Source organism: Nelumbo nucifera, chromosome 5 (assembly GCF_055504915.1).
Source record: "Nelumbo nucifera cultivar China Antique chromosome 5, China Antique-T2T, whole genome shotgun sequence".
Classification (NCBI taxonomy): Eukaryota; Viridiplantae; Streptophyta; class Magnoliopsida; order Proteales; family Nelumbonaceae; genus Nelumbo; species Nelumbo nucifera.
The window spans coordinates 60,469,781-60,541,869 of NC_142653.1; the positions used below are offsets into that span (position 1 = coordinate 60,469,781).

Below are 72,089 nucleotides of genomic sequence, written 5' to 3' on the forward strand. Positions count from 1 at the left end.
TTTAATAAGAAACCATTATCATTTTTAATATAATAAATAACAATGCTCCAATTCCATTCCAGCCCCTACAAAATAAGGGCCCTCTACTAGTCACTAATTAAGCAGGAACTTTTAAATAAAATTCCCGAGCTCAACTTTAACATCCTTTAAGGAAATGGGCTAAATACCCAACACACTGACAGTCTTATTTGGGACCGTTCAAGAGGATTCCAAACAAAAATTCCAAGTAAACCATGATTAGGAGTAAACAAGGCAGCGTATAGAAACATTTAACCGATGAAGTGGTTCCGAGTTCTGACTTCCGATAAACAAGAGATTTAGCAGAAAGGATATTATTCTAATGGGGCCTAAAACCCAAGGAGAATTCTATTGACAAAAACCATAGTTATGAAAATGGCGGAAATGACTAAATTCAGGCAATCTTACCCTGCTATAACAGAAATTGGCCCGGCCAGCCAAAATTATTCTTTAGATGCATGGTATTAATTAAGCAATTTAAGCAAAAATAAACTGGGCACTTACACACTTCGTTCTGTTCACCTCAGCCTTCTCAGACAACATTCCACTCTATTATAAGCCACCAGAATGACGGAAAACAGATGGCTGAGAGATGGCTTCATCGAGTGGTGATTGTCCCTATTTATAGATATTTTTGGGACAATCAAAATCTACCGCCCCTGAACGTTACAGATTGTTCTGATTTTCTAAGGCCTCGTTCGCTTTTTAATAAGTTATTTATCTGGGTAAATGCAATTACCTTGATAAGTTTTTAAAAATGAATCACTTGTATAAGATCTTAATAAGTTTAAAAACTTGATAGGGACCATTCCAACAGTCAATGTGTTGAGTCGACCCAATAGACCCAAATCAAAATGAATCACTTGTATAGGGTCTAGATCTGTATTATGTATTATGATGATAATTGGGTTAGAAATTATTAAGACCCTAGCCGATTATATATAATTTTTTGGATAAAAACAATTATATATAATTTGTGTATATGCATATATGAATCGTTGGCATATTACAAAGATAACTCTGGTCTAATATCCATTTTTTTCTTTCTATCTCAAATAAAATACCTATTTTATGATGATATACTTATGACATTTAATTTTCATATTTTCAGGCCTAATAGTCCCGATCACAGACCTGAGTTTGATTCAGTTCAGGACCAGATCCACCCCATTTATCAATCCAAGAGATGATTCCCAATTTCCCATTGTCATTGACTGTTAGGTTTGATTGAATACTTAGACCAGCTAACGTTGGAGCAGTCTCTTTATTGCACTAGAACATGGATTGGTAGTAAGCGACTCAGCCTTAAAGCTAACGTCTTTAGTTGAAGAGGTAGAATGGGGGAAGGAGGGGTAGGGGAATTTTGCATCACTTTTATATGTCCACATTGCCTTATAAGATTGGGCCCCATATATCTCCTGATTTCATCAGGCCTCTACTTGATGCTGAGTTGATTCAATCAAGCAGCCTAAGGGCTTTTTCAAAAATAAAAAAAAAAAAAAAAAAAAAACAGACAAGGGTTCGACTATGATACCAGAAAGATATGATATCGGAAAAATTTACATCCAATCAACCAGTATCATAAAAGAAGTGATTACTAATCAGATAGTGTTCATCACATTAATTCATGGCATGCTTTGATTGGCAAAGCTCTTTTATAATAATAATAATTGTAATTGTAATTAGAATCTATACTATCTATCTATCTATCTATACTATATTATAAAGTGATTAGGTCACACGTTAGCACCCTCTCCTTTCCCCTTCTCTCTTCTCTCCTTAAACCTCTCTTTTCTCCCTTATCCCATCCTTGCTCTCTCTCTCTCTCTCTCTCTCCTCAATCCAGACCTCCTATTGAGCCACATGGCAAAGTTCTATCTACTACTAACCCAAATCATGTTAAAGTGGGAAACTTCCTCTTTAAATCTCTCTCTCTCTATAACTATTCCATTTTTCTAAGGCATGCTGGGAATTCAGTTATCTTCTTTAAAAGGCATGCTGAATCTGGAATATTTGGTTTTCAATAAATGGATATTTGTTCCATCAATAACCCAATTAATTATATTATAATTTTAATTGGACATAATACAATCTAATTAAATTATAAAATCAGTTTATTTAATTAAAATTTACACAAGTTAGTAATTTGTTTTTATTTTTAATAAAATTGTAACCACACATAATTAAAATGAAAAAAAATAAAAAGTAAAAATTGCAATTAAGTAAAAAATACTAAATATAAAAAACAAAAATGAATAATTATAATAAAATTAATAAAATTTGTATCTCTTAACAAACATTAAAGCTAATAATTTTAAATTAAATAGAAATTCAAAATATAACTAATAAAATATAAAAAATAAAACTAATGGAATAACCCTAAGAATTGATAAACCTTAATTAAATTAAATTAATTAGTTATTAGTTTCTTAATTACATTAATTAACTTAACAAATTTAGCTCACTTAGAAAATGATTATATAATTAAAAAGATTAACTAAATAGTAACATAATTATATAATTACTTAACTAATTATAACTTAATTACTAAAGCTTATTTAATTAGTTAACTAATTAAGTTAATAATGTAATAAAAATATAGATAAGAATAACATAAATTAATAACAATTATTTTAACATAATTTTATTAATAAAGTTTTATTTAAAAGTAAATTTAATACAAATTAATACATGTTTATTAATAAAACAACAAAATTAAATTTTATATTTTGAAATCTATTTAGATTTCACTTACAGAATAAAATGACCCTAAAATTTGTTAATTAAATTAAAAAATAAACAAAGTTATTAGTCTTAAAGTTAATTATTATTAAAATAAAATCCCCTAATCCACTAAATAACAATTTAGTAAAAGTCAAAACAATTTAATAAAAAATAAAAACTAATACAATTAGGAAAGTCACAATGCTACTTCTTGGGGTGCAACTTGGGTGAGTTGAGTTGGGTTGAGGGTTAACCCAAGCCCATCCCTAAGTCTCGAACCTCGAGCTTAGACTTGGCCCAACTCAAGGTTAAGCCTGAGTGTGCCAACCCAGGCCTAACTTGAGATTAGGCCAAATCTCGGGTTGGGCTTGGGCTTGGGCATGTGAAGCCCAATTTTTAGGTAGAATAGATTGATGACTTGCAGATATGTATATCATAAAATGTTGGATGGGCTCAAATTGGATTGGGTTTAGTCAAATGATCCAAGGCCTCAATTCAAGCCCAACCTGAGTTTAGGTTAGGCTTAAGTTTTTTTACGAAGACCAGCTTGAGGTTCAAAAACTCAAGCCCAACCTATGCAAAAGATTTGGTTGAATTAGGTAGGGCTCGCGCTGGGCTCACCCAAATTGCACCCCTATCTCCTTTTGCTTTAAATTCTTTTAACAAAACCCGTACATCGCACAGCTCCCCACAAGTTATAATTACAATTAGATCAAGGCCTGTAACCACAACACTCATAGTTGAGGTGTAGGTTAGGTATTTGTGTTATTTTTACCAACCATTCCACAAGCTCAACCTAATATGGTTAGAGCAAAAGTGAACATGATTCTCTTGACCTCTAAAAAAATATGTTGGCTATTTTCACTAGTATGCCAAATAATCTTTTTTGTACAACTTCCTGTGGCTCCTTCAGAAATACTGTAGATAATGTTCAAGCTGATTTTCTGAGTTTGGAATATGTGATAACGTACAAGGCCCTATTAAATACAAGCCTTGTACAAGGTTTACTGTTCTTTCTATATACCATTTTACAAGATTTGTTCTCTACCACATACACCATTGCTAATATATATGTTGTAACTGATCATTATCATCGTCATCCAAGCCTTATCCCAGTTATCATAAGGAGTCGGATATATGAACTTATTTTGCTATTCTATTCTATTTAATATCATATCCACTATTAAATTATGAGTGCTTAAATCATTTAAATGATTTCCTACTGCTAGTATCCATGTCTGCTTTGGTCTACCCCTAGCCTTCTAGTCATTACAACTTACAACAGATTAATTATTCTAATGGATGATGTCAATGGTTTTTTATACATGTGAACAGTCCATCTTAATCTACTTTCATCATCAATTGGAGCTATTACTAGACTCCTTTGAATGACTTCTATTGTGTTTAGCGCCATTGCTATTTCCACTTACAACATTTGGGGTTGGTCAATACAAATTTGTGAAAATATATTTTTTCTACAAATACAAAAATGTACAGTACAAATACATACAAAATACAAGATTTTACACTCTACAAATTTATATTTGTACTCCTTCCAAACTGAGCTTACAAGAAAAGTTGAATTGATCAATACAAATTTTTGTTACTACCTAAAATGTCAAATTTGTTGTTTCAACTATAACACAAGGATCAGTCCCATATATCCACTTTTTTTTGTTGAAGTGACTATCTTATATAATGTGACAAGACATTTCTCAAAATTTTGTATTTATCAACCCCAAATGTTTCATGTAGAAATGACAATGATACCAAACACAACCTGCACTTATCACCTTACCCTTTCTAGTTTTTACACCCACTGATCTCAACATATATTTCTATCACATTCATTTTTTGACAAGTTTTTTGATTGCCCAAACACTCTACTCCATAGAGCATAGTTGGCCTTACACCGTTTTATGGAATTTTCCTTTTATGTTGTGTTTGGTTTGACAGAAGGGGAAAGGAAGGGAAAGGCCGAAAAACATGTAGAAGATTTTTTGATTGCCCAAATTAGATTGGGCTAATTTGAGATGTCAATGGTTACCAGAAATAACTCAATTATTTAAGGTTCGGATCTACATTATATGCATGAACTATAATTGAGTTGGATCTGTTTTGGTGGTTTTGAACAAACATATACTCATTTATATTTATCTATATGTAGATAGATATATTACAATTATATACCCATAGTCTAATTAATACCTAATTCGTCATCATATCTTAGTAATAATATTATCATAGTAATTATGATGTCTAAATGTGTCAATTATAATTATCAAATTAAAAATTAAAAGTAATAAAGTATTACTGTAAATTTTTATTCTATCAGATCGGATAGCCCCAACAATACATCTTATAAGGTCTAGTTCAGAACTGGATATGAACATTTTCCTATAAATTATTTTATATTTTAGTATTAATTTTGTATAATTTTAATGATACTTTAAAATTTTTGGCAAAATAAATGGCTAAAATCTTGACACTATTTCAAATGAAATCTCAAAGTTTCTGCTCAAGTAGATGTAAATCCACCCAAAATATTTCACATCTAGCATTTTGGGCGGGTTCTTTTTTTTTTGGATTTTGAGATGGGGGAAAGTTGGTCAATGGGATTTTGATTCTTATTGACCATGAAACTCATGTTCATTTTTCAGATTTATGTGTTGAGGATCAGTGGAAGTTTATTTTTCTGGGCATCACTTACCCGGGTAAGTGATAAACATCTCCTAGGTGGATAAATTAACTTTCCCATCTAGGGAAAAGTTGCCAATACTTAGGTGGGACAAAAATGCCCCTTTTAATAATGAATTTTTTATGGCTAAGATGGTCATTGCCTTATTTACATAAGAAATAAAAGAACATGGCTAAATGCACTTACCCGGGTAAGTGACTTGTTGAAAAGCGAACAGGGAATTGATGTCTTTGTTAGAAACCAAAATTCAGCTGCTTTGTAGCACTCTGGATATACTATTCAAAGAGGCTGAAGTGGGCAATACTTTAAATGACCAACTGGCAATCAATTTGGGCTCTCCCGATTTTTCACCAAACATAATTTATAGGGTATGAATATAGGATCCAACTTAGAAAGCCAAAAGCCACTGCACTTAAGCCCTCCCAAATAGATAGTAACTTATTCAAAGTAGCTGAGCTCAAGCAAGTCCAAATTCAATGCGAGAACAAGTGTGCAAATGTAGCTATGCCACCAATTACGAGTGAATAAGTAGTCATATAACCAAGTCCAAACACTTGTTTCCACTGCAAATTAAACCTCTCCCAAATGGATGTAAAGCTCAGTTTGAAAGGAGTAAAAAATACAAATATATATAGAGTGCAAAACCTTATATTTTATATGTATTTATACTATACATATTTATATTTGTAGGCTTTAGTTTAGAAATAATACAAATACAAATATGTATAGTGCAAATACAAGATTTAGAAGTACCATATGCAATGATTTGGGCCAAACATATTTTGTATGTGCACTCTTTCCAAACTGTGCCTAAGGCTGTATTTGGTAAGAGTGCAAACATGAAACCAAGGGGAAATATCAAATATGCACCCCAATTCAATTTTACATGTGTTTGGCAAGAAATCTAATGAGTACAATTATACTTTTTCAGAGAATTTTTCATTGAAAAAGAGCAGAAAGCTTCAATAGAAAAAAGGGATTTTTGGACGGCAATCCCCCTCAGAAATCAAATTTACAGCCTCTTCCTAATCTGCTTATGAATTTAACATCAATCCACGGGCAGGATTCAGTCTACTTCTAGTCTATTAGTAGCTCCACCTAGGGGTGGACTGAACGGTAAAAACCCTTAGAAAAAAAATGGAACCAACCATTTTATTTCTTCGATGGTTGATGTAAATAGAAGAGACACTTGCTTCGATATTCTGATCAGCTGTGCAAGCTTAATCAAAGAATTGTTTCTTAATGCTCAAATCTTGTACGTACTGTTATACAAATCACAAAGTAAATATGAAAAGTAATAGTAAATGGTTAATTAATCAATTATTTCAATTGAATACCAATTTTTAGTTACTCAATTTTGATTTCAATGCAGACCATCTTTTCATCCAATCATTTCAACATGTATAAAAATCCTCTCCGTCCCTGACCTTGCACTTATGATAAGGGTGCCACAAAAATAAGGAAATTACATGCATTTGTGGCGTTTGTTTTTTTGGAGGGAAGATTTAAATTACAAGAATCTGAATTTCCTTTTTGTCTCCTTTTGCTTTTGGTTTTTATCCTTGTACGTGTAATTTTTTGAAAGTATGTGAAAGACTTTTATCTCACATTGTTTGGAAAAAGAGTTTTACTTGAATATATCATTAGACTTGCTATCTTTATGGGTAAGGGATCCATATGAGGAAATACACTATATACTAACTCATGTGCTTGTAGGGAGCTTGGGGTGTGTGTATCATTTTCTTCTTTGACTGTTAACCGTTTGTTTTCAAACTGTTTGGACCATTTAAACTTTGTTTTTATTTTAAACGTTCCTTTTTGTGCCTCTTCATTTTCTAGCTCTATGTATCTCTTTGAGCAGGTGCCTTATACATTGTTGTAGAGAGACATCTCTCTGAAAGGACATCTCTCGCTTACACACTTTTGTAAGTGAGTACACGTCTACTAGAAGCCTGTTTGTATTTTTTGTTTCTATACAAACCAGTTTTAAAGTAATTGCATGGATATTTTGGATATTTTCATGTCTCTTTTTAGAAAATTTTAAGAAAATAAATCTACTTGCAGATGTATCAAAAACTGCATGGATATTTCGGACATTTTTATGCCTTTTTTTAAAAGATTCTAATAAAAGGAGTCTACTTGTAAATGTATCAAAAAATACAAAGGATGTAATTACAATTACTAGACTTTAGGGAAGATTTCAACAACGATCCAAAACTTCAATTGAGGTTTCAGCAATATACCCTAAAAAAAATTCTTTCTGTTTTTCAATTGAATTAAGTCATTATGTAGACTGTGAATTATTTCCAGAAGAAAGACCTGTTGGGTTGAAATGTTGAATATTTATATTTTACTATATATATAATTATATATTACCACTGTATCCAAAAAACAATTATGTCATTCAATTCAGCCAGTTCATTTTTACCTACATCAGTCACCAATCTGAACAGTTGCCTTGTGAAAGTATCCTAACAATCAAACGGGTTTTTTATTCACTTTTCCTACCCTCTCTCTATCCTCTATCCTTCGTGAATTGAAAAGCGTGTAGTTGCACAATAATCAATGGGTTTAAATTCAAAGAAGTATATTAGCTTACAATGAGATTGTAGACACTAGCTGTTTAACACATGGTTTTCAAAATTGGGCCGGACCGGATGGTCAGATCGGAAAAAAAGGGAACCGGTCAAGTGATCAGTTTCGTTTTTCACCAAAACTGAAATTTTGTCAAAAAACGTTGATTTGGTCAACAAACCGTTGATCCAGGCAATTGAACCATTCAAACTGTTTGAACCGTTCAACGATTTTGACTATTTTCTAATTTTTTTATTTTTTTGTCAAAACGGGCCAACCATTAGATCTGAATGATCAGACCGTTCGATTCAAAAACCGAACCCCTAACCAATTTGTTATCCAGGTCGATTTTAAAAACCTTGATTTAACATATAACACAAAAGTAAATACCCCTCTCCAATTGGCAAACTTATGTTTTTTCATGTAGATAGAATTGGCAACTTTACCCGATATTAATTCTATTATATTCTTGTTTTCCTTTTCCTTTATAACCAAGTAGGTTGTGCAAAACTCTTGTCACTTTCGCTCAAAAAGCAAATGCACTTCTGTCGGTTAATACCTGTCGTATATTTTATCCGACCAAAGTTTTGTCTCGTCATTCATAATCCTTGATTTTTTTGGTAGAAAAAAGTGAAATTTGATGTAAGCAAATGTATTTATTTGGATAAATGTTTATATTTATTCGGGTAAGTGCATTTATCTATATTCTTTTATTTCTAGGTAAATAAGATAATGATCATTTTAGTCATAAAAAGTTATTATTAAAAGGGACAATTTTGTTCCATCTAAGGCCTTGTTCACTTTTTGGTAAGTTATTTATCCACATTCTTTTATTTCTCAGGAAAATAAAATAATGACTGTTTTAGCCTTAAAAATCCATTATTAAAATGGGCACTTTTGTCCATCCAAGTGTTGGTAAATTTCCTCTAGGTGAAAAAATAAATTTTTCGTGGTCCCCACTTAAATCTGAAAAAAGAACATGGGTTTCTTGGTCAATGGGAACCAAAATCCCATTGACCAACTTTCCCTCCTCTCAAAATCCAAAAAACAAATGCCCCCTAAGTGTTGGCAACTTTCCCTCCATTGAAATTCTGCATGAGCCTCACATAAATCTGAAAAAGAACATGGATATCTTGGTCAATAGAACCATAATCCAATTGAAAAGAAGAAAAGGCCTTTAATACAACACCCATAGATTGAAGATGTTGAACTTTATGTTCAAGAAAGTAAATAATAAAATAATATTTCTTGGAACATGATTTCCTCTAATTAATCCAAAAGCAATCTATAGATTCGTTAGAATTATATATTTGCAGCCTTCATAGATTTTGTAGGTATCTCCACTTGTATTCTTGCTTTTGCTATTAGTGAGGGAATTATACGTAGATCCTTTCTTAGATCCTATATGTGAAGAAGACGATGATGAGAAAGCCTACACCATATGTGTATACTAGTGGGGACCCGTGTTATGCACTGGCTTTGTTAAGAGAAAATTAAGCAATAGAAATATATAGGAGTATATAATTGTTTTTTATTTTAACTTTTTAATAATCAATCCAATTAAACTCGACCCGAGTTGGTCGGTTTTCTAGTATTTTCGATAAGCTTTGGTTTAGCAATTTTTCAATTCGACCAAGTTAGATTAGTTTCAATTTGGCTATTTGTAAACCAACCAAAATTGAACCAACCCGACCATAGATATATATTAATATTTTATATTTTAAATATAATTTTTTAATACGGGAAAGTGAGAAAATTCCCATATTTCTTACTCTAAAATATTTTATATCATAAATTTATTTTTTTCATAATACCATTGTAATTTATCAAATTTAAATTTAATTTTTAAGTTTAAATCTTTTGAATAAACAAACCAAACCAAAAATAGACCCAAACTGATACAACCCAATTTGGTGGGTTTTCACTAATAGTCAATCGATTTCAGGTGACAAACTCCAAACCTAACTAGGTCGGTTTGGTTGGCGAAACAACCTACAACCGAACTGAACCAATCATTAAATGTTCCTAATTTCAGCTAAATTAATAGTCTAATCTCTAATAAAAAAATAGTTTAATCACCAACAATTATTAAAAATTTATAACAAAAATACATAATTATTGAAAATAAATTTATAATGAAAATACAATAGATATCAAATAAAATACGATAAATACTGAAAATATATTAAATTAGTCAATAAATAGTGTAATATAAAATAATAGTTTAATCTCTAACACATAATAATCAATAAATCATAAAAAACACATAATTACTAAAAATAAATTTATAACGAAAATACAATAAATACGATAAATTAAATTTCAAAAGTTAAATAATAGTTGTTTAATCTCCAATAATTATTGACAATTTACTGTTAAACAACAAAACAAAAATTGATTGATTTATTTTCTAGTATATTAATTTTAGTATATACGTAAATATATAATGAATATACACTATTATTGCAAAATTATTACTAATAAATATTATTTTTTTGAAAGTTATTTTCTATAATTATTAATTTATATAAGTAAAATTAGTTATTTACAATATTATTTAGTTATTTAAATAATATTGTTATTTAAAATTTTAAAATATTAATTATTTATTGAATTTAATAATCCATAAAATTATAATTAGTACTATTATTACACAGTTCGTCATTAATTTTGTAAAATATTAAAGTATTATTAATATGCATATTATGAAATCTATATTATAATTATTTTTCTATGTTTAAGAATGTTTCTAAATTTATTACATAATTTCATTATTTTAACTATTTAAAATTTAGTCATGTTAAATATTTTGTTATTTAAATATTTAAAATATTTAACTTTTTTCATTATTTTAATTTTATTTATTTTAATGTTATTAAGTAATAATAAATATTTTGTTATATAATTATTTAGCTATTTTTAATGTTTTGTTATTTAAGATATTTAGTTATTGAAATTTGTAAATAATGTTTTGTTTTTTAATGTAATTTTTAATATTTGAATAACATTTAAATTGGATAATTCGTAAAATTATAATTTTTATTGTTACTACATAATTTCATGATGAATTTTGTAAAAATATAGAATTATTAATAATATGAATATTATTAAATCTATTATAATTAATTTTTGTGTTTTGAATAAATATTTTAAAGTTAAGTATATAATTTTGTTATAATATTTAAATAATTCTGAAATTTTTTAATTGACACTTTCTTTAGATTAGATGTAGATAAAAAGTGTGGGAGAGGATAAATAGGAATTAGAGATAGTTTAGGAGGGAATCTCTCTACTAAATTAGAGATGATTTAAGAGATAAATAGGAGTTAGAAATAACTTAGGAGATAAATTGAAATTAGAGGCAATTTAGGAGAAAATGGGGAAAGTGGTGCCACTTGGCTAAACATTAGAAAGGCAAATCCCTCTTTCTTTATGGTTATTAGAAATAGTTACGCCTATGTTATTTCCTTATGGTTTAATGGGTAATTATGTGAAATTAAAAAAAAAATCAAAAAAAAAAAACAGAAAAAAGTTACAACTCTCTATCCATAGGCAAGATTTTATCAACCAAACAGTCCAAAACAGCGAATGCTCGCCTATAATCATACCATCTGATTATGATCGATCAATATAGAAAAATGTCTTCAACCCAGTTCTTCCAAACTCAATTTTTAATTAATTAAATTAAACTGCTCGACCACAAATTCTTATTCTTAAAAATGATGTTAGGCTACCTCAGCTGGAGAGTTAGATAACCATCACCCATCACATTACAAAGAGGACTAGCAAGGTAAAGGGATGGACTAATAGATGACCTAGGGACATAAATCCATAAGACCTCAAAATAATAAGACTCAAGCTTGATATCAGAGATCAAAAACTCAGTTTCAGATTCAACAAGCTAACTAAAGGCAAGCAATCACACTCCACCAGGAGGTTAGAACATCCACACTTCTTGGAAGAAACAAAGAGCAAACAAAATGGCATAAGCTTCTGAGAAAAGAGTGAACATCTTATTGAGTTGCTGCTATAACATGATCATGATCTGAATTATGATCATGCAGCAAAAGTTTTAGTCTTAGTTACCAACCTGATACAATCCTCCTTTTAAGGTATATCTAAATCCGATCGAAAGATCTGATCGGATCTCACAAATAGATATTTGAATTTGAATCCGATGAGGAAGTCGGATATTTGAATCTGATCCAATCCGATTTTTAACTTTTTAAAAAATTAATAAATTATTAAAAGAAAAATAAAATATAACAATTTAAATAAAAATACAAGTATTTTTTTAACTATTTTCATCATATATATATATATATAAATACATAAATAACATATATATCGGATCAAATAGAGGGTGACCCAAATTTGATCCGATCCAAATATTCGAAATAGACCACCCAACCTATCCTCACCATGGTACTTACACCACCATTAATAATAGAGATGTTTCTGTTTTTACTTTTTATTTTTGTTCTGCTTTTGATATTTATATCTGTTTTTTGAAAAATTGTGTTATTAGTTATAACACCATAGATTGACATCTTAAACCTAAATGGTTGAACTATTGACTTGCTATCCAAACTGGAAAATGGTTTCATTTCCTTGTTAGTTTAAATTTTGCATTTCATTTCCATCATTAATAAATATACCTCTTATTTATCATATTTATTTTTATTTAATATATTAAATTTTTAATATTAGAGATGTGCCCAAAGTTGTTTATGGTAAATTTCTATATCTTCTTATAATCTTTTTGTATTTTACTTATTTTTAAATTTCTATATCATTTGACTTAGATGGTTGATTTACTAACCAACTACCTACATGGAAAAATGATTTCATTTGTCGGTTGGCATTTAAATCATAGGTTTTTATACTTTTAAAATTATGTTTTATAGATTTGACTACTAAAATTTTTATTGTAAATAAGTGGAGTTAAACAATAAGAAACAAAAAAGCCTTAGATACAGAATTCAATGAAAGAGAATGGCAATTAATGCCTTAATATAGGTTAATGAAAGGGAATAGGATGAACAAAAAAGTGACAATCTAAATTATGTTTTCTACCCTCATAATAGAAAGGGGTAAAATTCAAAAATAGGGGTATTTTGGTCAAGAAAATGCCTAAAAACACAGGCCCATTCCTTCTTTTTATATAAATGTTTTATGCAAAATTTTTATCCTTTTTTATCTTTTGTGCTTCTATATTTTTTAATAATGGCATCATGGGTTAACCCATTTGATCTATAAGGTTGGACCTTTGGCCCTATCACCTAGATTGGAAAATGTTTCATTTTTAGATTTGTTGTTAATTTTGTATTCTAGTATATCATTAATAAAAATAATTCATCTTCATCACACTTATCTTTATGATTCCAATTGATTGGTCAGAAATTTTTCAGATATTATATTTTTTCCATATCATAGTTGAACCCAGTTAGTTATCGTGGTGTTTGTGGATAGATCTCGTTCATTTCTCTTCTCGGGATACATGTCCTTTAGGACAACAAGACGGTTAGAGCATGATCTTAGGTCTCCTTAGCTATATAATTGTATATGTCTTTTCTTGTGAGGCAAAACATTTCATTATTGCGAGGCAAAATTGTTGTAACCTCCGAGGCAACTTGCAAGGCAAAATATTTCACTATTTCACAACCAGTTGTGGTTTCCCTAGCTAAGGCATTGATCACACATCTAACACCCTAAGCCTAACCTTCTTTGTGCTCTCTCGTTTACCTGAATTGCCCCGCTAGCCATATGGCCAACATACTTGTGTCTATCTTTGGAGTGAGGAAGAAAAGCAAGATGGCATGCTTCTCGCTTTACATGTGAGAGAATTGAAGTAGGAAAAAGGTGGTGCAAATTTTGCATCAGTTTCAGAAATGCAAATTTGCACTACCAAAGATTGCAAACAAGATAAAAAAAGTACATATTTTGTACAAATCATAGTTACAAATAAATGAATGCAAAACTAAGATGAAGTGCAAAATTTGTATCCAGTTCAGTTTGCACTGCACAATATTTATCACTCTTTCAATTTTATAATTATAATATTCAATTTTTATTAATTTTTGGGAATATTTATTAATTTAGTATTTTATTTAAATAACAACTATTTTTAAATAATAAATTTGCTTTCATTTTTAACATATAATCTTTTTATTTACACATAATTGTAAAATAAAACAAATAAATCATTTAAGGAAGATAAAATAAATTATATTTAATTTTCAGTTTTTATTAAATTTTTTGGGAAAATTAAATCTTAAATTATTCATTTTAGTTTTTATAATTATAATCTTCTGTTTCTAGTAATTTTGTTTGGAAATTTTATTTATTTATTATTTTTATATAATAACTGTTTTTTCAAATAATAACTATGCTTTCATTTTTAACATATAATTATTTGTAAAATAAATTATATAAATCATCTATGGTAGATGAAATATATAATTTTTACTTTTTATTAATTTTTTGGAAAAATTAAATCTTAAATTATTTATTTCAGTTTTCATAATACTATTTTTTAACTTGTATTAAAGATGAAAAACAATTCAAAAGTACTCAATGCACAATTTTGTCAAACTATACACGGATACACCTCCATATCGTTGTGTATCGGACTGTGTCCACTGATACGGTGTGATACGGCTCGATATGGAGGCATATCATACCGATACAAAGATACGTATCCAATCGTAATGTATTCTATATCCATGGTCATGGATATGGATACGATATGCCCCGTATCAGAAGTATCGTATCGATACCTTAATCCTTGACTTATGGGGGATCAATAACTTGTCACGTGTCTCGTGTTTCAAGAATCACACCATCCATGTCTTGGGTCCCAACTGAAATATCTATACAAAGTTGGCCCAATCATCTTTCTTTTTTTTCTTTACTTGTGTAATTGATTCAGAAAGCTTCTGTTATATTTAAAGAAACATTTGACTCCGATTCCCACCATTGGATTGAAAAATAAAGTTGCGGTGATGGGAAAATCAGATCAAGGGCCAGCTCAACCAAGTTAAACGGTGAAGTTCTCTCTAAAGAGGAGCGGTAGCCTCCCAATTACCTCTTTCACCTTTAATTGACCTAGCACTAAGTAATTGGCCTAGAATTGTATCTTTGCCAATTGGAACATTTAAGGCTATGTTTGATTTGAAAGAAAAAGTAGGGAAAGGAAGATAGGAAAACCATTACAAATTTTGTACAGGTTTCCTTGCCTCTCCCTACCTTTTCTTTCAAATCAAACATAACATTAGGCTCAATTTGGAATTGGTACAAATACGAATATGTATAGTGCAAAACCTTGTATTGTTTTGTATGTATTTGTACTCTTTTTCAAACTGAGCCTTAAGGATTCAAAATCTTTCTGATGATGACTAATAGTTTTTGGGGTTCCTACTTCCTGGAATCACTCTAGAGCATGGGAATCACTCACCCACCATTTGTTGCATAAGCTGTAGGAACTCAAATAAACTCCGTTGATCCTTCGTGTAGAAGTAGAACATCTGTAGATATTTACAGACTGCTGTGGGAATTCAAAAAAAACTTCATTGATCCTTTGGGCAAAACATCTATACATATTTACAGGCTGCTATAGGAACTCATATAAGCTTCATTGATCCTAGTGTATACACATATTTACAGACTGTAATCACTCAAGTAAAAACTTCAACAATAGAAGATTACCAAAAAGAATAACCACTAAACTAGTCAATTCAAAGACTTAATAACCTACTGTCCAAAAATTACAAAAAAAAATTCAGAAAGTTCCAATTTTGTCTCTTCAGCTCCTGCATCGGTTAGATATATATCATGAGATCAGATGTGGCTTCAGCAGCCTCAGTTCCAGCTGCACCTGTGCAAAGTGTTCCGTATCATTTGTTTGCAACACTTGTAACCCCATTGGTCTTTCCACCATGAACCCCAAACACTTGTATGCTTGTTAATGCAAACATCTTTTTCGTACTTGCTTCTTGGTAGAGAAGATTCCTGCAAATGGTCCTACCTAATATAAAATTTGATCATTGTCTCATTTGCACTTCAGGCAGCAAAAATTTTGTATTTCAAAAACTATTGCAAAATTCGCACCACCTTCCTACCCCAATTCTTTCTCATGTAAACCAGAGAACACATCGACTGGCTTCGTGTATAAAGTGGAGATTACTTCATTTTTATATACTATTTTTACTTCTAAAAAACAAAAAGATATCACAGGTTAAAAGAAAAAATTACACCGAACCTATTTGCAATCATGCATTTACACCATTGAAGATGAAACTCGCACCACAAACAAACCGAGCCAAAGGGAAAGTGCAGTAATAGAAGCTAGAATAAAACCATAGACATGTCCGAGAAGGCTCCAGACCTGCCCATCTTTCCGTTCAAAATAAAAGTTCTAAAAAAAATCAAAAAGGAAAGGGGCAGATTTGGTCATAAACCCACTAGATCCTATGTGATGTGCATTTTCTGTGCTCATTCTGAATATTAATGCTAAAGAAATGAAAAAGAGGCGATGAAGCCACCATTTGAGCTGCCTAATGGAACTAGTGCTTAGAACGAGAATAATGATTATCATTAGGATTCCTCTTTCCACTGAAAACTGCTAATGCTTGTCTGATTGGAGGTTTCAAAGGAGCTTTCTTGCCAGAAACTGGGCCAAAGATATTGTCAGAAGTTAAAATGTCCTCTCCCTACAGTAAAGAAATAAACCAACCTATGTTATGATGTAATATTAATGATGTGCCACATAAACAGAAAAATCATGTAAAATCAATATGAATGAAAAAAAAAATATATATATATATATAGAAGAAGAAACTGTGGTACTTATCAAGAGAAACTCAACCTGTTTATTTGATTTCTTCTTTATCTTGGGGTACAGGACTTTATGTGGTAACTGATCTTCACGTAAAATGAGGTTTTTGGTGATTGCATCTCTTCCACCTTGAGGTAAAGGCAGTGAAAACTGTAAACAGCTACGTATCAGTATAGGTACATACATGAAGAATTAATAACAAGTCAAAGATCATCAAAATTTAATTAAACTATTCCCTTCTAAACAGACTTAAACATACCCTAGGGTTTCACAAATTGACTTAAATATACCTTGAGTTTTTAAAATGGACTAAAGTATTCCTTGTGGGCTGGGCCCCATTGTACTTAATTGTACCCTCTGTTGATAAAACATTAGCATGTGACGTTATGTGATCTTCATAATATTTTAAAAACCCTACGATGCCCTTTGAAGTGCTAAGTTCAACCCAGATGCATCTCTCTCTGTACCAGGTTCTGCTAGGCTTCTTACAGAGAAGAGAGAGAGCACCAACCCCAAACCTTAATAGAAGAGAGAAAGGTACAAAATTCAAAATTGAAACACTCTGCTCAAGATCACGCCAACACCCATCATTGTGCTAACAGATAATTTGTACGTAACTTTAATGGATACAAGAAACGCTCCCTACTCAACCACCCATAGAAATGCAATTCAAAAGCAACAAATTTTTACGAAAGAGTAAAACTCTAGAAAACTCAGCATCTTATTCCAATCCCACAAAGTCCATGCGTCCATGGGTGTGCACTAACATTGGCCATTTAAAATTTTTGCATTAATTTAAAAGCTCCTGTTGGACTGTTGGCAAACCCACATGGGCAGTTCTGGTTTTTATCAGTCTTTTCTCTTCTTGAATCCCTAACTAAAATGCTGGAGTGGGGATAAGAAGGGATGGAGAATACCCTGCATCATCAGATACCAAAAGCTCCTTATTAAGCCGAATCCAATGTTCAATTCAAGCACACATTGCCACTAATCCAGGTTTCATTTGCCTGTCACGTCAAGGTCTCCTGTCTAAATGTTTGATTGCAGAACCCATTGACAGAATGACTAGTTAAGAATATGCATTTAAAAAAGAAACGATATATATAAGTGGAGTGCCTATGATCTAGAGAGTCTAGACAATAGCAAAGGGGTTAAAAAGCCCACAAGCACGTGACAAACTGAAAGGGCTACCCAGCAGATCAAACAAGCAAAACATCCTATGCAAAAGTTCCTATATAAAATGAAAACCCCCACGATCTCCAATATGTCTAATCGCATCCACCAACAAAGTAGAACTGCAAGACACTTCCATCTGCATTGTACAGGACCAAGAAGGCTCTTCATAACCAATTTTCTATCAACAAAAGAACCTCACACCCATGTTAAACAAGCACTACTCTAGAATAATAGAGGGATGGTGGATTAGGACTATGGAAATTGGAATTTTGGCTTTTAAAAGTACAGCTCTGCTTACTTAAAAAAAAAAAAAAAAAAAGCAGCTCAGCTTACTGTAAAAAACAAAAAATCAGCTCTGGTTGGTAGGGGTGAGCAATCGGTTTATTTGGTTAAAAACCGACCTGAATAAACCAAATTTTTTAAAACCAAAAGTTGAAATGTAAAACCGAACTAAACCAAAATAACCAAAACCGAAATTTTCAATTCGTTTTCGGTTGTTTCAATTAAAACCGAATTTATTTAATATATTAATGTACATTAATATATTATTAAGTAAATTATAATATATATATAATATTATATGTTCTAACATATGATATAATATATTATAATATAGTATAGATATTCTATATGATATGTAACATATATATTAATATATATAAATATATGCATATATTATAAATAACAAAGTTCAGCTAATTCAGTTTTTTTCAGTTAATCGAATTTCCTAATCCAGAACCTGAAACCGAAAACTGAAATTTTATAAAACCAAATTAACTGAAAATTGAACTAATCGAACCAAAAAAACCGAAACCAAAATTTTCGATTCGATTTTTTGGTTTTAACCAAACAATGCTCACCCCTACTGGTTGGTAATTGGTTTTGGCAGTTACTCTTAGACTCTGATTATCTGTGGCATAATCTAATTGGTAGCATTCATGGGAGGGACACATACAAATGGGGTACAAAATTAGCTATTAGAGTGGCTTATGCCTCTCCTTGGAAAGCTATCTTCCTATTCTTCCTAGTTTCCTTCAATTCATTTGTTATGATGCTTCAATTGGTTTTGAGAAGGTGAGGTTTTGAAAAGACCACCCTTTGAAGGATCTCTTCCCATCCATCTACTCCACTTCTTTGGTAAAGAATATGCCCATCTTCATGCTGGTTTCTCACTCGATTTATGAAGTTTCTTGGAATTTGGGCTTAAGGGGAGGTTTAAGGGATTTGGTGTGACCTAGTGCTTAAGCATGTTATCTTCTTTGGAAGGGGTCTTCTTTGATACTTAGATTCCTGATTCTCATATTTGGACTATTTCTCCATTTGGGCATTTTTTGTGCCTCCATTTACTAAGGGCCTGTTTGGCGCATCTTTTTGAGAAGATCTTCTTGTAGCTCTGACATTCAAAAGACACATTGAGCTTTTGACATAAGATCTGGGCAGCCCGAAGACAGTTTGTCAGACGCGCATCTTTCCGTGCATTTGCCCACGTCTTTCCACACGAGATTAAAACGCGAAAGATGCTAATGAAGCTTCCCAAATCAGCCCGAAATGGACTTCTCGCGTCTTTTCGGCGCACCGTCTTTTGGCGGCTAGATCTTTCACGAGACAAACAGGAATAGCCGAAAAGCGGTCTTCCCGGCTTGTAAACAGCCGAATGACCGCGTGGAAAGACACGCCAAACGGACCCTAAGCCTTGGTTGGTAGTTCTCTATGCTAACTCCATTTTATTGGGGTCTACTCCTCACAAAATTAGGCAAAGCTTACCACTTGAAGATTAACTCTGGTGAAACATTGCAAAGGAGACCTAGTATTTGCTTTGCTTGTCATCACTCATCACCACCAAGTTCTGTTTTTGGTTGCAGGTGGGCACAACCCAATACATGATCTCTTCAAGACCTCATTTTCCAATCATAAAAAAAAGGGATAAAATTATGTTGAGATGCACAAAAGCTATCACCATCTTGTGGGTGCAATTCAGGATCTTCCGCTGCACGGATTTCCTGGGAAACGAAGTCATAGGCACGTAGGTTCAGAGCCAGACCGACTACTCCAAGAGCACTCATCCATAAACCGGTTACTGGTACAAATAACATAAAGAAATGTAACCAACGTTTATTGGAAAAAGCAACCCCAAAGATTTGGGACCAAAAGCAGTTAATGGTGACCATTGAATAAGTCTCTTCAGCTTGAGTTGGGTTAAAAGCACGGAATGTATTTGCACCGTCACCATCTTCGAATAAAGTATTTTCTACGGTAGCACCATGAATAGCGCATAGCAAAGCAGCACCCAATACGCCGACACCATGATAATATTAACAGTATGGTGGTGTATAGAAAATTCTTCAACTGCAAGAATTAGTATCTCGAGTGGCATCCTCCTGCATTGAATTGGATAATGCTCAACTCTAATGGGTATAGGCTTCAAAATCCAGGCCTATAGAGAATAGGAAGAAGTTTCAGAGATGGTTGAGGCTTCATTGTTGCTATTTACCAAGGCCTTATATATGGGGGACTCTACAAGGGCGGAATTACATGCTGTCCTGTAAGGATTGAAGATTGGAAAGAGGCTGAAAACGCAAAATGTAATGATTGAAGGGGATTCAAAAACATTAGTGAGTGGCTAACGTATGACAGTGGCGGAACATGGCAATAGAGGAACACTATGAGGGAAACCAAGCAACTTGCTAGGGACCTCGTAGTCGCCTGGAATTGGATTCAAATATCACCCAACAGGTTAACTGACTCATAAGAGAAGGGGTAAACAGGGACCAGTTCTACCAGAGGGTAACAAACTACTGTGGCATATAAATATAATGTGGGGCTAGGTAAGCTAGATTAACCGAAGACATGCATATGCCCGGTACTACATGTAGCATTCATTAATCAACAAATTTCATTTTTACCTATAAAAAAAGCGCTCAAGTCATCCCCTTTTCAACCTTTCACTAGCTCCCCTCAGTGTTTCTTTTTTATTTTTCTTTGCATCTTTCTCTGTCCTTGGTGCTTCTCATATCACTATATTTTTCTTCAATCCATGTCACTTGTTTCTTACTATCTTCTTCAAGAAGATTGTAGACCTTCTCATGGATCTCCTGCTTGTGTAAGAGGCTGCCTTGGTTCTACCAACTTCCCTGTTTTCCAACCTTGTCCCCATGCTTAATCCATTTGCATTCCATAATCAGCCTTTTCCTCTATTTCTTGTCAGCATAAATATTGCCTTGATGGAGTTCTGGGATGGGACTCCAAACTGATGGTTGAATGGATGTAAAGAAACAATTCGGTGATTTGGATCCATAGAAAAGCCATGAAGGAGGTGAGATGTTTATCAAGGGAAAATGGGGTCAGCTTCAGACAAGTTGGAAGATGAGCAAATGGTTTGGCCGATAGTTTAGCCAAACAAGGGATTAATGGTGTGCAATTATTTTGGGCAACATCACCCCTTTTAGTGGGATGTTTGGCATACTATATTCATTTTTAAATACTGAATAAAAGTTATGGTTTCTGGCATTACTTTCAGGACCAATTGGTATGGGAAACTCCTTGAATGCTGAACTGGCTATATTGGAAGGCCTCAGATTAGCCAAACAATTGGGCTTCAGGTTGGTTGAGGTAGAAGGGATTCAAAAGTAGTTATTTCATGGGCAAATGCCAACAGGCATGGGGGCTGAGTTTAAGTAGAAGTGTAAAACGGGCCGTGTTGGCGCCTGCGGCCTGTGCAAAGTGCAAGTTGTGCCGTCAGTCCGCAGGCCATCCTGGGCCGTGCTGCCCTCCCCAAGGATAATTTGGGGGGTCAGCACTATAGTTATAAATTGAAAATAAAAAATTATGTTATTAGAAAAATATCAAATAAATTAAATAAAATTAAAACAAAATTTACAATAATTTGAAAAATGTTATACAACTATTGAGTATACAAAAAATATTGACTTCATCATTTTCTCCTATTGTTCTTGACTTTGATCATTGTAGGAATTGAAAATGGTGGGGGATAGGGCTATTTATGGGAATTGTTGAATTGGTGTGATGAGAATGGTGGAGGATAGGGCTAATTATAGGAATTGAAAATAATTCATTGCCCAAAATACCCTAAAAACCAGCCAATTTTTTAGTTGTTGGGAGGGGTATTTTGGTCATTGTAAAGTTATTTATCACTTTACCCTAAATGCCCCACCAAACTAGCTAATATATAGCTATTGGGGAGCATGCGTCATTCTCTCCCCCCAAAACCAAAATACATAAGCCCCTTATATAGTTGTTGGGGGCTATTTCTATAAAAAAACCCTATATAGCTATGGGCCCGCATGTCGTGCCGTGCCGTGCCGGCCCATGGACCTAGACCCCAAGCCCAGCATGGCCCAAACCATCGTGTCGGGCCTGGCACGGCCCGTGTGCCATCGTGTTATGTCATGCTGGGCCGATCCAAATCCGGGCCATGCCGCAATTTACACCTCCAAGTTTAATTGGGCTAGAAGGAGTGCAAATGGGTTTGTTGATTCTCTTGCTAAACAGGGAATACAAAACAACAATTGTTCTGGGCTTGTTTGTAATGTGGGCTTGAGAATACGGAATAGCATTCCCATGATCATGTTGCACTAATCACCTCTTTAAATCTATTAATACAAATTTATTTTCTCCTGATAAAAAAAAATAACAATAACCAATACCAATTGCATATTTTTATATTTTTTAATTTAGAATTTTAGATTGAAAACTAATTTATTTTCTATTTTCTTATAGACCTTCAAACTACAAAGAATTGCATAATACTTCTTGCCAAGTAGAGTAAAGAGATGGAAGACAAGTCGGACAACACTTGAGAAAGCAATGGGAAAGACTCAGGATAGAAATATTGCTATTTACAAGATCCAAAAAGCACAAATTTTGTCACTTGCAAATTTTGTGGCAAAGTGACAAATGGAGGGATCTTCAAAGCAAAAGAGCATTTAACTGGGGGGAGGAGAAATGCAAAAACATTGTAGTAAATGACCCAAAGAGGCAAAAGAAGTGATATTAGCGTACATACAAAGAAAAAAGTCGACGAAAGAGAATATGTTTGGAGATAAAGGGGAAAAAACCTAGACTTTGATGATTTTGAAAGTATAATTGAAGATGAAGATGGAATGGGGGACAAGTTGCATGTGCTTGGTGGTAGTCACATATCTAGTGTTGGTGGAAATGTAAGCTATGCTTCTTCAAGTTCAAGATGTCATTCAAATTCTAAACAATCCCCCAATAAAAAGGCAAAAGAGGCATTTGGATAAATTCTTTCCTACTAGCGCAAAAGAAGTTGTGAATCCAAGAAGAAAGCAAAGAAAAAGCAAACCACTATTATTGATATGTATAACAAAAAAGGGAGAGAGCAAGTATGCATACACATTGCTAGATGGTTTTATCGAGCTAGTATTCGTTGAATACCTCAAGCTAGTAAAGTTTTGAAGCAATGATAGAGGCAACAAGGCAATATGGATCGGGATTAAAACTCCCAAGTTACTATGAGTTGTGAGTAGGCGCCACACGCTTTTTTCACGAGGCGTGCTAGAGGCATATGCCTCATGCACACCTCATATAAAAAGACAAAAAAAAAGCCTCCTTGTGTTCAAGAGGCTTATGCCTCTTACGTTCCAAACTATGCCTATCATCACGCCTCCACATTTTAAAGCATTTATTAAAAGATATTGATGAGAGTAATGAATGGTTATTGGGGGAGGTGGAATGTGATGAGGATGGTGCAAAAAATGATTTGGTGTTTGATGATAAGTAACATGGGGAGATGTTGCTTGAGCTTCAGGAGTTGAAGAGCCGCTAAGGAATACAAGATCTAGAGCTTCAACTTCATACAACAAAGAGCAACAAAAGCTAGTGAAAAAAGATCAAGACAACTTCAATTGGAAGATGAAGAAGAGGAAGAACTTGATGTGGAAGAAGAAATGGAAGAGGATTTGAACGACTACAAGTCAAATGACAATAAAGATGAAGTTGAACTTCCGAGTGAAGATGAAGAAGATGTTGATTGAGTCTTGAAGAATGGATATGTAACCTTAGATTTTAATAGCTTCAAGTGTAAATTTTGTGTCTCATTGTTCTATGACTCTATGTGATTGTATTGCATTAATGGTTTAAACTTGATGTTGAGTACAAACTCTCCCTTAAAGTCCCTTGTTTTGCTAAGGTGTCAGCTAAACCATTATCTGATCTCTCTTTTTTTATCACAAAGGTATTGAAATTGACCAGAGGGACAAAATATTCCGCCTTCTTGATATGAATGGAGATGGTAGGATTAGTATGGAAGAACTTAAAGAACAGATGGAAGAGCTTGGAGCAGGGGAGGATGCTGAGTAGATGATGCATCTGCTTGAAGCAAACAGTGATGGTTACTTGAGCTCTGATGAATTTGATTTACTTCAGAAGCACGCATGTCCACAAAAGACTATTATTGGATGAAGTATATGGTTTTCTTGAGGCCATTCTGGAAGTTTTACAGGGTGGTGGTGCTGTTACAGGGTCATATGTGCATTTCTTCTCATATCATTTTTTGGCAAACTCTCTAGTGACAAATGGGACTAACAGGGAGCATTTGTTTTGGGCTGCATTCTAATAATAGTGCCACAAATCTGGTCTTTAAATCTATATGCTTGGGATGCCTGGCATATTGTAATCTCCATTATATTAATACTTTCACTGTGATGCAGTAAAAGCAGCCTCACCATTATCAGGAGTATTGTTTAACATAAAACCAAGTCCTCCATACTAAACCAAGCCCTAGTGTTATTTCTTATGGAGTGCTACATATGATGAAGGGAAGTACCATTTGGTAGCATCGTCACAGACTCACAGGTCTGCTTACCAACTGGTGGGGAAAAATTGGCATCAGACCATTATAGAGGTAATGAGTGGAAAGGCTATTGGGAAAATGGCTGTGGAAGTAATGAGTGGAAAGGAAGGCTTTATAGAGGATAACTCATTACTAATATGGGGACTCGGGGAGGGGTTGAGAAACTGTTGAGTTTGGGCCGATTTTAAGTTATTGGGCCCAGCTTTGTTTCTTTTTTATTTAAGTTATTCAGTTAGGAAGTTATTGGGCCTTAGGCCCATTAGTTTATGTTAATTTTAAGTTGTGACTATTCAGCTACTTAAAGTAGCCGCCCTACTAAGGGTATCTTTGTAAACTTTCATTCTTTTATTTAAGTATATAAATCAAGAGGGGTTGGCGGCCAGAACAATTCAATTCTGGCGACACCCCACTCTCTTTTCTTCTTCTCTTTCTTTCTCTCTTGCTGAAACCTTTCAGCTTCTTCTACTTTTCTTCACAAAGCATATATCAGAATCAATTATCAGCAACTTCTACTTGGTATCAGAGCAGGCCGAAGGTTTCTTGAGCTGCTCCATCACGCAGCCCTAGATCAGCCGACTGCATGGTGATATGAGAGGCTGATCGAAGACCTCAAGTAAGCCCAGTTTTTGGATTTTTTGGTGGATCTGTTTTGCCTTGTAGCTGGTCTAGGGTTTCCCATCAAATTCAGGAAGAAGTGGAGAAAGGGGGAGAGTCCTGTTTTTGTATGACTCTTCAATTTTGACCTAGGAAGTGGCGCCCTAATTTTCTAGGGTTTCTTGGAGTTTTCTGAAGGGGGCGGTTCAAGTCCCACCTGTTTTGGAGGCCTCTAGAGAGAGCGAATGCTTCTTCTCTCTCTTCTCCCGCTCCCGTGAAAAGGGAATCTTTTGTGGGAGGACCATTTAGGGTAACATAAGGGTGTCTATGGTGCCTGAAGGGATTTATTTCATATTTCTTCATCTTAAAGTGATTTTCTAACCCTTTTTTGGGAATAATGGAGTGTCATGGAGTTGAAAACAAACCGGGGAGTGAAATGGAACAAGGGAAAGGAGGTGTCGGAGACCTTTCCGGGGCTGGGACCATCACTATAGTTAAGTTAGATGGTACAAACTATTTAGAATGGTCACAATCTGCAAAGATGGCCATTGGTGCTCGTGAGAAGTTGGGGTATATCACTGGTGAGGAAGTGAAACCCGAGACTACAAGAAAATTATATATGGTAATGACTTGGCTGTGCAATTCTATGCTGTCCCATATAAGTAAAAACTTTTTGTGGGCAAATACAGCTAAGGAAATTTGGGATGGGGTTGTAGAAACCTATTCATAGAGTGAGAATGTTGCTAGGGCCTACCAGTTGAGGAACAAGGTTATTGCTACCAGACAGGGAGATAAACCTATTGTTGTTTATTTTTTGGCCCTTAAAACCCTATGGCAGGAGATTGACCATCTGGAGACATTGGTTTGGGAAAGTAGTAAGGATGCAGCTACCTACCAGAAGCTCTAAGAGAATAATAGTCTTTGAATTCCTTGCTGGCCTTAATCCCGAGTATGGCATTGCAAGGCAACATATCCTTTCCAGGGATAGTATTACTCTCTCTCAGGCATATGCCTTTGTATCAAGAGGAAAGAGTAGGAGGAATGTGATGATGAAGAATTTGGGTCTTAAATAGTCAGCTAGGGTTAGTATTGTGAAACCTAAACAAAGTGGAAACTGGGGTGGTAGTGAAATCAGGAAGGAAGATAAGAAGAACATGATCTGTGACTATTATAAGAAGCCACAAGAGATACCTACCAGAAGCTTCACCCTCACCTTGTACCGAATAGACTCAAAAACAAGAAGGGAAATGTTAATATGGCAATAACTAGTGACTTACTTGGACCCCCTACTATAACTACTTTGGAATTTGTTGCAGCTGTTGCAGTAAGGGCCGAACTTAAGAGATATGGACATTTACTTAATCAACGAGATGTAGTCAGCCCTAATCCCTTATCAGGTGGACAGCTAGGTACAAGTGGATCTGGTGGTGGACATTCTACTTCCCTTGCTCATACAGGTAGTTCACATGCCACTGCAAACTATGTTTCTACTACAGGTAAGGAGGGACCTCCTTGGATTATAGATTCTGGAGCCTTAGCACATAACTCATAGTTCCACTATTTTCTCCTCTTATCAACTCTGCTCTGGTAGAGATAGAGTTTCCACAACCGATGGATCCCATGTTCCCATTGCTGGGAAGGGATCTGCCAAGATAACTGAGATTCCATTTCCCTACCCTCTGTCCTCCATGTACCCAGATTGAGTACTAACTTGTTATTTGTTAGTAGTTTGACTAAGAACTTGAATTGCTCAGTGATTTTTTCTCCTAGCCATTGTGTTTTGCAGGATCTGGTTTCAAAGAGGACGATTGGAAGTGGTTGTAAGGTGAACGGAATCTACTTTCTGGTTGCGCTTCCCAATCATCAGAGTCATCATGTTAGCATGGATTTTGAGTCAAAGTCTGTGGGTCAGATTATGCTTTGGCATAATCGTTTGGGACATTTGTCTTTTACTTCTTTGCGTTTCTTATTTCCAAAGTTATTTGAGTCTGTTAATTTGTCTAGCTTAGAGAGTGAAGGTTGTCAGCTTGGAAACATTCTAAACATTCATTTAAAGCTAGTAATAAAAGGTGTTCATCTGCCTTTGATGTTATTCATACTGATGTGTGGGGACCATACCATGCTCCTTCTATGGGTGGTTACTGATACTTTCTTTTATTTGTGGATGATTTTTCTCGGTATTCTTGGATTTACTTGATGAGGTACCATCCTTGGTTCAATAGTTTCATCAGATGGTGCTAACACAGTTTGGGGTACGAGTGAAAGTGTTCAGATCAAACAATGCCAAGGAATATTTTGAGAAGAATCTTACTACGTATCTATCAGAGTATGAGTAATTCATTAGAGCAATTGTTCTTACAGTCCACAGCAAAATGGTGTAGCAGAAAGGAAGAATAGACACATTATTGAGATTGCGAGGAGCATGATGATCACATCTACTGTTCTAGTTCGATTTTGGGGTGATGCAGTTCTCACAGCAATCTTCTTGATTAATAGGGTGCCTTATCGTGTTCTTGGATTTAGCACCCCATTCAGCCTCCTTTTTCCTGAGGGGGAGATGTTCCACATTCCTCTCAAGATTTTTGGTTGTGTTTTCTTTGCTCATGTTCTTGGTCCTCACTGCTAGAAGCTTGACCCGAAGGCAAAGAAGTGTGTTTTTCATGGATATGCAAAAAATCAGAAAGGATACTGTTGCTATGACCCAATCTCTGGGAGCCGGTATGTCACTATGGATGTCACCTTTTTTGAGTCCACTCCTTTCTTCCAAAAAGGTTCTTCTCAGGGGAAGTGTTTTGGGGAAGGAAGTGAGCAGTCTATTCCTCTTTCGATTCCAGTCCATGTGTCCACTCATGTGTTTGACCCTCCTGTGTATAATCCTCCTATGTCACCACCTTCTTTACCACCTCCCTTGTGTCCTGTTTCCCAGTGCTTCTCATGACAAAGCCTACGACTTCACAGGGAGGTTGATTTCATAGTAGAAGAACCCACATCACTTCCTATCGGCTCCTTGGAGACTCCAGATTCGACTGGCACTGACTCAGGTATTCCTCTTGATCCTTCGAATGTTTCAATTCCTATTGATTCCACTAACCCCATTACAAATGACCCGGACCTTCCTATTGCACTCAGAAAAGAGAAGAGAATGTGTATTGCTCATTGTATCTCTCCTACAATGGACTTTCCCCTTCTTATCGAGCCTTCCTTTCTTCCCTCGACTCTGTGTCTATACCCAAGGGTGTTAGTGAGGCTCTCTCCAAACCCGAGTGGAAGACAGTTAAATACAAGAGGGCAAGGAAACTGTTAGATGTAGATGGGTTTATACAGTTAAATACAAGGCAAATGGAAGTATAGAAAGGTATAAGGATAGACTGGTTGCAAAAGGATACACTCAAACCTATGGCATTGATTACTTAGAGACTTTTGCACCAGTTGTAAAAATGACTTCTGTTCAGATCCTTTTCTCTCTTGCTACTACATACTCTTGGCCCCTTTTCCAACTTGATGTAAAAAATGTCTTTCTTAATGGGGACCTGCGAGAAGAAGTATATATGGATCTTCCTGTTGGTTTCTACAGTGGCGCTGAAAAGGGAAGGTATGCAAATTGAAGAAGTCTATTTATGGTTTAAAACAGTCTCCCAAAGCGTGGATTGACAGGTTCAGGAAAGCCTTGATTGCTTTTGGCTATACTCAGACTCAATCAAACCATACTTTGTTAGTGAAGCAGAGGGGGTCCCTGGTGTCAGTTCTGATAGTTTATGTGGATGATATTGTAGTTACAGAAAATGACTTGAGTGAGGTTGACAGTTTGAAGAAGAATCTGCACAGAGAATTTGAAATTAAGGATCTTGGGGAGCTGAGGTATTTTTAGGGCATTGAGGTAGCAAGATCAAAGCATGGAATTTTTATTTCTCAGAGGAAGTATGTTCTGGACCTTTTACAAGAAACAAGGAAACTTGGAACAAAGGCAGCTAGTACTCCTATTGATCATAATCATAAAATTAATGCATCGGAAGGTGAGTTGGTGAAGGATATTGGGAGATATTAGAGACTAGTGGGGTGGCTGCTATGCTTATGTATGACAAGACCAGACATCTCTTATGCAATGAGTGTGGTGAGTCAATACATGCATGCCCCACGAGTCCATCATTGGGAGGTTGTTGACAAGATTCTTGCTTATCTAAAGGGACACCCTGGTAGAGGCATACTATTTGCTGACCATGGACAATTGAAGCTAGAGGCTTACATAGATGCTAATTGGGCAAGATGCCTAGATGACAGGAGATCTACATCAGGAGTTTGCACTCTTGTTGGAGGCAATCTAGTTTCGTGGAAAAATAAGAAGCAGACAATTGTGGCAAAGTCAAGTGTAGAAGCTGAATACAGAGCCATGGAACATGGAGTTTTAGAGCTTCTCTGGATCCGTTTCTTGTTAAGAGAAATTGGTATTGAGGCAGAATTTATGATGTTGTACTTTGATAACTATGCAGCAATTAACATTGGCCACAACCTAGTTCAGCATGACAGGACAGACAAAGCACATTGAAGTGGACAGACATTTCATAAGAGAGAGGGTGACCTCAGGGGAAGTTTGTCTTCCATACATTGCTTCTAATTTGCAGCTTGCCAATGTACTTATAAAAAGATTTGCAAGAAACAAGCTGGAGCATGATCTACGCAAATTGGGAATGTGTGACATTTACTCCCAACTTGAGGGGGAGTGTTGAGTTTGGGCCGATTTTAAGTTATTGGGCCCAGCTTTGTTTCTTTTTTATTTAAGTTATTCAGTTAGGAAGTTATTGGGCCTTAGGCCCATAGTTTATGTTAATTTTAAGTTGTGACTGTTCAGCTAGTTAAAGTAGCCGCCCTACTAAGGGTATCTTTGTAATCTTTCATTCTTTTATTTAAGTATATAAATCAAGAGGGGTTGGCAGCCAGAACAATTCAATTCTGGCGACATCCCACTCTCTTTTCTTCTTTTCTTTCTTTCTCTCTTGCTGAAACCTTTTAGCTTCTACTTTTCTTCACAAAACATATATCAAAATCAATTATCAGCAACTTCTACTGAAACTAACCTTGTCTTGCAACCATATGGATCAAGCATTTCAAAAGGTATTAATACAACATAAACATTTGTTCATGAAATGGATAGCTTTCGAGGTGGATGGTGCTGAGAAGCTGAATTTATGGAAGAGTGTATGGTGTGGGTCCAATTCCCTAGAAGTCTCTCAGTATGAAATTTCTGCATTAGCAATTGAGCAAGAAGCAATGCTGAAAGAATGGTAATGACTTTATTGGATGGCAAGCAGCAGAGTGGGCATCTAGATTGAGAAGAAACATTTTTTATTGGGAGGCTGAAGAGCTAACGCCACTGCCGGAGAAGCTCAATCACATAATGCCTAATGGTGGCTTGGTTCAAAATATGGAGACTTTTCAACCAAATCTTACTTTAATCTTCTGCTAAATGGTGATGGTCAGGAAGTTCCATGGAGATGGAGAGGATGGTCTTCAAACAGGCAGGAGTTAGGAGGGATTTTCTTCAGATGGACAGGATAGGGTGGAGAGGGTGGTCTTCAGACGGGCATCCCCTTAGGTCTCTCTAACACACAAAAAAAGTCTGATTTGGTACTGTTGTTTTGTGCTTTCACATCAAAAAGGATATGTACAGTACATATACATCTTCATGTTGAAAGGTTAACAATTTAACTATGTAAGTGAAGTTTGGTATTTTGTATTCCTCATTCAAGTATAAAAAAGGCTCAAATAACAGTTTACAGGCAGTTTGTTTTGATCAACTGAAAACACTTCAGATAAAAACAGAAATAGTCCAAACACAACCTAATATGACATAAAGATATATGTTAAAAAGTGATAATTAGTTCTCTACAGCATAGTTGATGTTAAAGGAGAATCAGATGGATTGCCTAAAAGAACCTTGGTAGCTGTAGCAGGATTTTACATGACATTTATTGTTTGGCACTGATTGTTGATGCTAAAAGAATTCACTTCACATAAATTATCTACCACCATCTTCCTTTTTTAAAAATCCTCTATTTTAGGAGGTAAATAATTCTTTTCTCTGTTTTTCTATATTGTAGGGACTAAAATAGATTCATGTTGTTAGCATAGAGACCTAACCTACAAATTGCCTAGAACTTTGTGGCTGAAACTTGCTCTTAAATTTGTTTTACTCTCACATGGATAATCTATTCTGGGAGCTAAAGTGGATTTTCTCTAATAAAAGGGAAAAAGTTCCTCATATAGTGGATGACTACATATTAGTATGGAACTCAATACTAATATCCTATCACTAAGCACTACATTAATTAAACAAATTCAGATTCAAGAAATCATTGCTGAATGAGAAATATGAATTATAAGGGTAAAAATAACTATTGATAAAAACTCTCTTAGAACCTTCACTATCTCAATCAACCCCCAGCTCTTTCTTCCTTCAGGAAGACAAACCAGTTGCTTCCTGTTCTTGTCAAAAAACTCTGAAACACCTATGAAGGAACCTTTATGATTTTTTCTGCATTCCATCACATATCTTCTTCCCACCTTTGTGATGAACTCTTTCTAGTTTCTCTCCTTTCCTTTTGTGCTTGCTTCTGCTACAAAGCCTGTGAGCCACTCTACCACATCCAAACCCAAATTTTTATATATCTAGAAGGATCATGTTCACTTTAGTCTTTTTATTCTTACTATTGTTGATAGCAGGGCTTAGATGATGCTACATGGAGAAATCAACCTGAGGAAAGTTCATCATTTTGGTTATTTCTAGCACATTTTCACTAAAAGGGGTTGAAAGAAAGACTAGAAATAAACATGGGCAACCCTCAACAGCCCAAAAGGAAAGTGGCATTGTTCTCATTGATGGACTGGGTGATGTATCAGTTCCAAAATTCAGATACCGAACTCCTTTGCTAGTGACCAAAAGACCCAACTTAAATGCCATTACTTCTGCTGGAGTTAATGGGCTGATGGACCCTGTTGAAGTGGGCTTGGCTTGTGGTAGTAACACAGCTCACCTCTCGTTATTAGGGTATGACCCAACAATTTATTATAGAGGTTGAGGTCATTTTGAGTCCATGGGTGCTGGATTGGCAATGTCGCTTGGTGACATTGCTTTCAAAGTGAATTTTTCTCCAAGTTTTATTTATCTTTCATGCTTCACTGTACTCCTTTTCCCCCTTTTATGTACATCAACATACATGTGCAACATTTGATGATCAAATAATATGGAAATAACAACAAAACATGAAAAACAAAGGTTTTTATTTTATTATATGTATTTTTTCGTGGGATAGGGGACAAAAAGAAAAAAAAAAAAAAAAAAAAGAAAAAAAAAAAAAAACTGAAACAAAGCAAATCAAAACGGAGTTTATCTAAGGCACAAAAAAACTGGGAATGGGGGGAGCTAAGAAGTATTGTTGCCATTACTTGTTAACTTAAAGAGGCAATATGATTCTTGCAAAATGCTAAAAAAAGAACAAACGTTTCAACTACTTACTTTTGTACCCCTAAGGGTTATACGTGGTCGACGAGCTGCTAGAATGACCCCATTTTCACCAACTGTAACGGCTACTTTGCGTAAAGTCCCACCATTACCACATTTTGGACAAAAAATCCTCCCAATCTCAGCAGTCACTTTATTGCAGGCATGGCATTTTAAAATCCACCTGAACAAAGAAATATCTTGAGAAAATGAGCACACTTACCCCTTTAGTAACATCCAACTAATGTAGCATTGAATGTTTCAGCCTCTTATAAAAACCAAATTTGAATGCATGATTCCGTAGGTGTCATGGACCGATGTCATGCCTAAATGAATACTTGGTCTTTTAAAAAGCATGTAATCGCCACCAAAAAAATAATTGGAAAGCACAAGAACTAGAATATGTTCTGAAAGAAACCAAAATTGAGCAGCAGGAAACACTCAATCTGCACACAGAAGAGATATACCTATGCAGTTCGTGAATCTGCATTCCACTAGGTGTACAGAGACGTAGACCGATCTGTAGAATAACATTCTGCATTGCAAAATCACTTGTCAAACATGCCACAGTTGACTCTGATAGTGACCGTAACATCCAACTTTGTTCACTACTGTTGTCATCAACAGATGATGCATCAATAGTTTCAGTGGTCTGACTTGAAATCTCCATCTGTTTTGATGCTTCTTTACATATTTCAACATTTCTTTCAGCAGCAGTATTTGTATTATTAGATATAGCTTCAACTGCCACAGGATCACAAGTGCCCTGCTCCACAGAAAACAAGATCTGCTCCTCATCTTCTTGCAGAATCTCCAATGGATCTGCTTCCAGTCTCATTTGCTTTAAGATGGAAGAAAGATCATTATCATCATACTTCTCTTCAGTAGTTACATCTACTGAAATCACATTAATGGTTTGCATTCCTTCAGAACTGTTATTTAGACCATGCGATCTAGTCTCCTCAACATTATTTTTCACATCAGTCTCTACATCTGGGTAATCTTCTTTTTCCAATGATGCCTCGGTCAATTCACGTCTAGCTTTTCTTCTGAGATACCTTCTGTGAGTACTGCGACTCACAGCAGGCAGCCAATTATTAGAATTATCATCAAATTGTCCCTGAGAAGCATCAATTCCATTGGCTACCATCTTCTTCCCTTCAATTTTTATCTCTTTCTTTGTATGCATATATCTTCTAGGTTCCTTTGAACTATGATTAACATCATCCTGATCATCACAGTGAGATTCACCACCATTTTCTGTTGAAGCATCTTCACAATTAAGCTGGACATTGTCTGGGATGGTATTCAAGTTCAAGTCTTTCAAAGGGAGGATTCTCGAATTATGGTTTCCTTCAGTATCAACTGCATGTTCCAAAGCCTCCCATTCTTCCAAGTTAGGAACATTAGAGCCCCATCCAGGCATCTCTTTCTCAGCAAGCCTTTTTACATTTACTATATGGATTGGTGGAGGATTGTCCCTGAGATGCTTTATCCCATGGATCTGAGCTTCCAATGTATAAGTCAGTGCAATAAGTTTTAGATCAACATCTGAAAGAGTATGTAGATCACCAGTTGCCCTGGCAAAGCTGATAACTGACAAGTAAAAACATATTAACTGCATAAGTGTCTCCATTACCAAGCAATACATGACTTAGTCATAAAATATTTAGCAAAAAAAAGGCAAAGTCAATCACTTGCATCACTTGAATCACAACTTTGAAAAATTACTTCGCTAATCCTTGAGAGGTATACGTCCTATAAGAAACTATGACGAGAGGTTCTATAAAAACATTTCGCTACCACTTTTTTTTATCAGCATTTCTCTACCACTTTTTTGGGATGCAGATACATCAAAATGAACAAGAAAATCAACTAAAAGTTAAAGATAAAAGAAATTTCACTCCACAGAAATCAAAATAACAATACTATGAAAACACCACATAATCTATAACTCTTTCCTTTTGTCAGAATTTTTTTCACAGGTATGCCCTTTAATTAATATAATATTGAACCCCGCACTTGTAATATCAGATGAGATAAACTCATGACATGTACTTAAATGTGGAATATATTCAACCTTATTGGCACACAATGCAATAGCATTACAAAGAAAATTCTTAAGCCAAGTCTTGACAAAATATAATGAATGCATCCATTATATCTTCAGGTGTATTCTCTTCTATCAACACCTAGCATATCTTGATGAACCATGGATAATACAAGCGAAAGCAGGACTTGATCCAAAGATCCAATGTGATGAAAGTAAACATCATTCCAATGACCCACTGAAATGCTATGCTAACATGATGACAATGGTAATGAGGTCATCCAATCATCAATTTGGCTATGGATACCACTTGGTGAAGACCGACAAGAGTTAGTGGATGACAATTCTAGCTACTCTGCATGTTTTCAGCATTAGAAGCAAAATATCATCAAATAGCGGGCTTGTAAAAATTACCATCAAGAAGGTACACCATTGTTAATACAAAACATTGCACCAAAACTAATTATTGTGTTCTATCATAATTAATTCAAAAAGGAGTTAAAAATAAAAATTAAAACATGTGATGAACCTTTCTTTAATGCTTCAGGCGAAGGCTCCATGGTCTCCACTGTAAAAGGTACAAAAGTGAGCTGGTGTCGAGAGACTGGATCTCGCACCTCCTCCATGACTTCACTCACTGAAACAAACTTATCAGCAATGTGGGCCAGCTTCTCTCCACCTTGAATCAAAGCATTGGCATCAACAACAGCAACAGCGATCCCTTTACTTGATTTACAACTCTCAAAAACCCGGTTCACTGCACTTTCTTGCTGTGTTGGACGTGGTGGTTTCTTAACGATGTTGCTCCAACCAGGGGTTGGTGAAGGAACATCCATTGTTGCACCAGAATTATAAATGCTAAACAAGAGACATCGAAACAATTGAGTTATAAGAAGAGCTAGAGTTGTCCCCATTTGATTGAAAAGATAAAATGCATGGGCATTCAAGTGGTAATATTATTGCACTTGGTTATTGGGACTTGATTGTTTTCATGAAAACCTATTAGGATGATCTAGTCATATAGCATCAAGGCTTTGAAATAAAAACCAACTGATGTTAACTACTGATAGGCTTACTACTGTTTTAACAAAGTGGAAGATTGTTGTTCATTCATTTTTCTTAATACAAAACATTTTTTAAATGATAAGGAACTAACAAAACCAATAATTCTTTGAATCATTGTACTTAATTTTTGAAATTGAGGAGAGTTCCAACAACATTGTTTTTTATCAGTAACTGAAAAAGCTTTTATTGAGCATGCCATAAATATAAAGTTCAAAAAAAAATGTTGTTCCTAACTTTTCTTCCTGTGACATTCCAGAATGGACGCAGATGGATGGGAAATAATATTCAGCCTTGACAACTGGAAAAGGATGACTGGAAGACTGCGAAAGAATATTCAGCCTTGATTGGGGTCCAATGTATCCAGGAGGAGAAGACTGAAAGAGGAATTGACAACTTGGGAATTTGGAGGGACATAATATTCAGCATTTATTTGGTACAGATGAACCGAGTTCCAGACCAGACTTCATTTTTCATAAACAATAAAAGAAGCTTCGTCCCTTAGTTTCGAGCAGCAGCAAGAAACAGCATCATTGCTTTGGTGAGATTGGTGGAACCAATCAGGGATGTGGAGCTCCAATCAGAGGCGAGATTGGTGGCAGCGAGAAACAATGGTAAGATTGGTGGTGATAAGAAAGATGGCAACGAGAAACAAGGGTGAGAAGCTAGTCAACAACAATGTTGAAGCTTGTTTTGGCGATTTGAACAACCCGTAAACAGAGAGGAGATGAAGAGAGTTTTGTGGGTCTAACCTCACTGTCACAGAGAGTCCGAGGAGAAACCTTCAAAGTTTGGAGTTTTAACTTTCAACCCTAAAAAAGGCCCTCACTAATAAATCCTCGATCCAACCCAACCCACCCTGACCCTAATGGGCACCCTCGAGTAAGGGGTGTTAATTGGACTGGATTTGGTCCAATCTGATCTGATCCAACATGGGCCCATTTACAAATGGACTGGATCCAATCCAGTCTGAACTCATACAAACCGAGTCCAAATTGGTCCAATTGAAATGCAAACTGAATAAAACTTTAAAAATTTACATGAAAAACTCAAAAAATATAAAAAACTATAAAAATATATTAGAAATTTTACAAAAAACACAAAACTAGATTCAATCAGTCCAAACTACATTTCTCTTGATTGCAGAACTGATGGTCTAAATTCAATGAACAAACTGCAAGTAATGGTTGCCCACTTAATATCAAACTTCATACACATAATACAAGAGAAACTTCGTAATTTATACTTTATAGTTCTGAAACTTCATAATATAAGGGAAACTTCAAAAGTAGAAACCATGAAATAAATCACAGTTCAGTCGAACTAAAATCCAATTATTGCAAAAACAGCATTACCAATATCAATACCAATCTCTCCAAAATATCGGGAATTCAAGTAATTATTCAGAAATACAATATCCGCATCTGAACTGGCCAAACTATGGCAGATCAAATAATTCTTTGGGGGACAGTCTACCTACATCTGAGTCACCCAAATTACCGCAAACATTTTTTTCTAGAAAGCATGCTTGCCCTTTTTGTAAATGGTTCTTGCAATAGATAAACTGTTTTCATCTAAGGCTATCTTCTTCAAACTGATTCTCACCAGCCCATCAGCATCAGGGGAAGCAGGGAGAGAGGAGCGTGTCAAGGCACAGAAATAGAGAAACAGCACAAGAAACTTACGGGCATCATGGTTAAGAGAATTTGACTGTAGTACAAAAAAAATTAAATAACCCAGAAGCATCAGTATAGTTGGCAAATGTCAAAGCTCCAAATAAACCAACGATAATACATTCATTTATAAAATTGAGGGAATAAATCCAAAGAAAAAGCCTTCCTCGATAAACTCAAAAAACGAAAGCTAAGAACCGTCAATATAATTGGCAATGTCCGCCAGACCGCCAATGAAAAGGGTTCGTAGAGATTAAGAACCAAAAAAAAAAAAAACTGAGAAATAGGGGAAGAAAAACTACACAACCAAAAAAATCGATTAGTTTTACTAACCTGTCCGCCATTGATGAGTTTTCAAGCTTTTGCCTTCAATCCCACAATGAAAGATGAAATAAACCCACGTGAGAGAGAAACCACACTCTAGGGCTGAAACCATTGGGTTGCCAGAGAAAAACCCTCTGATATGCTACAGGAGAGTGAGAAAAAGTTGCAAAACCTAGACTTCGATCGATTGAGCGAGCGGATTATTGAACGGACTTTGAGGCTTTGGACTACATCCGATTTGGTCCACCAATGTACTAAGGATGAAATTTCGAATCAGTGCAATCCGATGCAACAATTCGAACCGTTCAAACCGGTTCAATTGGTTACGGTTCGGATGGGTTCCAATCCAAACTCGATCGATTGACGGCCCTACCCAGCTACCCTCCACCCAATCCCACCCCACCCTAATGGGCCACCTGCTCCATGTTCACCTACCACTAGCATGGTCCTGCATGGATAATTGGATGGGCATGAGTGGGTTTCAACATGGGTCGGTGGGTGGGTCAAATGGGTTGGGTTGAAACCCAATCATCCATTTGACCCACCCACGTGGGTGGGTCAATGTGGGTGGGTTTCAACACCCAATCCATTCGACCCACCCATGTTGAAACCCACTCATGCCCATCCAATCATCAATGCAGGACCATGCTAGTGGTAGGTGAATATGGAGCGGGTGACCCATTAAGGTCGGGTGGGATTGGGTGGAGGGTAGCTGGGTAGGGCCATCAATGGACCGAGTTTGGATTGGAACCCATCCGAACCGTAACCAATTGAACCAGTTTGAACGGTTCAAATTGTTGCATCGGATTGGACTGATCCAAAATTTCATCGTCCAGTACATTGGTGGACCAAATCAGATGTAGTTCAAAGCCTCAAAGTCCGTTCAATAATCCGCTTGCTCAATCAATCAAAGTCTAGAAAAGTCTAGGGTTTTGCAACTTTTTCTCGCTCTCCGGTAGAATATTAGAGGGTTTTTCTCTAGCAACCCAATGGTTTCAGCCCTAGAGTGTGGTTTCTCTCTAACGTGGGTTTATTTCATCTTTCATTGTGGAATTGAAGGCAAAAGCTTGAAAACTCATCAATGGCGGACAGGTCAATAAAACTAATTGATTCTTTTGGTTGTGTAGTTTTTCTTCCCCTATTTCTCTGGTATTTTTTTTTTTGGTTCTTAATCTCTACGAACCCTTTTCATTGACGGTCTGGCAGACATTGCCAATTATATTGACGGTTCTTAGCTTTCGTTTTTTAGGTTTATCGAGAAAGGGTTTTTCTTTGGATTTATTCCCTCAATTTTGTAAATGAATGTATTACCGTTGGTTTATTTGGAGCTTCGACATTTGCCAAGTATACTGATGCTTCTGGGTTATTTAATTTTTTTTGTACTTCAGCCAAATTCTCTTAACCATGAGGCCCGTAAGTTTCTTGTGATGTTTCTCTATTTTTGTGCCTTGACACGCTCCTCTCTCCTTGCTACAGGTAGACACGAGTCGAGCTATTCACGAGCTGCTCGAGTTCGGCTTGTGAAAAAGCTTGGCTCGGCTAAGCCCAAATCAAGCTTCGAGCCGAATTTGAGCTTTACATACAATTCATATGTAAATCAAGCCAAACTCGAACATTTTGAAATTCGCTTGTTAGGCTCGGGAGCTTTAGGGCTTATATATATTAAGTATATATTTAAATTTATATATATATATATATATTATACTATTTTAATGAATTCCGCTTGAGGTACAAATTACAATCATGGTACCCCCTACAAGATGGTTTTGTCTCAATTAACAAAGAGAGGGAAATCCGAAAAACCCTCATTCGATCAAGCTTCTCATCTCTCAAACTCTCCACCTCTCAGCTCTCACAGTAATAGTCACATACGATTGCAAGTGTAGAGTCCAAATCCAAACTCCAATGCTTTATTCAGTCGAAGACAAGATAAATACAACACGAACAGACAACGACACTCATTCTTCTTCTCTATTCAAACTACAAATCTTTTTTCAAAAGAAGGCACTCATTCTTCTTCTCTATTCAAGCTACAAAACTTTTTCAGACGACACTCGTTCTTCTTTATTCAAGCTACAAACTCGTTCAGTAGAGATTCAACCTATGAAAGTTGTTTAATAGAGATTCAAGGTGCGGGACTTCTTTGTTCTATAATTTTGTGGATGATTTGGGTTTGGGGTTTTTTTTACAGTTGGGACTTGAAGGACCATTTTGGATTCACTCATGGACAGTAAAGACTACTGCCCCCATAAGGAAACGAGAGCATTTGGAAATCAGAGATAAAATACCTGATTTAATACAAAATTTTGTAAAGATTTAGAAATTGTAAATACCCCTTGTTGTTTCAATTTGGAATTTGTAAATACCCTTTGGCCTACCTCCAACGACAATGGTTGAAGGATTTTGTACCCATTATAAGTATCTTGTTGTGTTGCTGGTCAGAATAGGCTAAGGGCAACATTGCAATTTCGCTTCAAGCCAAGGGCTGGCTGAGGAGTCCGAGGTCTATTGTGGCCGAAGACTGGTAGGTCGGACCTACGGGGAGAGAGAATGTCAAAGGCCCCGGGTGCCAACCCGAGGCGGGAACTCCGACGGTCAAGTTAGTACGGGTGCAACACCAGGTGGACGAGGCCTGAAGTGTGAGCACTCAGACGAGGCCACAAAGGAAACTGGAGAGTTCTTAGCAGTCTAAGTCTAGATTCCAGATGTTTACCTTGAGAGGGTTGCCCCTAATTATACTTGAGGTCACTTGGAGGTAGGTGAGCTCGAACGATCAGGATGCGGTCATTTCTTGAGGAGCGTGGTCATTCGAGGCCGCCACGTGCGACCGCATCATTGGTCCCCGGTAGCGCACCTACCTCTACTTTGCGCACCCTCATTGGGTCTACCTTGGGTGCCACCGCCTGCGCGTGTGCACGTGCTATTGGTTCAAGCCATGTGCGCCTACATCATTTGTCCCCCACTCTCGAGGCCGTGGAAGAGGTCTAAGTTGAGGACCTCGGCTTTGGCCGAAGAGAGTGCGTCATCTATGCTAGGAGGCATTGCTGGGCCTGTCTGACGGAGGCCTTGGCTGAGGGGAATGCCTTGTCTTTTCTAGGAAGCGCCGAAGGGCTTCCTTTGTCGAGGGCCTCGGCTTGTTAGGACGCACTCATCGTTTCTTGTTGTGGCGTCGACTCGGTCTTCGTTCTTCTCTTCGAGGGATGCTGCAAGTGGCTTCTGTTGTCCGAGGCAATCATCCCAAGCCTCAGTGCCCAGGAGCTCGGGTCCTTGCCCCCCGGTCGTGCTTCTTACTGATTCCAAGGTGAGTTTGTGTGAGGCGTCGGCCTCAACTAGGGTCGCCGAGGGTAACACTTGGAGACAAGAGGTTGTGACTTAGTCGTATGTAGAACGGGTCTCGCTGCTAACAAACCGTAACCTGTGAGGGGGGCGAATTTCGGTGGCGGGCGCAGGTCGTCCACGCTACGGGTTCTAACCGTAACCCGTGAGAGGGACGGATTTAGGTGGCGAGCGCGAACCGTGTGCGCCACGGGTTCTCGCGTTGGCAGGTCAAAGTCATGCCTGAGACGAGCTCCGGGTCCGGGTCGTGCGCAAGACGAGTCGTAACACCATGTTTGTAGGCAAGACAAGCATCAAACCGACTGGGTTGTGCGTAGGCATCCATGAAGCTTAGTAGCTCAAACCCTGCGGTGGCGTCGACGAGGTAGTCTATCCTCGGCAAAGGAAAACCATCTTTTGGACAGGCTCGGTTGAGGTCTATGAAGTCAATACAGATCTGGCATTTCCCGTTAGCTTTCTTTACCATAAACCACATTGGACAACCAGTTAGAGTAATGTACCTATCAAATGAAGCCGATGTCATGTAGCTTGTCAACTTCCTCTCCTGTAGCCTTCCATCACTCTGATGCAAAGTTCCTCTTTTTCTGCCGAATTAGCCAAGAGCTCGGGTCCAAGCTCAACCTGTGACTAAAGACTGAAGGGTCAATTCCAGGCATGTCAGCGACGGACCAAGCAAAGACGTCAACATTAGTTTTAAGGAAACTTACCAGTTTGAATAGGCTTTTTGGGGAAGGTTGGGCCCGACGCGAACTGATCTTTCGGGCTCGGCCTTGTCTAGGGGGACTGAGACAAGGTATTCGACCGGTTGGCCTCGGCTCGCTTGTTCCTCCCTGAGGTCGAGGCCCTCCAGTGGCAAGGCTTCTTTGTTTTTGCCCTTTAATGCTGCCACATAGCACTAGCGGACGACTTGTTGATCCCCCCGAACGACTTCGACGCCGTGTTCGGTGAGGAACTTGAGGAAGAGGTGGTAAGAGGAGATGGCTGCCTTGAGCGTGTGGAGGGTCGGCCTCCCAATGATGGCGTTGTAGGGGGAGTCGATCTTCACGACTAGGAACTCATTCATCCTCATTATCTACCGAGGTTCCATCTCTATCGTGACTAGTAGGGCGATTCTTCCTTCCGGTCTGACCACGTTCACGGAGAAGCCGACGAGTGGCACATCGACAGGCTAGAGGCGTTCTGGCACTATCCACCAATATCCTCTTCACCATAAAGTTTGAGACGACGACAAATACTACTAGCGCGTCGTCATGGGGGACCGAGATCCCCTTCAAGTCCTCGTCTGTAGGGCTTCATTCTACTTTGGCTTCTTGGAGCTGGCCCCTAGATGTTCAACTGCCTGGTGTAGGCCTTGCAGGCCGAGGCTGTGCCTCCGATGATGACGTCTATGACGTATGCTAGTTGTTGTTGTTGTTGCTGCAAGGACGAGGCGTCGGCCTCGTCCCCCACGTACTTTAGATGGCCACGGCAGATGAGGGACTCGATTTCGTTCTTCAACTCATAACAGTCCTCGATATCATGGTTGGTGCTGCGGTGATACTTGCAGTACTTCTTTGGGTTACCCCTCTTGGGGTTTCTCTTCATCTTCTCTAGCCACTTCACGCACTCCTCCTTCCCTACTTGCATGAGGATTTGTGTTCGAGTGGAGTTGAGTGTCGTGTATTTGCAGTAAGCTATGGTCGTGGCCGGTGGCTTCTTGTTGTCTTTGTTGTTGTTGTTGTTGTTGTCATTGCGGCTATCTCCATTCCTTCTCTTCTTCTATGGGCCTTCGCGGTGGTGGTCGGCCTCTCCCTCCTAGCGGTCGCCGGCCAAGGCCTCCTCAGCGGCAATATACTTTTGCGCTTTCTTCAAAAATTCCCCCTTGGACCTTGGCAGTGTCTTGGCTACTGAGCATTTGAGGGCCAAGCTCGACAGGAGGTCGTTAATGGCTATGTTCATGGAGACCCATGGGGTCGAGGTCCCGGACCTCGAGCTCCTCCTTCTTAAAGCGGTCAATGTAGGACTGTAGGCTCTGCCACGCTTCTGTCGAACAGCCATTAGCGAGACGACGCTCTTCTGGCATCGTCGACTACTGATGAAGTGGGTGAGGAAGAGACTGGAAAATTGTTCCCAGGAGCTAATGGACCGAGGGGGGAGACCGAAGAACCATCGGCGGGCTGCCCCCTTGAAGGTCGCCTAGAAAGTCCGACACGTCAGGGCGTCGGAGTATCCGTAGAGGAGCATAAGTGCCTTGAAACTTTCCAGGTGGTCGTCTAGGTAGGTCGTTCCATCATATATCTTGAGCGTTGGCACTTTGAAGTGCGGCGAGAGCAATGTTTTAAAAGCGCAAAGCGCAAAAAAGCACAAGGGTCAATTTGCGCCTGAGGCGCAAGGCAAGGCGCACGCCTTTTTTAAGCAAGGCGCAAAAATACAAAAATGCTAAAATATCAAAAAAAATGCCAAAAAATTCAAAAAAAATCAAAAGATATTAAACATAATATTAATAAAAAATATAAACTTAAATTTTAAAATAATGTTTTAAAAAACCTATTATCTAAAATTAAAATACATAAACATAAGATGTAAAGCATATTCAAATGAGAATTTAAAAATAAAACCAAACATATAAACATTTTCAAACATGTAAAACCTCTATTCTCTTTTTTCATTCAATTGCATCACTTCAAGTAGCTAACGTAATGTAAAACATATTACATTCCTAATTCTACAAGCCGCCTTTGTGCCACACCCCTCGAGGCAAGCCCAAACAAGTCCACATTAGGTCTTAAATTCTTAGTTTTCACACAAAAAATAATGATTTTATAATTTTAATTGCTTCTTAAGAATACATTTTATTAGGATGAATGAATGAACAACATTACCAAATTGGGGGTCCGGGGTGGAGACCCCGGCCCAGCCACTTCATTCAAAAAAAGCAAAAAAACAGTCAAATTTTCAAAAGGCACACGGGCTACTGGTGTGCCTTTTGAAAGGGTTGCGCCTAGGACCTAGGCGAGGCGCATACCCTGAAATGAGCCTTGCCTGTGCGCCTAGGCGCGCCTCTTAAATCACTGGGCAGGAGAGTCTCTGAGATGATGTCCGGGGTGAAGGCGTCCATCCTCCTAGACGGGGGATTCTGGCTTGCCGAGGCGTCGGCTCGGCACTCTTTGACCTAGCGGAGCTCATTCTTGACGGCACCGAGCTATGCCTGTAGGTTGACAATCTTCTGGTCAATGGGGGCTTGGGCCCCATCTTGGTTCTCTCGAACGCAGTACAGGTCGGTCAGGTTCCCTGAGTGTGAGCGTCGGAAAAACGACTCACTTGGGCTGGAATTGGAGTCGCCACCCATCAAATAAGAAAAGGATGTGATGGAACCTCTGATAATGGTATCAAAATCATTTTGTCTCAATAGTGACTCTAATAGCCCAACGCACCGTCTAACCAATCCGGGTAAGACTCCGATGGAAGAGGGAAGGGGTTAGGCACCCCTCTCCCCGTCCAATAGGTGAGGCCCACATGGGATACCAATAACCAAGCGCGAAATTGAAAGAAAATCCCCTCTATTTAGTCACCTTTTTCGTCCTGTATGTCCATATTTTTTTATGTTTTGAATTCTTTCTCCTTAATTATCAAATCGCTTTTATTGTTTTTTTTTATCAGCAACGCGTGAGTTCCTGAATGACCTAAAGATCTTGAGCTTTCTACCTCAGCCCCGGAGAGACTGAACCGTTTAATGCCTTTCAAGCTCAATTATTGGTGTTCAAACATCGGCAATATAACAGATTAAAGCAACTACGACCACGACAGTAGGCAATCTAGCACTAAACAACATCAGAGCTAAAGCATCGCTAACGTCTTCATTCAAAACAGGATCTAAAGACAGAACACAAAGAGAGAGAGAGAGAGGGAGAGAGAGAGAGAGAGAGAAAGAGAAAGAGAAACGATTACAGGGATCTCATTATCAGCATCAATGTAGGTAAAATAAAGATTTACAGAGGATAGCTCTACGGAACCTCATTGCCACCTCTGTCAATCGACAATCGAATGTAACACCAAAAGATAAAATCACAAGACAATAAAATATAAAATCTGCAAAATTACCTTAGTGGGGATTTCGGCCTGGAATCACTTGACGAAACGGAGGAATCAAGATTGTATCACTTTACTCACTCTTCGAATCTTCTACAACTATCGATGGGTATGAGCAGAAGCTTATGATGACTCAGAAACCGTCGATCATATTGGGGATTTAGTCTGATATTGAGAGGAGACAGATCCACGGCTGCAGTTGGTTCAACTATAGGTGGGAATGAAAGAGCACCGCTACTAGGAGTTCAGCTCATCGTCTAGCTTCGAAGATACTCTGGATTACCACCTCTGCCGCTCGCTGGTTTCGTTCGAACAGGGGGTAGATGAGAACAGTGGGTTTCCTTTGAATTCTTCCGATTAGGGCGAATGAAAGCTTATGGGAGGCAGGAGCATATTCGTAATTTTGGGGAATCCGAGGGGCATTTTTGTAATTTAGAAAAGTACGGTCAAACCGGGTCAAAGGGTGATCAAACCGGGGTTTTAGACGGAAGGCTGAGATTTTGGGTCAAAAATGGAAGGTTGAGATGGGTCTGATCACAAAGGGGGGTTTGCAAGTGTGGACCAGCGAGATTGGCCGATGATATAGAATCATTTTAGATGAAAGGGTAAATGAGTGTATGTTTGGCTGAAAATTTAAAGGGTGGGGTTTTCAGACATTCTGAGTTGATTGGCAGGATTGGATTAGCTCAATTGGGCCCAGATTGGGAAGACCGAGAAAGGAATCGATTCAGTTAATTTAGAGTCTCGAAACGGAATCTATGTGTGATCAAGGGGCAAACAAAGGCAATTTTGGATCAAATTTCACAATGTAGGGTTTTTGGACAGTTTGAGGCAAAGTTCAAAGTATCGAATACGCCTAGTGTATCAGGAAGGCAATTTTAAGATACGTATCCAGATATGCTTTGGATGCATGCGTATCGAAGAAAAATTAAGATACGTATAAATACACACACAGGAACACTATAAAATCTTCAATATAACATAAAAATACATCAGTAACACTAAATATAAGGCTTTAATAATATATATATACATTAAATTAATATATTTTAATAGAATTTATGAGAAACTTCATCATACTCAACATATGTAAACATCTAAACAATGTTTTTTAAATTATAATCACATCAATATTTAATAATCCAATACATGATTCAACACAAAATATTAATGTCTAAAATTAAAGAAAAAAAACATTTAGTAATAGAAGTGTAAAACATACCTTCATGAATGATGTCCATTAATAACCTATATAACACACAATTCAAAAATAATTAATAAATAAATATTAAAATCATAATAAAAATTAATTATTTGATAAGTTATTTACTTATATACCTGAAATCATGTGATGACAACCAATAATTCAATATTATATGGAGTTTCTTGCAAGTTCATAATTGCTTATATCTACATTGTGTTGATCTTTAACCAAAGCGCAATATTTGCCCCAACTCATTCTATTAGAGTATGACATTGTATATATTTGTCTGAAATGCTCAAATTGCTCCCTAATACAACATTGTTGACAATAAGGTTAAGTCTGATAATTTGATCTGTATCTTCCAGCAAAACCACAAAAAATCTAAGAAGTCATTGTACTTCTAAGAGTTGTAGTTGTACAACCTGTGTCATATGATTCATATCCATATTGAGAAATTACCATTACTAGTCCCACTATTGCCAGTCTATTCTCTGACCCGATCATCAACATTTTATCCCCATTTGATTAGCAATATAGGGATTAGGTATTGAAAGATTACCTAGTTCATCTAAGACCTTTATTTCTTTTTTCAGTATCTTTTAACAAAGATATCACTAGATCTTCTTCATCATATATATCATCAAGATTAATTGTGTTGAAATAACCTTATGGATGTATTCTATCTCTAACAAGGTATATAACCCTCAATCTCATGTTACAATGGACATATACTAACTTCTCTAAAGTGTCATATGATATACAATTCCTCTTGTTTGTATGAATAAGGTCGAAAGTACTCCAATTTCGTTCACAACCACTAGAATAAGTCATTTGTAATAATACCCTTGTTGCTATTTTACGAAGATGTAGGGCATCTTGGCCATAAATCAACCACCATTCAACTAAAAAACAATATATATAATTTAAAATTAAAGAATAGAAAAATAAAAAATATATTAAAATTTTAATTTACCTAGGTCAGTTATTATTCTTGCTTTAACGGCCACAAGATCTGCAAAGCCACTTAATGCTTCATGGAATATTTTTGACTTAATTAAAAATAACAGATATTAGTATCATATTATCAAAATATATTATTATATAATTTATCAACTTACACAATTACACTTTTACCTCTTGTAAGATAAGGGCAGTTTTGGTTTCATCTGGCTCCAGCTTTGTAATGACTTTTTTCATAGATGACAATAAATCCTCATTCACAGTAAGATCATGATTATATTGAAAGGTTGGATTTAAATAATATGCTGAAATTTAAGAAAAAAATAATATTGTTAAGTGACATCTTAAATACTCATTTACAATTACCATAAAAATATAAAATATTGGAAATTAATGATACAATTACATAAATTGATGATATAAAATATTGGTCTGAAGTGATTGGTAAGGTCAGGTTGAGTCAAACGGGCCTAAATCGGAAGGACTTGGAATCTAGTCAATCCAGAGCCTTAAAACATAATCTTTCTGTAACCGAAGGGAAAATAAGGATATTTTGGGCTGAGATTTCACAAATGGGAATTTGGGGTGTCTGGGATCTAGTGATGAGGTTTGGTCTGTCTTTGGAGGGTCAAGGTCGTAAGAATTTGAACCAATAGGATGTTTTATAACGGAATCTTGGTTTGATGAAAGGGCAAATAGGGGAATTTGGGGTTGAAACTTTATGGGCAAGTGTTTTGATGTATCCAGAGTTTAATGGTGTGGTTTGATCTATTCGGATGTGTCAAGATCAAGGGAATCTGGGTTCCAAATGTTTAGGTTAACGAGAAAGGTCGAAATGGAATTTTTGTTTGATGAGTGGGTAACAGGGGAATCTAGGGCTGAAATTTCATGGGTAGGTGTTTCGGGAGATCATGGGTCTGATGGTTGTGTCTGATCTAATGGTTGAGGTGTAAGTGGGGGTTGATCGGGGCCATTGGATAGGTATTGGGTAGGTTCAATGGTTCATCTAATGGCTCTTGGGGTGAAATTTGGGATTTTTGTTTTTTTTGGTGTTTCGGAGAGGTTGAATGGGTGTTTGAGGTAAATTGGAGGTTCAGGCGGCGGACCAAGCAAAAATCGGGTGCTGACACTGAGTATTCTGACGCGGGCACGTGTTTGTTTCTTCTGGCCCGCTTGTCATTCAGGAGGCCCCAGAGATCCGAGATGCAAGAGGGAGAGGCGCGGCGTCGGTCCTCAGCCCTCAAAGGGAGGCTGTGGTGGCCCGATCACCTGCCTTCGTCCCGCAAATTTTCTCGTTGATGGCGGTGATGATGTTCTTGGTCTCGGCAGTGATTACAAGACTATGCAAATTCGTTCCCTCTTCGACTAGGGGGTCGAGAGGTCCTTAGTGACTGGTTGGTGCATCGGCTATTGTTGGACTCTGAGGAGTTGACTTTGTTAGATCCGACTAGGCCAATAGTCAATGGGTCCGGAGACATGTGCTGGCCATGGTGCCCCAGGCTCTCAGTTGGGCGGCTACCTTGAGGGCGGCCTCCTATCGGGCACCTCACCTCGTCCAGCCTCTGTAAGCATCAGAAAAACTGGCACACTTGCCACTTGGACTGGAAATGGAGTCGCCACACATCAAATACGAAATTGGAGGTGATGAGACCTCCAAAATCAACATAAAAAAACGTGTTCGATTTAATAGTAACTCCAAAGCCTAGGGCTACACCCATCTGGGTAGGTCTCAGATGGGAGAGGGAAGGGGTTAGGCACCCCTCTCCTGGGTCCAATAAGTGGGGACCACATGGTATACCAACAAACGTAAATAAGTAATTATCTAATTAATTAAAGCATAATCGGCAAACTAAACTTCTAGGTCCTTCTCCTTTCCAATCCAAGAAACCGACTTTAGTAATCATTCAATTAGATTCACAAATCTGAACTGAACATCTAGAGTATACAGCTTAAGAAAACTTAAGTAAATCATAACGACATTAAACACAATCCTAAGCATTGAAGCATTTAGCAAAAATCCAATCCAATCAACTAAATATGTTGAAGAGAATATATGCAGAATAGAATATATGCAAAACATAATATGTTGAACACAAGCATTAGCAATAACGGTATCAGATGAGAGAAAAAAATTATAATCAACGAAATGAAATACACGATAACAATCCATCGAAACTCATGGTAAATAGGATAGAAAAACAAAACATAAGAAACAACGTAATACCAAAGAAATATACCACTAAAGTAAGGATTAGCAGGGTTGAATGTTAGCCTGAACTCAATAATGGATGAATAGGGGAATCGGCCGAGCTGACAAATGCGTGTCACTGGTCTTCGAACTTCGAGGAGCTAGATCAAGGGATCAAAAGCATGCTCGAGAAAAGAGAAATGAGATCTGCCGAAAGGTTTGCACCATCAATCTCGGGCTGAGGTCTGCCGCTGCTGTGGTTTGGTTCCAATGGTGGACAGTCTCATTTTGAATCCAATGATCAGGGGATTTAATCCGATGGAAGGGAGAAAGAGACAGAAAAGAGAAATGAGAAAGGGAGTGAGGGAGGTGAAGAGATCTGATTGGATTCATCACTGCTTCTAGTTCGGTAGTGGATTGGACGGTGACAGAGGGGCATCAACTGGCTCGACGTAGAAACAGAAGAAAAAAAATGAATAATAAAAGAGAGAGAGGAAAGAGAGGGAAAGGTTTCTTTGGTGGAATGGGAGATCGCTAGGTTGGAATTCGTTGCTACAACCAGTTGCACCGACGAAAATGTAACAAAGAAGAAGAAGAAGAAGGAAGAGAGGGAGAGATCTATGTGATAGGGCAGGAAACGAACGGTACAACCGCTACTGCTCGATGTTGCAATGGTGGGGAGTAGCAGGGAATGATGCCGAGGGAGAAAATGGAAACAAGAAGAAGGAGGAGGAGAGGAAGAGAGAAAGAGGGAGAGAGTGAGAGAGTGAGAGAGAAAGTACTGAGAGAGAAAAGAAGAAGAGAGGTCGGATGGAGGTTGGTTATTGTCGCCGCCTGGGTTGGGTTCCGTTCGAATAAGGGAGAAGGTGAATAGTCGATTAGGTTGAATTGGAAACTTTAGTTTTAATTTGTAAGTAGGGTTAATGGCACTTTCGTAATTTTGGGGACTTGAGTGGCATTTTTGTCATTTTATAAAAGTCTGGGGTTTTGGATGAATGGCTAAGATTTTGGGTAAAAAATGGAGAGTTGAGATGGGTTTGACTGTAGATGGGGGTTCTGTGTGTGAGGGCTAGTGAGATTGATCGAAACGAAATCTTCTTGGATGAAGAGGCACAAATGGGGATAGTTTTGAATGAAATTTCATGGGGCAGGATTTTTGGACATTCTGGGTTGATTGGTGGGGTCAGATTGGCCCAAATGGGCCCGGATTGGGTAGATCTAGAAAAGGTTCGATTTGGTTAATCTAAAGGCTCAAAATAAATCTGGAGCTTTAAAATGAAATCTTTATGTGATCGAGGGTAAATGAAGGTGTTTGGGGCTAAAATTTCAAAGGTAGGCATTTGGAGGGGTATGGGATCTGATAATGTGGTCTGATAAGTCTTAGAAGGTCAAGATCGTAGGAATTTGGGTTAATGAGGTGTTTCTAAATGAAATCTTTGTTTGATAGAGGGATAAATGAGGGAATCTAGGGTTAGAACTTCATGGGTAGGTGTTTTGGTGTGTTTGGAGTCTAAAGGTGTGGTCTGATAAGCTCGGGTGTGTCAAGATCAAGGTAATATGGGTTCTGAGTGTTTAGGCTAATGAGAAAGGTTGAAATAAATATTTGTTTGATGAGGAGGGAAACAGGGGAATGTTGAGTTGAAATTTTACGGGTAGGTGTTTTGGGAGATCTTGGGTCTAAGAGTTGTGTCAGATCTAGTGGTTGAGGTGTAAGTAGGGGTCAATTGGGGCCATTAAATTGGTATCGGATAGGTTTAACGGTGGATCTGAGGGCTCTCGAGGTGAAACTTGGGTTTTTTGAGGTTTTAGGTGTTTCAGAGAGGTCGGAAGGGTCTGATCGAGTGTTTGGAGTGAATTGGAGGCTCAGGTGGTGGACCAAGCAAAAATCGGGTGTTAACAGCTGCCCCTTTTTGTTGTGAGGTAGGAAACTATGAAACAACAAAGACCAAAAGAAGCACACACAGATTTTTATGAAGGGTGGCTTGGAAGAGGGGCAAGATGAGGAAGGAGGAGTGAGACAAAAGGGAGTTCCCGTGCAGCATCATTTCATCATATTCAGGCCATTTTATTCTTGGCAAAGTGACCCTTCCTAGGTATCAAGAACATTCGAAATCAAGGTACATTTACCATAAAGAGAAGCATTAAAAACAAGCAGAAAATAATGATAAAAGCAACTCAATGTATGAAATCTATTTAATTTTGGCAATAGTTAACTTTCCAACAACCGGTAGACAATCTTATGGAGTGAGGTTAATTATTTACCGTGAGGTGCAAAACACAAAATTAAAAAACCATAATGTGCCATGTAGTGATGAAAACAATAATAAAGCCTTGATTAAAATTGTGATATGCTAGTGTAGCGGAAAATATCTGTGCTATAAAGTGAAGAAATCAGTGATTATGATGTGCCAAGGTGGCGATAAGAAATCTATGTGCTATGCAATGAAATTCATGTGCTATGAAGCGAGAAAACCAATGATTTATGATGTGCCAAATGGCAAAAAATCTATGTGCTATGCAGCGGAAAATCTTCGTCTGTGATGTGCCAAGGGTGGAAAACTCATGTGTTATGCAGCGAAAAGGTTCTAATTTATAATGTGCTAGACGCGAAAATCTATGTGTTATGCAATAGAAAAACCTCATCTGTGATGTGCCAAAGGCGAAAAAATCATGTGCTATGCAACGAAAATCTGATTTATAATGTGCTAGATGGCAAAAAATCTATGTGTTATGCAGTGGAAAATCTTATTTATAATGTGCCAGATGGCAGAAAATCTATGTGTTATGCAACAAAAAAATCTCATCTGTGATGTGCCAAAGGTGAAAAACTCATGTGCCATGCAGCGGAAAATCTGATTTATGATGTGACAGATGGCAGAATATTCATGTGCTATAAAGCGGAGAAACCTGTGCTAAAAAGCGGAAGAACATGCGCTAAAAAACGAAAAATTCTAATTTATTCTGTGCTAGAGGCGGAATGTTCATGTGCTGTGCAATGAAACATTCATGTGCTATAAAGTGGAGAAACCTGTGCAAAAATGTGGAAGAGCATGTGCTAAAAAGCAAAAAATTCTGATTTATTCTATGCTAGAGGCGGAATGTTCATGTGTTGTGCAGCGGAAAATTCATGTGCTATAAAACGGAGAAACCTATGTGAAAAAGTGGAAGAACATGTGTTAAAAAGCAGAAAATTCTGATTTATTTTATGCTAGAGGCGGAATGTTCATGTGCTATGCAATGGAAAATTCATGTGCTATAAAACGGAGAAACATATGCTAAAAAGTGGGAAATTTTGATATGTGATGTGCAAAATGGCAGAATAACATGTGCTATACAATGGAAAATTCTCATGTGCTATACAACAGAAAAACTCATGTGCTATAAAGCAGAAAAACCAATGCTATAAAAGCGGAATAACATGTGCTAAAAAGTGATAAATTCTTATTTATAATGTGCAAAAGGGCAGAAATGTTCATGTGCTTTGCAGTGGAAAAGTCATGTGCTATAAAGCGGAGAAACCTGTGCTAAAAAGCGAGAGAACATATGCTAAAAAGTGAAAAATTCTGATTTATTTTATGATAGAGGCAGAATACTCATGTGCTGTGTAGCGGAAAATTCATGTGTTATAAAGCGGAGAAATTTATTATGCAATAGTGGAAAAAATTCATGTGTAATGGCGGAAAACTTATTGTGCAAAATGATGGCAAGACTGAAAATTCGCAAATATTAATAGCACACCAGATGCAAAATGTGATAAAAATTCGAGAAGCATCACCTCAACATATTCGATTTAGCTTAATTATCATTTCGCACATGATCATTCTTCTTATTGGGAGTCATTTATCTTCGCATATTTACCACACTTTGCATTTTTCTTTTTATTACTTATGTTTTTTGTGTTGTTTTTTTATTATTTTATTATTTTTCTTTTTTTATTATATTTTTTGGTGCACAATGAATAATTGATTTCCTTTTTGAAAGACTTTTGCAGTGGTGCAACTTGAACTTCTTTGAGACATGTTTGTGCTCGATTTAAGTGTCAAACACCATGGGCTACCCTCATTTTATCTCTCTCTTCTTTTTTTTTGCTTTGTTTTTTTCATTTTCTTTGTAACTTCTAGAGTAGAAAGATAATGCAACTCAGACATAAAGGAGATGGAAATTTTTATCTTCTTTTTACTGTACACTTTTTTGGGGAGCTGAGACTGAAATAGGAGATGTCACTAGCATTGATTCGTGATAGAACAATTATGTCCAAAGGGACCCACATCACACCTTAGAAAAATATAAAAGTATTTGCCCCTCTTCAAAAGAGTTGATCAAAACCTTAGCAATTATAAAGGCATATGCGAATGAGACAATCATATATTCGCTTTGGGAAACACCTGGGTTTTATGGGAAACTGCCCCAGTTCTTGGTTAACAGGAGGATTTATGAGAAATGATTGATTGGAGACGATTCAAAACAAAATCTTTCATCGCCATCCAACTAGGTCTATCCTGTGCTAGATTACCAACTTTTAAAGGATCGAGGAGGACTTCGTGAATGGGACGAAACGTGGTCTAGGCCAAGGGATCTGAAATGAAGGGTGAAAGGCTCAAAAAGTTTATTTACAATGAGAAACCGGATGTTTGACCTTTATGCAAGGCTGTTATTTCTCTTCATCCTCATTGTTGTTTATCTTCTCTCATTCCTTTTGTTTTTTCTCCTTTTTCCTCTTTTCTTTTATTTTTTTTTTGCATGCTCTTCACATCTTCAAATATGAATTATGTTACTTCATTGATCATGGAGGGCTTCACATGTTAGAGAATCGATAAACAAATACCCAAACTAACTGATTTTATAATGATTGAAACATATATTTGTCCCATTTTTTTTACCGCTTCTTTTCCAATATCCTACAAATATTTTCCATCATTTCCTCGCACTTTTCATCTGCCCCAGATTCCCTACTTTGATTTTCTTTGAATTCCATTTTCTCAAAGCTTTCCCAATTTTCCAAACTTCCTTTATCATTCCTCCATTCTAAGTTGCCCCAATTTCTTCTTTATTGCTTATTCCTCTATATTTTTTTTTCACTTTTTCTTTTTATTTATTTATTTTTTTCTCCCCCCTTTTTTTGTTCTACAAAAGGCGCATCAGAAATTTAACAAGCTCACAAAGGAAAATGTATTAATGCATTGGCTCAATCGAGCTGACTAGCGGATTTTAAGAAAGGACAGGGTTACTTGAGACTTAAAAACGGCCAAAGGTGGCCTCCAGTCCTTTCCTTTATCAATTGGTGAAGCACTAGGCCATGATGATATCCTTACTCTATGTTGGTTCTGGGGAAATTGGTAGCGGGTATACATTTAAATTATCAAAACTGCTCCAGTTTAGGATATTTGGGCGCTCATGGGGATGTAAACTTAAGGCTATCTGAAATGTTCAATAAGGTGGGCAAGGGTGGGATCTGTACTTTTATTCATTGGATTATCCTCTCTCTTGAGTATTTCCAAATACGAGTCAATGATTGTCAACTAGCTTTTTACAAATACATGATTTTAAGATTCATTGCAAATTTTTGATTTTTTTTAAGACTTCAATTATACAACTTTCTTAGAAGGGGGAATCTTCATCTTTTTTTAAGGGTAACAGGGCCTAATGGGGTTTATTGTTCTATCAGGAATACGTGATTCAAGAAAAACCAAATGATAGAAAAGGATTGGGGAAAATTGATAATTTATTGAAGGAAGAGGCCGGGCCCGTGAGATGGGCTGCTCTACGTACCCTTGTGAGAGGGATTAGGCCAGACATAGTTCAGTGTGCATCTTTGAATGACACAAAGACAAAAAAAGATAGAGACTATGTATAATGACGAAAGGATGCTCTCGATGAATGTGGAAGTAGGGTAGAGAGCATTGTATCCCTACTCCGAAAGCTACATCTAAACTGGCAAAGGTGCTCTAGTATCGGAGGCACCATTTGAAATAGTCGAGCAAACAGACAAATTATTCTCAGCTCTTGGCGAAACATTCGAATTAATAACAAAAATGTCTTTCTTAGGTGGGCTCTCAATAGCATATTTTGCAGTTTGTGCAAAGGTCAGGTCTTCAAATACCGATGATGGCTCAAAATTGGAACTAGTGACTTTGCTCAATTGAGGCTACAACGACATCAAAATTTTCACCTTATAATGACTACCTCCTCTGAGAGTTGGTGGAGAATTTATAGCATGCTTTGATCGAGGCTGAGAGGTCCGACTAACTAATGACTTGACTCTAAAGGAATGGGCTATTGGTGGAGTTCCAACTGGAATAATAAGAATGCTAGGTTCTGAAAAAGCCTTTCCTTCACCCAAGAAATTGACGGAAGTGTTGAATTTTTTCCCTTAATTGAACAATAGGTTATGGGGGACTTCTGTAAAATGCTGCATTTGCATAAGTTCCTAGTAAGTGAGAATGTTGCCATCGATCAAATCTTGAATTGCAAACTTCAACTGCCAACAATGGTCAGTGGTGTGGCTGGGTTTTTGATGATAATCACAATGAGCATTCTCGTCATAATTTTTTGGTTTGGGCTTTCGTGGAGGCCTCCATGTAAGCAGCTGCAAAAATCCACCTTGAACTAATGCAGGGAACAATCGAGAATGAGCGCATGGCAAAGGGGAAAGTTTTCTTCTTTCTTTTTGAGGAGATTGATGAGTGATCGGGGTTATGGGAGGCAAATGATATGTTTGTGCTTGAGCGGGTGAGGGGTAACATGTCTGCTCAGGTCTGAGAAGATCCGGAATAAACTACAACTTTGAAACTCTTGGGATAATGGGCTTAAGGTACCTGAGACTCAATAGCAGAAATAGCTTGCCCTTCATTCTCTTCATTATACTTTGGAGAGGACTTCCCAACTAATGGTGAATTTATGGGGATCATTACCGGGTTGGTCCGACCACACTTGAAGGCCTCTTCAATTCTGACAACTCCCTTCACGACATCACCAAAATCCTTAAAAGGTTGTGCAATTAGCAATGTATGATATGGATCCTTTAATGTCTTGATAAACAACCGCACCATCTCTTCCTTTGGCATCGGGTGTCGTAGTTTAGCTGCCATTTCATGCCACCGATATGCATAACCCAAGAAACTTTCTCCTGATTTCTGAGACATAGACTTAAGTTCTGCTCGATCAGGTGCTAACTCCATGTTGTAAGAAAACTGGTCCAAGAATGCTTCTAAAGCACCTTTCCAAGTTCTTTTCTTTTCATCTGCCAAATTTGTAAACCAAGTTCTAGCACTCACTGTAAGGCTCTTCTGAAACATCTAAATGAGTAACTTCTCGTTTGAGTCGTATTGAAACATGTCACCGCAAAAGATCTTTAGATGGGTTTGTGGGCATCCCTTCCTGTCATACTTTTCAAGATCTGGCATTTTAAACTTAATAGGCAATTCTGCATCAGGGTATAAGCACAACTCTCTAAAATCTTAACACCCAAATTCCGAACTTCTTTCAACTTCTTCAGCTCATCTTTCATCTGCTCTATTTTAATCTTTAGGGGATCTTGGAGTGAAGAATTGATGACAATCATATTCAAATTCTTTTCTCCTAAGGATGCAGCAGTAGAGTAGACTGAGGTATGGCTGGATTCTTGAAGTTAAGGGTAGGAAATGTCCTCGATCGATGAGCCTGTTTGGTTACTGCAATAAAAACAAAGGGAGATGATCAGTATGTTGTTTTAGGCATGGGACCAGGGTTCTAGGATGAAGAAGATGCAAAGGCATAGGATGTATGAGGGAATGATGATTGGGTTCCCATTATAGGACCAGATTGAGCAGTTTGAGATTTCTCAGCTTCCAATTTGGCCAACTTGATAGACACCTCATTCAATGTTTTTTGGAGATGGAGGTAGTCACTATAAGGGATATGAGTTGGCATTGTTGCCTCTGTGTTTGGTGGGACCGCCGCCTGAGGGATGCAATAAGTCTTAGGAGGGACTGCAAACATAGTAAAGAATTTGGGTTGAACCACATTGCTTTTTGAATTTTGGATCGTTGAGAATACCCTCTTCTTAAAAAGAACATCAATTAGATCATTGTGCACCATTATCTCATATTTGACACGTTCTTCTATGTCTTATCTTCAACAACTTCCATTTCTTTCTCTTTTTCTTATTATTTTTTATTCTTCTTGGCTTTACTTCCTTATTTCACCTTTGCATACATCTTCTTTTTCTCTCCTTTTTTTCTTTTTTGTTTTTGATGATTTGATTTTTTTTATCATTTTTTGTTTGGTAACACATTTATTATATTTTATAAAATTCGATTAATTAAAGCAAACTCAAAGAAAATTGTATCATCCTCACCCTCTTTTTTTTGCTTGTTTTTCCCTTTTTTGGAAGTTAAAATTCTTCCATTTTTTGCTTTTATTTTTATTTTTATTTTGATTTTGTTTTCTTTTTTTTTGTGTTTTGGCCCTTTTTTTTGAACTTTTACCTCATTTTTATTTTATTTATTTATTCTTTGAATTTTGATCCTATCATATTTTTTTTTACTATCTCTCTCTCTCTCTCTCTCTTTAATTTCATGTTATCACTTTGCGTAGATCCCACATTTTACCATCTACTTATCTATTATCATTTTTTTTTGGCTTGTGATTCCTTTAGTGATCTAAGGTGAATTTATTTGTTGCTTGTTTGTTTTTTTTTTGTTTTGACTTTTTAATTTAATCTTTTTTTGTTTTTGTTTTTGTTAATTTTTTCTTATATTTTTTTGTCTTTAGATTTTTAATTCTTGTTTTATTATTATTATTATTATTTTTCTTTATATATTGTGCTATATTAATTTTCTTAACTATCCTAAAGAAATATTCAAAATTTCTTTATATTTTTTATTGTGTTATTATTTAATGTGGGTCCCTTAAGAGGCATGCAAGCAAGCAAAGTTGAGGTGGCCGACACCTTAATTGACTAAGCTGACACATGTATATTAGGTGGAATGTGATGCATGAGGTTGGAGTGTGACATCCTAGTACCAAAAAAATATACCACTATAGCAACGTTGAATGTCTGCGTGAATTCGACGATGGATGAATAGGGGAATTGGCTGAGCTGACAAATGTGCGTAGCTGGCCTTCCAACTTCGAGGAGCTAGATCAGGGGGATCAAAAGCATGCTCGAGAAAAGAGAAATGAGATCTGCCTAAAGGATTGCACCATCGATCTCGGGTTGAGGTCTATAGCTGTTGTGGTTTGGTTCCAATGGTGGACAGTCTGATTTTGAATCCAATGATCAGGGGGGATTTGATCCGATGGAAGGGAGAAAGAGACTGGAAAGAGAAATGAGAAAGGGAGTGAAGGAGGCGAAGAGATCCGATTCGATTTGTCGCTGCTTTTGGTTCGGTGGTGGATTGGACGGTGAGAGAGGGGTGGCAACTGGCTCGACGCAAAAACAGAAGAAAAAAAACGAACAATAAAAGAGAGAAAGGAAAGAGAGGGATAGATCTGTGGGATAGGGCGGGAAACGGATGGCATAACCGCCGCTGCTCGATGTTGCTGCGGCGGGGAGTAGCAGGGGATGAAGCCGAGGGATTAAATGGAAAGAAGAAGAAGGAAGAGGAGAGGAAGCGAGAAAGAGGGAGAGAGTGAGAGAAAGTATTGAGCAAGAGAAGAAGAAGAAGAGGGAGGTTGGTTGCGGCCGCCTCTGATTCGCCAACGAAAAGGGGAGAAGGTGAATGGTCGATTAGGTTGAATTGGAAACTTTAGTTTTAATTTATAAGGAGGGTTAATGGCATTTTCGTAATTTTGGAGAAATCTAGAAAAGTCTGGTCAAATCGGGTCAAAGGGTGGTGAAACGGGGGTTTTTGATGAATGTCTAAGATTTTGGGTTTGACTGTATATGGGGGTTCTGTGTGTAAGGGCAGTGAGATTGACCGAAACGAAATCTTCTTGGATGAAGAGGCAAATGAGGGTAGTTTTGAATGAAATTTCATGGGGCGGGGTTTCTGGACATTCTGTGTTGATTGGCAGGGTCAGATTGGTCCGACTGGGCCCGGATTGGGTAGATCTGAAAAGGTTTGATTCGGTTAATCTAGAGGCTCGAAATGGAATCTTTGTGTTATGAAGGGGAAAATAAAGAAAAATTTGGGTTAAATTTCTCTGAGTGGGGTTTTTGGGTAGTCTGAGATGATTGGTAAAATAAGATTGATCCAATTGGGCCCAGATCGAGCAGATATGGAATCCAGTCAATTTAGGGCCTTGAAATGGAATCTTTGTTTAATTGAGGGTAAATGAAGGTGTTTGGGGCTGAAATTTCACAGGTGGATATTTGGAGCGGTCTGTGATCTGATTATGAGGTCTGATCAGTCTTATAAGGTCAATATCATAGGAAATTTGGTTAATGGTATATTTTGGAATGAAATCTTGGTTTGATAGAGGGACAAATGAGGGAATCTAGGTTTAGAACTTCATGGATAGGCGTTTTGGTGTGTTTAGAGTCTAAAGGTGTGGTCTGATCGGCTCAGGTGTGTCAAGATCAAGGTAATCTGGGTTTTGAGTGTTTAGGCTAATGAGGGAGGTCGAAATGGAATCTTCATTTGATGAGGAGGAAAACCGGGGAATCTTGAGTTGAAATTTTTGGGTAGGTATTTTGGGAGATCTTGGGTTTGAGGGTTGTGCCGGATCTAGTGGTTGAGGTGTAAGTAGAGGTCAATTGGGCCATCAGATTGGTATCAGAGAGGTTTAATAGTGGATCTGAGGTCTCTCGGGGTGAAACTTGGGTTTTCTGGGTTTTTGGGTGTTTTGGAGAGGTCGGAAGGGTCTGATCGAGTGTTTGGGGTGAAATGGAGGCTCAGGCGGTGGACCGAGCAAAAATTGGGTGTTAACAGCCTCTTTGCGAGGTTGTCGATCCAGTCGAAGACCGCTTGAATTTGATTGAAGGAAGTCTTAGCGACGTTCCCACAAATGATGCTAATTATTGTTGGTAAAAATGGGTTGAGGGCAATAGTGTAATTTTGCTTCAAGCTGAGGGCTGGCTGAGGAGTCCGAGGTCTACTATGGCCGAGGACTGGTAGGTCGGACCTACGGGGAGAGAGAATGTTAGAGGCCCTGGGTGCCAACTTGAGGTGGGAAGTTCGACGGTCAAGTTAGTACGGGTGCAACACTAGGTGGGCGAGGCCTAAGGCGTGAGAACTCAAACGATGCCACAAAGGAAACTAGAGAGTTCTTAGTGGTCTTGAGTCTAGATTCCCGATGTTTACCTTGAGAGGGTTGCCCCTATTTATACTTGAGGTCGCCTAGAGGTAGGTGAGCTCGAATAGTCAGGATGCGGTCCTTTCTTGAGGAGTGTGGTCATTTGAGGTCGTCGCGTGTAGCTGCATCATTTGTCCCGGGTAGCGCGTCGACCTTTGTTCTGCATGCGCCCTCATTGGTTTCGCCCTGAGCATCGCTGTTTGCCGGGTGCGCGTGTGCTATTGGTTCAGGCCATGTGCACCTACATCATGTTGTTTCTTGCAAAGATTCACGTTGTGGTACTTGAGAGTGCACTTCTAAGCGTTTATACTTCGGAGGATTAGGAGTGGTGTTTTACTTCATGTGTAATTCAATTTGTGTCCAAGAAGAGAGAATTGTTCACTTATTGAGCTCAAGCCAAATCGAGCTCGAACCTTGCATTTTTCTACCTAGCTAAGCTCGAATACTCAAATATTCAACTTTGCTCAGCTCAGCTCAAATCCACCCCTAGCTGTGTACAACTTGAAACTAGTCCAATTAAGCACAAAAAAAAGCTTTCAGAAAATGCAAAAAAAAAAAGTTAAAAGCTATAATGTAAATAAAAAGTAAAAACTCATAAAATAAAAGAAATATAACATAAATGAATATAACCTTAATATAAATTGTTTGGACAATATGCTGGTATTAAATAAGTGGTCAAATAGATAAATTTTCAAGTTTTCAGAAATTTTGTAAACAAACACACAAAAATTTCTCTTTTTCAACCTTCTACAAATCTCATCAAGGGGTAATCTCCATAGAGCTTACAAGAAGAAGTTTAAATAGGGACTGTAATCTAGGTTCCCATTCAACCTAGTGTAAGAGCATGTGCTATGTATATATGCAATTAAGAATTAACCATATATGATATTTGGATATTTAACCTTTACGATATACACCGAACCAAACTCAAAAGCAAATATCCACTGCATGTGTTATGTATATATGCAATTAAGAATTAACCATATATGATATTTGGATATTTAACCTTTACGATATACATCGAACCAAACTCAAAAGCAAATATCCACTTATATAATATAGATATTGAAATTTGAAAATAGATAAGAACTAGAAGACCACCCAAAGGGACATTAGATAATAACTTTGTAATAAGACAGGCAAAGGTAAATTAATAAAAAAAAAAAATAGAGTAAGCAATGATATGCTTTTATTTTTGGCTCCAAAAAATATATATATGATTTGATTTTGGTCAAAGGTCAAAGTATTAGTGTAAATATTAAGTCAGTCATGCTCATGCTATATATGCTAAGTAGCTGAATAAAGAATATGATAAAAGTACCTCCAGGCAAGGGCTCCACAATAAATAACATAATAGTTCAGTGAAAATTACCAACATGCCCCTTCGACTCATGAGAACTTGGGAACCTCAACTTGGATTGTCTTCGTGATATCTTTCAACAATTTTGGAGTTTAAGGTCATTTAATATAATAAATTAGTCAGAATTGTATCGAGAAAAAAAAAAAAAAACTTATTGCCCAATTTATAGGCCAAGCTTTGGGCTTAAGATCTAGCCCAATGGTTGGGCTAGACTCAGCCTTGGCCCCAGATGTATTATGCTAATAAAGAGACAAAACTTGACCTGGCCCGTGAATAGGTCTGTCCCCAAGGTTTCATAGCAGTTGAACCAACTGAACTGAATCTTCAGCTCACTAGCTAAACCCTCCCAAGCTGAAGCTGGATTGATTTATATATACTTTGAATGTTTCTATTATATAATTATAAAATATTATTTTATGCATTGAAAGACAAATAATAAGTCACTCAATTCACACACTTGAACTGTTAGGTTAATGCTTATTCCCCTTGTCCTATTGGTTAATTTAAACACTAACTCTTACTATTTCCTTAAACTATTCTTACTATTTAGCTAATTGATTTAAAGTACCCTTAAATTTTTTGACAACTGTCTAAAACTTCCCTTACTGTTAATTTTCCGTTACACTTTATTCACATGTGACATCACATGAGTAATAATTATTTTAAAATTCCTAAACTACCTTTATTGTTCACTGCCCACTGTTGGAAGTTGCAGCAATGACGGTGATTTTGGTAGATCCAAAAATAGAGCTAAGGGGGGGAGCAGAGGAACCTTGATCCCTTTCCCTTTGTTTTTTGCCGTCAGAAACCCTGTTGCAACGGTGTCGACGATTTTGCCATTGGAGCCATGAGTCCGAACTTTTCTGCAACTCTCTCTCTCTCGTTTCTTCGTTCTCTCTCTCCATCTTGCCCCTGTTTTATCACCACTACTGCTGCAACTTATAGCAACGGCAGACCTCTCCACATCCGACCTCTCTCCGTCCCTCTCTTTCTCTCTTCGTCCCCTTCGTTCTCTCTCTCTCCCCTCTCATTCCCTTCGTTCTTTCTCCCTCTCGCCCCTGTTTCAGATCTGAAAACCAGAAGAGACTCATAGAATAAGCCACTACACATCCTAGAAACCAAGTTGATTCTCCTTGAAAGCAATAAAAAATGAAAAAAAAAGGCACCGGAAAGATCATGCGATAACACTGGAGGTATGGTTTCAATTGTACCAGTCACCAATCAGAATAGTGTAATCTCCATCAGGGGTCCCAAAAGGCACCGGAAAGATCATGATGGAAATACCATAATTATAACACTGACCATTTATAATAAAGCCTCTATAACCACCTACAACTCTCTGGAAATTGAGCGAAGGGAAGTAGAAAAAACCCCAATCTAATCCATGACCTGAAACTGGTAAGTCCAGTTATAATCCACAGGGATAGGACAATTTGTTCCCAAAACACCATCTTGCCAAGAATTACGATGTTGCTGAACACCGTCCCTCTCAAAAACCAACCCAAGAACAAATCTTTAATGTGAAGTATCCGCCAATCTCTCTCTCTCTCTCTCCTTCCTGTTCTTCGTCTTCACCCCATCGATCTCACCTCTGAGAGCTTCTTCTTCATCTCTGGTAGTGGTAGGACAGGACCGAATAATGGTAGAGAACGATCTATGATCGCCCTTTCCAGTTATCATCTGAACTGTTCATTAGTTGGGTTTTATTTTGAAATTTAAGAAATAATGGAGCATAAATTCGATATTTTATCTTTTTGATTAACAGTTAACGTGTTGTTAATTTTAAAAACAATAAAATTGCTATAACACAATATATAAATAATAAGGGTAGTTTAAGAAAATTGCCCAAAATTATATCATATGAATGTTCTTGTTTAAAATATTGTTGGATTATTGTTCATGCAACTTGTTAATTCTTTTGCCACTTAAAAGCTTTATATTTAACCACAAATGTATCTTTCAATGCTGATACATTTTGGTATATGCAATGCCGAAATTCATTGAAGTATGGGGCATTAGAGAAAATCAAATAAATTTATTTTCAATTGCAAAATCGGAGGTATGATATCAATATTTCCTTAAATAATTACTTCTTTCACAGAATGTTTTACCAGACCCCATTAAACAAATAGATTCTTAGTCACATGTACACATGTTTTAATTGATTTTAACCTTAACTCAAATGTGTACGAATAAAATGCAGAAATTTCTTCATGTTTCTTCATTTTTATTTTGTTTCATCAATACATAAAATAATTTCATAACAGATAGTAAACAGGTGCAAATCTCTGTCGAATTCGGCGACGCTTGTGGTGATTACGGACATAAAATAATTTAATCAGTGTTTTTTGAAAAAAAAAAAACATGAAGAAACAGAATCGTTTTTTCATCCATGGGATGAATAACTGGCCTTTGATTGGATCAAACAGTTGAACGGTTTAACTGACTGAATTATCGGGTCATTAATTGAACCAACTGGTTGTTGCATACATGGCAGTAGAGCACCTAGAATTATGATGAGATGATGGACGGACCGGTCTGACCACATGTACAGAACACTTGTCTTGGCCAATGTTGTTGGGCTTGGACCGGATTAAAAACTAAAGTTAATGCTCACAGGTCATTGTTTTACCAATTAACCGGATGGTTAGTCCGTTCAACTCGTCAAAACTCTAATTTAACTGAACCCGAAAGTTGTGAGCTTTTCTGGTTCAGGTCTAGAATGTAGACCAAGGAAGACAGGAATGCCGTTGCTCAAATTTTTGTTCCCTTTTCAAGTGTTCCGAAAATTTGGAATACAATCCAACTTAAGGTTCCCAAGTTCTCATATGACATGAGTCCAAAGGGGCATGTTGGTAACTTTAACCGACATGTGCCGTTAAGTTGTTCTGCTTGACCGAATGGTATAAAGGGAGTTTATCCCTCTTTGTGGGTGTGAAGACCCAATAATCTTCATGTTTGAGGAACCTTGGTAGGTCATAAGTGACCTGGTTCGACTGACAGAGTGCGACAGCCTCTTTAAACGTGTTCTATAGTTTGTATTGCCTTAAGAAGGAACCTCTCAGATCTGTGAAAATCTGTGACAGCAAGGGCTGTGCTCTGTTTTAGTTTTTTGTGTTTACCTAATTGGGTAAGGACTGTAATTAGTTTCTGTCTGCTGCCTTCATTCGGCTCTCATGAATTCTGAAGATTCTGCAACTTTAGAAACTACCTCACATCAAGGGGGGATGTCTGGTGGTTATGAGACCCTGCACTTTCCTATGACCATTATCCCTTCCGACGGTAGAAACTACTTAGCTTGGTCCAAGGAGATGCGATTGTACATCACTGCCTGGGGTAAGGCTGAATATATAACTGGGAAGATAAAGGAACCTAAGCATGGTACTGCTGAGTATGATAAGTGAGACCAGGAAAATTGCATGAAAATGATCAGAATTTGCTGAGTATCGGCCAATATCGATACTTTGAACTTTGGACTTAGGATCCATTTGGTTTGTGGGCAGGACAGAAATTGGAATTGGAATTGGATTTCAATTATTAGTATTTGGTTCAACCTAATCCGAAATTGGAATCAGCCTAAATTTCCAATTTTATCTCAATTAAAAGAACCTTAATGGTAGTAGTGAAGAAACTACCAATCCCAAACTAGAGGAAGAAGAAGAAGAAGAAATGACCACCTACAATTCTTGATAGTTTAGGGAGGGAATGGATGAAATTGCTAAAGATATTCAATATCTTGAGCTTGGACAAGCATCCAGTCGAGTTTGGGAAAGATTTAAGCTGGTTTGAGTGAATGCCAGACACGACAACGTTCATCAATCTTGCTGTTGATGACTTTGGAATGCTCGGTTGACATTACAGAAAAATATATAAATTAAATCTAGCTAGGAATAAAACAAGATAATGAAGAAGAGACATGCTTAGAAGATTTTTTGTTAATAGACAAGCTTGGATTTACGTTAACAGACAACAGAGAAATAAAAGAATTATTAGATTAGAGTGTATGAAGCCAAGATGGAAGAATCATTTTAGAAGAAGAACTAGAAAATACACAACTTAGACCCATTTTACTGCATTTAGATTTGATATGTGGGAGCTAAAAAGAACTCCAAAAGCTAAGCAAAATAGAAACCCAAAGGCTAATCTGAAACTATAAATAACATAAACATCTAGCTTGCTGATCATGGCGAGACTTAGAGAGGGATTGGGGAGAAATTCCAGAGACATGGTGCTGAGATTGACAACCTCAAACTTCTCTTCCTTGATGGATCTTCTCCGCTATGTCGACTTCCTTAACTCCATCCTTGCATGCTGTTCATACCTTATGGGCTTCTACTTTCTGGTTTCTAATTTACAAAACTTCACAAATTAAGGAAATGGGGTTGGCAGTGGCAACTGATTTGAAAGGAGGAGGAGGAGGAGGAGGGGACGTAGGAGGGTCGGCGGTCTTACCTCGCCAGAGATGGGGTTGGTTGGCAGCAGTTTTACTTCATTGGAGATGGGGTCAGTGGTGTAGGTCAAATGAATTGATCACACACACTTCAAACTTTAGAAGGGTTGGAATTGAATAGGGGTGTTTTTTGTCAAAATAAAATAAATAGACGGGAATGGGAATCACATTCCCAGGGGAGGGATTGGGAATGGCCATTCCTCCCAATGGGGGAATCCCATTCCGCTCAACTAAATGGTAGGAATCAAAATCGGCCATTCCAATTTCAATTCCAAGCTTCTATTCCCTCGAACCAAACACACCCTTAGAGTCTTGGAATCAAGGAATGAAGATGCTATTGGGAATAGGACTTATCTTTGAGTGGAATAAAAGTCAGATCCCCTTATATTAGGGAAGGCAATTTCCCCGTAAAACCGGGCCCCACCCCATCCTGAATGGGGCTGGTTTTTCCCGACCCTAAACAAGGATGGGGTAGGTATGGGGAAAATATTTTTTCCCCGAACCCGTTCCAAACTCAAAGGTAAATTAGTACAATATCTCTAGGTTTAATATTGATATTTAAAATATCTCCAAGTTTTTCGTAAATTCTTAAAATCTTAGGATCCCATAATTTTATTTTTGAATTAGCCCTAAAGTATTATAATTCAATTCTAAAATACCCCTAAATTCCTATATCCTATGTATAAATCGTTCATAAAATAGATAATTTTTAAGTAATTGTCTTAAAAGTGGAGAAAATTTGGGGATTCCCCGTCCCCGATAGAGAATAGATGCCCCACCCCGAACTTGCCCCGCCACCGGGAACAGGATGGATACAGGGCAAAGTATCTTGACTTCAAGGCAGGGATTAGGAGGGGGTGCCCCGCCCCAAACCTGTTCCGTTGCCATTCCTACCCCTTATCGTCTCTCTGTTTATAGACATAAGGAAACAAGACTATATGCATGAAGCTAGAACTCCAAAATATTCTTGAGTTAGTGTGGTTCTTGGGGACAAATCCCGTTCATTTCTTTTCTCAAGACATGTGTCCTTCAATACCACAAAATACTAGAGTACGATTTTGAATCTCCTCAAGAAGCAACATGTGTTAATATGACACTCAGGTACAATCAATCATGGTTTCCCTATGACACTCATCACGTGTTTGACACCCCGAGTCTAACATTCATCATGCTCTCTTGTATACCTAAATTGCCTTACAAGCTACATATGTGATGGACCCTGCAAAGGATACCTGTTGGCCCTGCATACAATACTGTATACTGATCTAGTGGCTAATACACTTGGCCTGTTCCGGAGAACTGTGGATGACCCGGCATAAGTCCAAGTGATAGTATGGCTCTCGCATATCACTCTATGCCATTCTAAGGAGGGGCTTATATATACCTATATAGGTTTTTATGTTAGAGAGTTTCTCAGATTATGGAGAGCAGATAGTAAACTTCACTTGGACTTGTTCAGCCCGCTGGATCAATGGACAAATGTCCAACTAGGTAGGATTTTAAGCCAGAATTTCTCAACTATCTACCCAAACCTTTGACCATGCCAAGAAAGTTCTCTACTGACATGGCTAAAGCTTGTTTCCAATCGAGGGCCTCTGGCCACTTACCAACAATATGTAAGTGTGGCTCTGAGGCAAAGTATTTCACTTTTGTGAGAAAATTGTTGTAACTTTGTGAAGTAGCTTGCGAGGTTAAGATATCATCACCTCACAAGGTGATCTCCTGCGAGGCAGGATTTAATGGTTTGGTGCAGCGACTCTTGCGTGGTCGGATTATCGTGGCCTTGTGAGACGACTTACGAGACTCAACCAATGCTGCCTCACAAGGAAAGTTGCAAGGTTAGATATTTGTAATTGTATTTGCGCCCCACAACGTCCCACTATACATCTCTGCCATGTATTGGGAATATCACCCGATGATAGTACCAGAATTGATAATGTCATCATTGGGAGATATTTCCAATACATAACGAAGATGTGCTATGGGATGTTGTGGAGTGCCCCCTTGTGGGGTGCAGATGTGAACTCAGAATATTTTATCTTCATAAGGCCGAAATCAATTCTGTTTTGCTTATGATCTTTTATTGGACCACAATGCCATTATTTTATCACCCACTCTGGGTCTCATTATGTATATCAATAAGGATTTACTTCTTTACCCTTAAATATATACTTACTGTCCTACATTAAAATTAGAGATGTGTCCAATATTTCCTACAAATTTTCTTTACTTTTGTATTTTAATCTATTTTTAAATTTTAGTATTTAGTTATGACATCATAGGTTCACTTGTTTGATCCAAATAGTTGACTTGCTTACTTGTTACCTAGAGAAATTGGTTTCATTTCCAAGTCCATTTTAAAAATATAGGTTTTTATATTATTAATATTAGAGTTCATGGGTCTAATTAGTGAAATTTATTAATGAGAAATAGAAAAAGAAAACTTAAATGGAATTCACTAATAACAAATAAGAGTTAATGAATTAAATATATGAATTAATGAGAGGGAATAAAATGAATGGAAAAGTCATATCCAAATTACAATTTTTACCCTAACAATAGAGAGGAACCAAATTCAAAAAGAAAAGTATTTTAGTCAAGAAAAACTCCAAAAACCTTGGGGAGCTATGTTAGAAATGATCACCTTTACCTATAAGACACCTCTACCTACATAAAACCTAGGCCCAAGCCCATAAATTTCTAAGCCATGTTAAAATTAATTACTTTTACCTAAAAGACACCCTTACCTACACAAAACCTAAGCCCAAGCCCAAATATTTCCAAGCCATGTTAAAATTGATTGCCTCTACCTAGGGGTGAGAACAAGCCGAGCTTTTCATGAGTTATTTGAGCTCGACTCATGAAAAACTCAATTTGTTGTTAGACAGTGTATGCCCTTAGCTCCAATCAACATGATGTATATTATGACATTTATTGTAAATGAATAAAGCAATATTTAATTCGTGTTATTGTGGTGTGTTTCTGTGTAATACCCTTAAACTGGACACATATGAGACTCGTGTTAGTTTAGAATCTTCACAACCATTGGATAAATCTGGGGAGATTTATCTTGCCAAGGCTGACATTGATGTACCTCCAAGTTGGTTGGGGTGGCTTGTTTCAGCTACCAAGGTGAGACCTGAGGTACATGCAGTGTGGATTTTTTCTTGAAACTTTGAATCGGACCAAATTCCAGTATTGCTCTAGACTTTGGAGATAGATGGGCAAAATTGGAATGTTACACCTGACCTCTACACTCAATTATGGTATTGCATTAGGTGCCGGATTGGGCTATCTTTGATATACCAATCATTGAGATCCTTAGAGGGGGTCAAAACCTGGGAATGTTGGGACAGTCCGAGAATTCATCTGAGTGGATGATCACAGTGACAGGATCAACCCCTTTGTCAGACAAAGTGAATGATCGGGGAATGCACTCTCTCTGATGGAAACCTAAACTGCCGGCAGTTGATTTCAAATGTTGAGATTTGTTTTTGCAAAATATATTTATATAGAGATATACATACATATATATATATATATATATATATATATATATATATATATATATATATATATATTATGGTTTCAAAATGTTTGCAAAATGTTTTAATTCCCGGGATCCATGTGAGTAGAGAGTGCAACACTGTACCTTGCAGCTGAGGGAGAGGTCCTCTTTTGTTGGGCAGTGTTTGATCATTATGGGCTGAGAGGTTAAGTGTAAGACCATTGGGAGTAATACCTAATGGGCTAATTTTGCATCTACCCATAGTTCTTGGGTTTTCATAAGGTGGCTGGATCCAAGAACTATTTAGTGTAAATGTTGGGCCCATTAAGAGCCCATGGTGATGGACTCAGGGGTTCACTGTCTCCTATAGTGAATTCGGCTATACCTTGTAACAAAGGCTAAGCTAAACCCATGTGGCTAATGTGTAGATCGATGTAAGGGTCCCACGCCATACAAAGAGAGACAACTGGGCAGTAGGTTAAGGAGTAAGTGATCACATAAGTTTAATGAGCCTAAAGCCCAATTCAAACTGGGTTTAATTTAGTTAATTAAAAGTGGTAAAATCTGATTTACAATCTAATTAGGATTAGCTGAAGGAGTCTTATCCATTTAAGAGTCCAGATCCAAATATTAGATTTGGATCAAGAAACTCTCTCCTAATTAGATTAGGAGGCTGATCCAAAGAAAAGTATAAATAGGGGCGAATTCCTCAGTTTTACACACAACGATCTGTAGAGTTCTCTTCTGTTCTTGCCATCCCTACCCAGTTCGATCTCCACTTGTGGAATTGATCAAGAAAGGTTATTGATATTGTTTCTTGGTTGAAGAAACAATGTGAAGTTGTGCTCACCAGCCCCTGTACGATTCTTACTAAAGAATCCCTGTTCTTGCTGAAAAGCCATCCTACTGATCTTGCTTCATCACACACTGTATCATCTTCAGTGGAAGCGGGTTTTGGTCTTCTCCTTGGGCGTGAACATTTTCATTGGGAGTTATTGCTACTTCATATCAGTTATATCCCTCACTTTCTATTGGTTTCAGATCTGGTCCGGTTTTGTTTCAAGAATGATCATTGAAAATGCAGTTTTCTAAAATAGGGAATACGATTCCTAGATGTGAGAGGGAAATTTTTGAAATTTCGCCCAACCTTCCTTTAGGGTTTGGCCATCCATATGATGGATCTCTCATCCCTTCAGTCTTGGTCTAAGCCGAGCTTTTCATGAACCACTCAAACTTGGCTCGTGAAAAGCTCGATTCAGCTTGGTCTAAACCGAGCTTCGAGCCAAGCTCAATATAGGCTCATTTGCTAATCGAGCTTTTACATACATACATACATATATAATAATAAATATAAAAGTATTATATATAATATTTTATTATATATATGATAATAACTAATTTTTATAATTCTTAATTTTTTATATATGAAATAAAAAAATATTTTTTATACATATATTATTTATTTTTATAAAATATTTGACTCACAATCGAAATGGAGCCAAACCAAACTCGAACTTACGAGCTTTTGACTCGAGCCAAATTCGAGGCTCAAGTTCAATCTTGAGCTCTACCTACAAGACACTTCCACTTTCTTTTTAATTCGAGAAGGTAGACCTTTCCATGCACTTCAAATCTCCTATCCACAAACTTTTGGGTAAATTTCCACCTCTACCTACGAGACACATACCTGCTTTTTGTTAATAGCAGTCAGCTCACCTGAAGTTTCAAACTCCTTTGCATAT

General features: G+C 37.2%; 1 protein-coding gene across 2 annotated transcripts; it reads right to left on the reverse strand.

Moving 5' to 3' along the window:
- Window positions 1-15,558: 15,558 nt before the first annotated feature.
- Window positions 15,559-46,706, reverse strand: LOC104588558 (RNA-binding NOB1-like protein). 2 transcript variants are annotated; one of them, XM_088887828.1, is made up of 6 exons: window positions 46,683-46,706; window positions 35,527-35,855; window positions 33,415-34,543; window positions 32,963-33,131; window positions 16,881-17,000; window positions 15,559-16,725 (listed from the first exon to the last, which is right to left on the reverse strand). In XM_088887828.1, the coding sequence occupies exons 2-6, from the start codon at window positions 35,831-35,833 to the stop codon at window positions 16,579-16,581; spliced, it is 1,872 nt and encodes a 623-aa protein (XP_088743954.1). In that variant the 5' UTR covers window positions 35,834-35,855; window positions 46,683-46,706; the 3' UTR covers window positions 15,559-16,578. The 2 variants fall into 2 exon arrangements, with proteins under 2 accessions (XP_088743954.1, XP_010244839.1); XM_010246537.3 differs by lacking the exon at window positions 46,683-46,706 and adding an exon at window positions 45,473-45,883.
- Between the last annotated feature and the right edge of the window lie 25,383 nt (window positions 46,707-72,089).

What these genes read in the sequence shown, in the direction of transcription:
- LOC104588558 (XM_088887828.1), bottom strand. Translation starts at nt 35,833, where the DNA reads ATGGATGTTCCTTCACCAACCCCTGGTTGGAGCAACATCGTTAAGAAA. An exon ending in GCCTGAAGCATTAAAGAAAG is followed by an intron (nt 34,544 to 35,526) that starts GTTCATCACATG and finishes TTTACTTGTCAG; the next exon opens with TTATCAGCTTTGCCAGGGCA. An exon ending in TAACCCTTAGGGGTACAAAA is followed by an intron (nt 17,001 to 32,962) that starts GTAAGTAGTTGA and finishes AGCTGTTTACAG; the next exon opens with TTTTCACTGCCTTTACCTCA.